The following is a 69,431-nucleotide window of genomic DNA, read 5'->3' on the forward strand; positions in this document are numbered from 1 at the left end:
AAACTTCTGTTCTAAATTACCCAAACTCTCATGGAAGCATCACTGCTGTGGTATCAAACACCTCCTGGCTGTACATCAGGTGGTGACCACCTCTGTCATGTGGGGTCCTTTCTTTCCAGCCAGAAATGTCGTTTGTGCAATGAGCTATTTTCTTTTGGTAAAGTGTTTTGCTTGCATTTCCCTCTAAAACATAAACATAAACATAACCATAATTACTAACATAACCAGAAAAACGCCACAGTTTGATGGGATGAAGGTTGTGTGGGTGGTTTAGATGCCTAATTGCAGTGTTTTGCTCAAAGCCTGTGGTTTGCACCCTGAGAACCCAGACCTCAGCCTGCAGACACTGAACCCCATTTTCTTTCATTCAGCTCCAAACTGCTTTGTGCCTAATGCATGTTAAATACTGGTCCTGCAGCAGGCTTGTCCATGACAACCACCCAAAACCAACACCCAGGAGGAGGCTACGAGGACTGTGCCTTCCTTTTATCAAGAGGCCCATTGGCTAAAGCTCATTTCTGAAACACCAGAAGTGAGAGCTCAATTGTTTCTTTGCCTGATGTGAAACAGGCACTTGATGCTGCTCTCTCGAGCTCCTAGGAGGCTGCCTTACCACTATATTACATACTATCCTGGCATGGTTCTCCCACTGTCTCACTAGATGGACTTACTCCACCCTGCTCCCTCACCTAAACTGGGACAGAGATATGCAAGAAGTGAGAGGGTAGCTCAGTAACGCAGCAAGCTGGATGCTCACCCAGGATGCAGAAGGCAGGCATCAAGCTGCCTTCCAGCAAGCATTTCTTTACATCAGAGATGCCCACCAAGTCCCTACGGGGAGTAAGAGACCCAAACCTTCTTCTTTCAACCAGTTCTTTGTCTTTCCTAGGGAAGAGTGGCCAGACTCCCTTTGAACTCTTCCTCAAATACCTTGCCAGTCTCAGAGGCCAGGAGAGTAACCCATGGTGACTGGCATTGCTCACACCCTGCACCCTGGTAATGTACTGCCAATGTCTTCTCATCTCCACATCTACTTCCTTCTACAGCAGCACAGTTCCCAAATGGAGGGTCTGCTCTTACCTTTTGGACTGCACGGAGGACACACTGATTTATAACAAGAGTGATTAAGTTCAGTGACTAGTACAGCTCTGCCTACTGTCTAATTTGAATTTAATTTTAGAAAACTGAAAGAGACCTCATGAGATCATCTAATTCTAGTTTTTGCCCAGAGGCAAGATCTGATATCTCTAGGATAATGCACATTTCTCTAACATGCTCCGGAAAGCATACAAGAAAGGAGAGTCCATAACCTCATTCAGATACCTGCTTCAGTACTCTGTACCCTCAGAATTTATCTTTTTTGTCTTACAGACAACTAGCTTAGCTTCAAATTTGTTTTCTTGCTCTCCCACCATGTTTGAAAGAAAATCTTAACTTGGCCTAGAAATGCTGAAATTGAATTTCAAAGTTAAATCTTCCCATTGAAGCTAATAGTTAGTAGACAATTTTTGCAAAGCAAAATCAAAGGGCACCACTAAAGAAAAAAAAAAGTAATCTCTTAATGCTGTGTCAGCGTGTATGGGGCCTCTTTTTGGAGCTTTGCTGTGGATGTGGCAGCTCTTTGTTTATTTTGAAAGGATAAGTTAAGCAGTCATCACTCAAGGATGGGTAGGAAAAGCCTGAGGCTGGAGTTTACCATTTAGCTTTCCAATTAGACTGGAATGAAAATAGGTCTCAATCCACTGAGTATACAAAATACGTTTGCATACTTTGTAATTGATAATAATTATGGTTCCCTACAACAACAGTGAATGCCTAGTTGTTATTTTGTAACCTAAGGCAAATGAGTAGGGTATTTGTTTTACTTAAGCTGACAAAACTTGTAAAAGAGGTCACCACAATGACATTCCAGAGCACAAGGAGAGCTGCCATTTTATCTACTGGCTGGTAAAAATAATATATGATTTCATAATGTTATCCTACTAAATAGTTGAAGAATTGCACATCACACTTGCTGAAAGGATCCAAGGAACTAAACATTGGTTGAACAGTCTCAGTCAGCCCTACCTCAGCACAGTATAAACAGTCATATACAACAGCAGCAGCAGGAGAACAAGCTTATTCTTGAGAAATCAGTGGAAAAGTCTGTCCCTTATTTCCTTACATAAAATAAAATAAAATAAAATAAAATAAAATAAAATAAAATAAAATAAAATAAAATAAGCAATTAAGCTGAGATGCAAGATACTTGAATAGAGACACAAACTATGCGATGAACATATGTTAACTGTCAGCCAAAAAGTACTGAAAAATCCATCCTAGTTATCTAGGGAGGGAATAGGAAACACCATGTGGACATTTAATGTAATGGATGATCATTAAATGCTGACCTTTTTTGTTAGGTTCTGATTTTAATGGTCAGAACTTGATTATGCAGGAAGAGGAGAGATTTTCAGCTGCACAGATATAAGCTATGCGAAAGTGCTACCAAACCCACAAGTGCAGTTAACATGTAGAGAAGTAGAGATTTGCAATAGCACATATGTTGAAAGCATTATGGCAACCACACATATTCCCTGGTGTTTAGTGCCAAAAGTCAGCAACCAATCCAATCTGCGTAAATGTGCAACAGGACAAAATAGCACTTCAGGGACGAGTACAGTTTGGTAAACTTGTCAAACTGATTCTTAAATTGATCTACAAAATGTCTATCTGCATGTGTGTGCACCTTCGTGGGGGGCAGGCTTGTGTGGGTGTGTGCTGGGTTTCCTAAGGAAAAAGAAGCTTAAGGGATAACACTCTATGTATATATTTCTTAGAAAACTTCACCATGTGAATGGATGACCGTTTGCCTGAACTTAAGGCACTCTTGACTTCCAGGGAGCCGTGGCTCGAAGCTCATCCAGAGTTTAGCCCAGTGAGATGAAATTCCAAACTGCCTTTGAAGTCCTTGATGTACACGAAGCAATACCACCAAGGAATCCATCTCTTTGCAATGCGTAAATCCCTTTTTGTAGCAGTTATGCAGCTGCAAGATGATTTTGCATATTGAAAACATGGGGCGTTTGCTGGGGACTTTGCTATCTGTACACAGAAGTACCCCTGCACGCTTTATGAGCCAGCTTCTTTCAGCACTCTTGGTATTTGGGATTAAACTCTGGCAACAGATGTGGTTTGCGGGTCTGGGAGATATTTAATTTATGGGTATTCTTAAAGCAAACTGCTGAGATTTCCAAAGATTTACAAGATTCATATGTATTAAAAAATACTTCATTGCATTTCTCTGCATGAGTTCCAGATATTGAGGTGTCCTTCAAATGCTTCTGGGTAGCTCCTTTATGGCAGCCTGGATTTTAGTCCAGGTCTTATTCACACCAGGTGTAGGCCTTTCACAGCAGGACCTGAGAGAGCAAGACCTTACATTTATTGACATGTTTAATAAAATAAAAAAATAAAGAATAGCCACCCCGCCCCAGTTACTAGAGAGGTTTTATTCTCTGTCATCTAAAAATGCAGGTAAATGTTTAAAATCTTAGAAGACAGTGGGAATAGAACACTCTCACACAAGATCACAATTGGAAGTATATACTTTCTCAAACTTAGAAAGCCCACAGTTGCTCTCTCTTTTTCTGCGTGAAAGAAAAATGAGAAAAATCAAGTAGAAATACCCCAAAACACAAGCACATACTTTCTCTTCCTAGAAACTAAATATTAAATTGAAACAAAGATCATCCGGCTTTGCTTTAAAATCTCTGCTAGCAAAACTTAAACAATCTCATGTAGAAAAGCATGGGTTATGCTTTTCAATCTGCCTCAGTATCATTACCTTCAAAATACAGATAATTTTGTATACACAGAGGTTGTCTGCCTTTGTGTCACTATCCTCAGGATATTGTGTTCACTTGATTTCACAGACCAAAAATCTGATACGCTACACTCACTAGCTAGGCTCTCATAAGGAGCCATGTGAATCTTATTTCCCATCCTATCTGCCTGGATTTTCAATATAAGGGACAACATTAGTAGGAAATGCAATAGTGATAGATACAGCATGAAGCAGAAGGAAAAGAGGAAATATTTTTCTCCACTGTCTTATAGGCTTCCTTCCATAATGAAGTAGGAAATATGTAATATCTATAATGTTAATTTAGCTCATAGCAAAATATCTTAAGGTATACAAGATTAAACAGTTTTGTGCCCTAAAGTAGGAGCCATTCATAAATCTGCATAGAGGAACAACACAGTATAGATACATTCCAAAAACTGTGCAGCAGTTGGATGTGAGTGGTTCATGCTCCAGAAGAAACGAAGGCTTGCCATTCTAAAAACACCTGCACAGGCAAGGGCAAATGCCCTGAGCTAGCCCTTTGCTTTTGCAGTTCCCACACTATCATGTCTGTCTTGATTCAGCTTTATTGTTTTCAGTGTGGGCTGAAACTTGGCAGTAGCATCTTCTCTATGTAAAATGCTACTTTCTGTTAGAAGGGTGAGAAGATACCAGAGATGCACCAGCAATTACTGTCTCTTAAGGCATCGCATGTGGTCTCCAGGCCTCCCAGGAGAACAATGAGCTGTTTAGGTCAGAAGCCATTCTGACATCATCGTGCATCCCATTAAAAACCCAGATGAAATCAAGGCCAAACACCAATTGTTGTGAAGCCCATGTTTCACACTCAAACCAGATTTATGGGAAAAAGAACCCAATGTATGCATGATGATTATGCTCTAAACATTTTCTTTTGAGAAGAGAAGCCACTTCAGCATAAATGAGATTGTCTGAAAGATTACTAAAATGTAATGCGTATAGTCAGTCTAGTTATTTTAATAGCAACTTTTCCTTGAAATGAAATAATGACTTCTAGCCAGGAGGTGGTTTTAGAGAAGGGTTACTTTTTTTTTTAATTCTGGAGTTGGAGACTGAATTATGCAATAATTTCTAGAGCTTGTCCTTAAAGATCAGTTTACTAATTGGTTGGTCCAAAATTTCCTTAAAACTTCTTTTTCATAGGAGTTTAAAACTATGATTTGGAGAGGGTTTTATTATTAAAAAGCTATTTTTTTTGTTCTCTAAAGGAGAAGAAAGACAGAGACATTATTTCAGTGCTAGCATTTAAGAACCCTGAGCTGAGTATGTATCAGCATTCCAGTTCTGTCAAATGTGGTGCAGCTGCAGATTTATCAAGGAGCATTAGCAGGCATTGGCCCTCTGGCCGACAGCAGAGATTATGGGAAATGCTCCCAAGATGTGGGTGGATATTTTAATGGCACAGCCATGTACATCCCATGTCACATTGGGGGTATCCTCAGCACAAGCAGTATCCAGTGAGTGGAGGAGTCATTAATGTGGTGAGCCCTTTTTCATCTCAATTGTTAGCAAACCTGTCAGGAAGTAGGACAGAGAACCTTTGGTCCTCATTCAGAGAGACCTACAGACTGCTGAGCTCCCAGCAAAGAAGAGTGCATCCCTCTCTGAAGATATAAATGCACTGATGAAGAACCATGACTACCTGCCAGCAAAAAGGAAAGATAATCTTACTGTCTGTGTTATGACATTTAGCAGGATTGGGTTGACTGAGTGATAAAGTTTCTTCAGTGACACAGCTAGCCCCTGCTGAAACAGCCCTGTGCTCCTACAGACCTGTATCCCTTTTGGAAGAAGTTTCAGAGGAACCACTGCATCTGCTTTTCCCCATCTTTGGGTTTAAGGAGCAGATTCCCCCACCTACATTTCTTCCATGCTCCTGGGAAGTCTCCTAAGCTTCTTGTAACTGAACGAGAACTGGTTACAGAAACTAGCTCAGTGAAGCACTTTGCAGACTCCAAAGCCAGAGGGCTCAGACTAGACTTCCTAAGCACTGAAAAGGACTTAGCAGATGTTTGGCAAGCAGAAAGGTGGCATATAAAGATTCCTTGTATAGTACAGCTTTGTGGGTATGGAGTCAAGTCAGGATGCAAAGCTTGTTAGGTACCTGCCACAGAGTATCAGTCAAGATTTATTGTGATGGCACCTTCAATACAAGCAGAAGCAAAGAGTAAGGACCAGTTTTACTAAGCTCTTGAGGGAGAATCATGAGCTGCATGTCTCCATTAGTCCCCCTGTCCTTCCAGTTATTGTCCTATTGTCCTACTGTGCCCAACGTGCAACTTACATCTGAGCCTAGCCTTCCTAGTGGGCTAGCTGCAGCTCAGAAGACTAAAATAGTGGGTTTCACCCTTATGTGAAGAATAATGGTGAAGCATTTGTCAGATCTGGCACTACATAGCAAGCCTTCGCAGAGTTGGTTTTGGTGTATCACAACCTACAGAACAGGAAAACCACATCCTTTCTGAATGTGAGCGTATGACCTAGAAAGTCCCAGCGTGAGGTATCTCCCTGTACAAGAGCAGAATTATACATCTTGTGGCTGCAGCTAGCAAGATAGTTAGAATGCTGGTGCAGAGAGCAAGATATTGATGCAGAAGTTACCAAATCAGCAATGGATTTAGGCGTCTGTTGTTTTTAGGTACAGCAGAAATTAGTAGAAACAGAAAACAAAAGAGTTGTTTCCTTCTACCATATCTTTGCCTTCTGTGTATTCCATCAAATGAACAGGCTTTTCAGAAGTCCTGGGAAAAAACGGCTACTTTGAGCACTGAGATGCTTGACTGCAATGAATCATCTTCTGTTCCTTGCTGCACCAGGGAAGAGGCCACTTTGTATTTACAGGATAAAAGTGTCAGAGGTCATGGCTGCCTAAGCAAGCGGGCTGTGACAATTTCACAATGGATGAATTTTCACTTGGCTGAACCTTAGGGATGAGAAATGGGCCCAGATTTTTCTACTGCTATTACTCTGACTACCAGCCTCTCCTGCTTCCAGTGATCCTGGACCAAACTAGAAATCCTGGACCAAAATTTTACCTGGAAACAGCTCAAACATATTTTGAAGATGTGATGATTATTATTTTATGTGGTTTCGCCTCCTATGTCCAGAGGAAATGCATTTGTGGACAGGGGAGATCCAGGTCTCCAAATCCAGCTCAGCTTTCCTGAGCTAGGATGGTAGGATATCTTGGCCACAATCCCAACAAACATTCAGTGGTTGGATTCAAAAGGCTCAGGCACCCAACTCTCAACCATCCATGCAAAGGTGGGTATAATGCAATGGGACCTGTTTGATACCACTGCCTTCCTGGAGCTGCAGCTATATGTCAACTAGGATACACCAAGACAGACCTGTCCACAGACTCCATTCTCAGGCAACTTAGTCTTATCCCTGGTGGACCCACATTTACTTTTGAGAGTCTAGCCGTCAAACATTTATATGCCTAAGTGAACTGAACCTCCAAACCACTTTGATTTTTGAGAAGGTTAACAGACCTGAGAGCAAGGGAAATCCAGCAAGGTGCTATTTGCAGCCTTACAACACAGCCAAGGCTATAGTGAGGGAGATTCAGTGAAGATACAGCAGCCCCATCAAAGAATATCTGTGCTCCCCTATTGAACAATGTTGTCACTGCCAAGCAGCCAGTTCTCCCTGCCATTCACCTCACAGGTGCCTGTATCTCAGCTCTTTTGCATGTCTTGTGTGATCATGAACAAATCACCAAGGGCCTCAGCTTTCCTTCCCGCAAAATATTGATGATACTACTACTCTATCTCAAAGAACAGCCAGCAGTTCAGAGATTGCTGACCTACCTCACTGTCCTGGAAGGAACACATGACAGACAAGACGTATACATGCACTAATCAAGATTTCTTGCATATAACGTTGGCATCTTAACTATTTGGACAAGAGGCACAAGTACAGCAAAAGTGTAGGGGAACTGGGAGATAAGAACAGAAGTGCAGTTTGGATGCAAAGGGTATATTAGCAGTGAATGTTACTACGTATAACTAAATCAAACAACAAAGGTCAACCACTAAAATTCTGGCACCTTACTTATTATCCAATTCTATATTAGGCCTAGAATATTAATTATCACCTTTAAAGGATTCTATTGTCTTACTCTTAATAATGAAGACTACTTAATGTTAAGTTTGCTAATAAGACAGTGAAAGAGTAATATTTCTCACCCTTGCCAGGCCACAGCTGGGTGTCCTTGGGTGGGTCATAATTCTTAAGAACTGGTCTCTCTGGCAGGTGTCCCCGTTGGAGGAGAGAAGGTCCAGCAACCTCCTGGGAAAGTGTATGGAAATCCCCCTGATCAAAAATGCAACCAGGCTTTTATAGAGTAAAGTGGATTGACTGCTGTCATTTAACCATTAGCCATACCTCCAGCATCTCTCATTGGAGAGTAAAAAGAAAACAGTAGAAAATCTCTGAAGGCCTTGTTCTCGCCAAGCAAACTATTTTGTTTGTTCTTACTTTATTTCCATTTCAGGTCTAGTTGTGGCTGGGCTGGGCTCCGTGTTCTTCAACACCTGAGAGCAGCTGGTGTTATGAATATCAACTTGGCTTCTGTACCTTTCAAGGTTGTTGCCAGCTCAGAGTTTGCTAGGTCTTTTTCTTTCTCATGGAAACCTTTCTGCTTCAGGCCCAGGGCCTGCAAAACTGAGAGACAAAAAGCAACTGAATCATAAAGGAAAACTGAGGCAGGCATATTGAGAGATGGAGCGTCCTGCTACACTCACACACCAGGGAAAACCTGTAGTAGAGGATATAGTAAATTTTCTTAAATGCAAGGGACTATGCAATCAAATAGGTGTATTATATCTCTGCCATATATAGTTCTTGGTCAATATATATAATTAAACAATGGAAGGTATTCTTTTAACCAAAATTGAATTACAGGGTCATCAATAAACCACTGACAGACTTGAACATATATAATCCTTCCATTATTTTCCTCTACTAAAGAAAACAGCTAAATGAGCCAACTCCTTCTCTTGTACTCCTCACATTAGTCGTGGGTATGGTATAGAAATGGGTTCATATTAGCATCTCAGCACTTGTTTTGTAACCTCATCATGTCCAAAAGTGTCACTATCTGCAACCAATCAATTTTTGAAACCTTGAAGGGGAATGAAAAACACTCAAGAGATTACTTTTCTAATAAAATGGAGCCATGATATGAACAATAAACCCCATAGATTACTTTGAAAATAAATTAACCAACCTGAGAAATACCACAAACTGTAAGGCAATAATGAAGACAGAAAGAAGCAAAATTCACTGAGGTCATATTAGGCATCTGGCTTGGAACTGTGGAATGTAATACTGTCGTGGAAAGACAGGTCCTTGATCAGAGAGAAGGTAGTTGCTGCTTTGAAGGCTGGACTCACTCTTACGTTAAACTTTTCCATACACCAACAGATTTTTCTCTAACTATATCATTCTTTGTATTTAGAATTAATCTATGTGAACTCATCTACATGTAGTAAATCAGAATTATTTCCCTGCACATACAAATGCAACTGTCACCTACTTCAACACAAGCTTTATCAGCTGGACTGGTCCCAGGAGGCAGTAAACACTCATAAAACTGAGTAGCTTCAGTAGAGCTTGAGGCTTCTCAACACTACCAAGACCCTGCATGAATCACAGATGCAGTCTTTAGGTTGTATGGCTACTAATTAAGTGGTTCTCTCATATATATCTATCCAAAGTCTAGAACCATGACTATATAAACTTGTCACATGAATGTTTGTTTTTATTTTCTGAAATGCAGAACAAACCCTGCAAGTGAAAGCAACATGACACACACTAAAGCAGAGCTGAAAGCCATCCACAGCTGCAGGTGGAAAAAATTCTTCTCTATATCAAGTGTTTCCTTGTATCACTGCAAAGAAAAGGCTGAAAGATACAGATGCACTTTTTATTTACCCATGTATTTTGGTGAAGTAGAGAAATATAGCAATAGGGGATGTAAACTCACAAGTTTTTAAGGAAGTCTTGTATTTTTCTAAAGAGTGAAATACTTAAAGAAGCACCATCAACCTCAAAGAACAGAATTGAGGTCAGCAAACACAGCAGCCACAAAGACTGAGGGAAGGGGGCAGGAGGAGCACTTGCTACTCACCACATGAATGGCAAGCAAGAGAAAAGCAGACCTGACCTTTCAGGGAGACCTGGAAACAGCCCCAAGAGCACTGGTCATTAAAACAAAACACACAAAAAGGCATTAGGAAAGCCTCACTGCAATGGGAAAAGGAAGTGGTTTAAGGGGATTAGCTCCTGAAAAACAAAGCTTCCTCAGACTGGTGAGGAGTCCCAGAAATATTCTTCTATAGCATTGATGGGGCCATGAAAACAGACAAATGTTGGCAACTACTCAACAGATGATAGTAATGGGAGGTGACATCCCTGGACCTCAACCAGCTAGCACACAATTGTCTCATTTTCATGGTGTGTCAAATTAAATTTAGACTTTAGCACTTTGCTGGTCTTGCACCGTTATCTCCTTTCCAGAGCAGAAGACAGAACAACATCGACAACTTTACACTGAGTTTGAACTGCAAATACAAATGCCAGCCTGCAAAAAAAAATAGTGCTGAATAATTTATTTTCCCAGCTGTGACCCTTTTACCCTCTTACCCTTTTGTTTCTTTATGAGTGGCTCTCATGCATTTATATCCTAGAAACATTTGAGAAGATTTGGTGGGTTTGTACTCGATGAGCTGCAGGGAAATTTTCTCAGCCCAGAGCCTTTCATGCTGGGCAACAAACACGGTTGCCCTTTTCTGACAGTCCTTCAACAACCAGAACAATTACAAGAACCACAACAGCCTAGTAATCTGTTTCATAAACTAAAAAGCCCTAAAATGTTGGGAGATTGCAAGTAGCCACAGTGACAAGGTACCCATGGATACAAAATAGACATCCTTTTTGCCTTGGCACTGTGAGGCAAGGGTGACTAAGTCTTCTCTATCTTAAAACTAAACAGATGGTACAGTGGAGCCACAGCCACACCTGGGGCAGCCTTGCTAGGACTGGAATTACACCCTCTCATTCTTCTACTGAAATAACAGCCTCCTCATCTGTGCAAACCCAACTCATCTGGAAGTACTGCTATTAGGATCAGACACTGTAAAAGCATTGATGCATTTTTTGAAGCCAGCATTAAGAGTCTGATGTCTGACTGCATCAAGGAAAAAAAATAATGTTCAATCTTTTGCACTTCAAAATTATTCAGAGATTTGGGCTTTAAAACGAGAGGGAGTTTATGGACTCAAAACAGAGCTGAAGTCCTGGAGGTTATTTGGTTGTGTGATTTCAGGAGACTTTGAATGTGAACCTTAGACTAAGCAGAAGGCAGTTGTAGGGATGGTCGATGGAAGAGAGGTATCAAAATGAAAGCAGGCCCCACAAGTTTCAAGTGACTGGATGGGTACTTTTTGAGAAGAGTTATTGGTATGACTAGATGATAGATGAGATTGGAATTAGTCTTCTTCACAAAAGAAGAGGGGATGTTTAGTACCACTTACTTCTGCTCAAGCGGGGAATACCAGAAAAATTCCCTCTGCTTGAGATATTTTGGCACGTCTGGGTTCAGAAGTTCAGTATACAGAGATGAATAAAATTTAGGGAAAGGCCTGAACCAGAGCTCCATTCAATATCCATAAATTTGAGAACTCACTGCATATGGTGCAAAGTTTGTGGGTAAGTTCAATGAGAGATAGACACGGGAGGAGAAAAGCCACATTGACTTCTCAAAATCTTGAAAAGCATAAAACGTGTTTTCTGGAACAGAGATTTGTGGCACAAGCAGACAAAGACTCATCAAGGACCCAGTTAGGTGAAGCCCACATATACAAATGAATAAGAATGACTTGAGCACGTGTGTAAAGTTAAGCACTCATTCAGTCATTCTGCTGAACAGAGAGTATAGATTCTACTCCCTAGCAGTCATTTCCCATTAGGTAACCCTTGTCAGGGAGAGAAAGGGGAAGAAGGAGGGTTGTTTAGCATTGTATTTTTAGATGGATTTTTAATGGAATATTTGTTAAGCTTTCTTCCACCCCAACTCCCCCCTGCCTGCTGTCTGGGTTTTGTGTGTGTTTTTTTAATGGTTAGCAATGCATCACAGTACGGCTGCTGTTTAAATATTTGCCTGAAAAAATGTAGTCTGTGCTTAAGAAAAGTGGTTTGGCACAAACCGGACATTTTCAAACATTCATTTACCAGATGGATCACTTTGTTCAATTACAAAGGAAAAAAAAAGATGGTGAAGGAGTTGAAAATCGAGTGGAATGTTCCTAAGCACACAGCATTGTTTACCATCTGCATGTCTCCTGGCATCCTGTGAGAAACTATCAATAAGCTCTTTAAAAATGTTCCTTTCCTTTAAAGAAGTCTGCATTTTTAAAGATAATAAAAAGGCAGTAAATATACTCTACAATAGCCTGATGGAAAAATGTGCTAAAGTATTTCTATAAATCAAATGTAGCAGTTTGGCATTAGCTCTGAGGCAGTAAATTTAGTAAATTAGGACCAGATGATTTTAAAATAGAATCTTACATAACTTTCTAGCGTGATATATATATTTTTTAATTTGACACAAGTTTGTCTGTCTTCATAAAGTCATCTTGGCTTCTACCAGAATGTGATTCAGTCTTTAAGAACTATTATTTTTTTTGTTATTTATCCAGTGCAGAATGTTTTAAATATCAAAGTAAGGAGGGGAACAGACTTCTCAAAAGTTAGAAAAGGCTATAATCTGTACAGATCCACATAAGGTGTGGGGTGCTTTGTATCCTTAATGTCCCAGATTATTTCTCTCTCATTATTTTGATTAATAATAGTCTATTTCTCTATTAATCTTCCTTTTCTTGCCCTCTTTCCCTTTTCCCACAAATTCAACGAAATGTCTTCCTCCCCACAGTGGCTACAGCTTCAACAAATGCAACTTGGTCTGACAAACTTTTCTTTCACCCATGTGCTTGGGTCAGGAGTCAGCATCTGGGATCTGGTATTTCTTAAGCTTTCCCACTTTTGATCTCCACACCAGAAGATCCACCTCTGAGAAATAAGGAGAACAAAATGATAAGACCAGTCTAGGGAGCCCATTCCACCAGCTTCAGTACAAACCTTTGGACCCTGTCTGTGCACATATACCTGAAACCTGCTCTCTCAGCACATCTGTGACTTTCATGTTTCTAAGCCAGCATTTACACCACTAGTCACAGCAGACCACTGCTCATATTCTGGTCAGAGGAGATTGCATATGTACAGCCTTCATGGCCATGTTTTTTGGGTGAACATTCATCCATCCTACAGTCTCTTTTTTGAACAATTTATGGAATCGTTACTGTGGACCCAGCCCACAGTAGCTGGGTTCATTGCAGTGTGCTACAGTGCCTTACTAAGGTCCTTTTACAGTGCCTACTTACTGTCTAGAGAGCCAGAGCCAACATACACTATCTCAAAACTTTCTGGGACAACCTCTTTAGTACCCTGACGCTCCCCAGGATTTTTAGCAATGGTTTCCAGACATAGATTCTTCAGGACCTTATGGCAGAACAAATGAGCTAAGCCTCTCCTCAAAAGCTATGAGTACATGTGGAGACAGAACCTTATAGCTCCCAGACAGCGTGGAACTCTGAGGAGGTGAGCAGTCAAATCCTTGTGTCAACCCTTATGACTCAAGCCCTCATCAGACTTCAAGGGCAAACACCACGAGCCAATTAGGATGTGAGGGAAAGAGCAGACAGAGAACAAAGGAGAGATCAGCAAATGGTGGTGTGCAGCCTTCCTTTCATGTGATCCCAAGAGCAGTGCTTCTATCAGCTGTGCAAGCATCAGTATCCAGACAGAAGCAAGCAGAAGAATAACTGTGGTGGATACTCATGAGAGCCGAGTTATCTGCAAGTGCTGCCTCCCTCAGCAGAGACAGTCTATGATGAGGAGCCAATTAAGTCAAAGCCAAGGCTCAGGATGCTGCGTGGCGTAGGCCAAATCCTGATCCCAGTGAAGATGAGGGAAGCTTTGCCAATGGGAACATGCTCTGTCCTTTTCACCCCGTCTTTGGCTACCCCATTGGTGGAAGCATTCAAGAGTTTATAAATGACAGCAATGGAAAAGAGAGGGAACAGACTTCCCACATTCCTTCTCCTCTAGTATTGTTTCCTGAGAGTCCTGCAACACAGAGTAATGCAACGATCCTTTATTTAAATGACATCGGACTGAATTGTTTGTTAAAAATAACAGAAGAGGAGGAGGGGTTTAGAAATCAGTCATTTTCTGTTAAAGAATGATTTTGGGAGAGCAGACCATAAACAGATTTAGATGGCAGCAAAGATAGCCATTTTTGGCAGTTTTGTGGAGATGCAAATTCACACTGAGTATGAGATGAGAGCTTAAACATCAACACCCAAAGAAGAGAAAAATAAGTCAGTGTGAGACATTTCATGTGCTTCTCTCTGTTGGATATCAGCTGACCTCCACAGAGCTGGCTGAGGTGAAAGAGAGAAAAGATAATCACTTTCCTGCTGTATGTCCTCACTCCAAACACCTCCAGAAACAGCAAATTTCCCTGAAGTTCCTCAAACCTCCTCAAATTCGATTTTCATTTTCACTTTCCTCCTCCCACTGGAAAGAACTAGCTGATGGCTAGTGGACAACAACTGAGCTGCTGGCTCTATGAGGGAGAAATGAGGTGGTATGAAAGAGTTGCTGGTGAGAGAGGGGAAGAGGGAAAACATGAGGATATAAAATATAGCAACAGCAGATTACCTTTGCTAAAGGAAGTGTGGGTGATATGCAACAAAAGGTTCCTAAAACTACAGGGAACAAAATTATTTGTAAGCAAAAGGGACACAGTCGGCTAGTCCAGTCACAGGACGATTCCTTGAATGACGTGTAAAACTGATGGACAGTTTAGAGTCACGAGAGATTGTATTTTAGGGTCAGCTTGGAGTCTTTGCCAAGTTACAGCAGTGTGCATTTTGCAAATCAGAGGGAAGGGGGGAGTATTTAGACAAGAACTTCCTTGGTCCTGGGTCCCTGGAAGGGGGCTAAGGGCTAAGATGCAGAAATGCTCTGCATAGAGAATTCATGGGATTTCAGGGATTTTGATGCAGTATTTTAAATCTGTTGTACACGTGTAAGGAATTCAGTGCATACCCTTCTTTATATGACATTTTGTAGTTTCAGGTTTCTGTTCAGCCTCCTTCCACACAAACTCAGAGGAACACAATGCCGTGTGTGTTTGGAGGTGGAGATCTCCACCCTGTCAACTGCAGGACTGGGAAGGTGGGAGAAGGGGAAGGAAAGGCAGGCAGGCAGGCACAGTATGCAGGGGCAAGGCACCAGGGACTGAAAAAAAAGTAGAGCCATGCGCTTCCACGTTCAAGACAAAGCTACTGGGGATGGGAATTACTCTGTGTGTGCATATGCAGATGTGACAGAGATGGCACCTGCCAAGAAAAAACAAAACAAAACAAAACAAACCTTGCTGATGCTACTCTACAAAATCTTACCTTCCTAGATATCAATCTGGATATGACAGGAAAGTGAACCTTTTCACTCCAGGTCACCGTGTCCTACTTAGCTGTCCATATTCACCTGCTTACTTTTATGCTTTCCTTTGCAGGTGGGTTATGTGCTATTTGAGTCAGGACTTCATTCTCACAAAACTAGTATGCCTGATGCATGTATTATTCTAAAGAGCCTGGGGTGTTTCCAAATTAGGATCACAGTGCTGTGATGGGCTGGTTGGCTTCCACCAAAAAAACCACCAACAAACCTCAACCCAGAAACAAAAAGAAAACTCTACTCAGCTCAGTTCTATTTTAACAATTTTAATACCTGGTGGAATAATGTAACATGATCCACAGCAATAAAGTCTCAGCTCCAGAGTTTTGCCCAAACTGGGGAAAGTTCAAGTAGAAAGTTCAGGTAAAGATCTGAGCTTTTGGATGCCAGCAGGATGACTCCTCGTGACTGCATGAAAAGCTTAACATGCCTAAGCTTTGTGCCTAAATTTCTTGTCTGAGGCAATTCCAGTTACAATTCTGGATTCCTTTAATCTTAAACGAGCTGTGATGCTTAAACAATACATTTCCTCTTGAGCAACCTCCCTGTATTACATTTATCATACTTCACCTGCACAAATGTGAACCAGAGAGAACAGAAGTCTTTTGCAGTCTCTGTAGTTGTGCTGTTTCTCAGCTTTTCTTAAGAAAAACAAAACAACCCCTCTTTTGGCATCAGTAGGTTGAATGACAAGCATGCCACAGGTCTGGAAGCAAGCCTGTATTTTTTAACCCATGTATTAAAAATATTCAGTGCTGGAGGGCAAAATAAAGGAGTGTATTCTGCAAAGCACAACTTTTAGACTGGTTTGTTTGTTTGGGAAATGAATAAGCCTTTGACAGTATCTCTGGAAGGAATAGGCCAGTGCGTGCTCCATCCTGACATTCTTTTCCCTCTCCAGTCTTCCCCGCATACCTTACATTCTTCTTGCCCTCCCAACACCACCAGTTCCTGGGCAGGCGAGCGCTGGGGTCCCAGTCTGCCACAGCCCTGCGCCCATCTTGAAGGCACCAGCATCTGCCATCCCACCCAACGCACCAGTGGTATCTGCACCGGTGCACATACTAAGGTTTGCAGAGCTCTCACTTGCCTCAGCTTTGCCAGCTGTATGTGGCAGCTCCACTACGATTGCTGCTGTCTTCCATAAATTCCTTCCAGTGCTGCTGACACTTGAAGTCCCCCTGCCCCATGTGCTCTACGCCATGGATGTCTGGGGAGCTGCTGCGCTGCACCAACCCGGAAAATCTATTCTTCAGTTAATACTCAGCATTGGACCAGGGATAAATTTACTCAATTTCAATTTTACATTCTCTCCTTTCCCTTCTCCAGGATGATGTGGGTCCCTCATGCTGTTTTAATAGTGATTCTACCATTTCCCTTTCTCGTGTTCATCTGCCTCTGAGAAGGTGATAGTCTGCTTCTCATAACAAGTGAAAATTGCAGCTGTATTTATTTTCCAGCTTTTTTTTTTTTTTTTTTATTTTTTCAAACAGAACAGACTTTTCAGTTTTTATTCACTGAGCCAGAATGGTGACTTAGTGATAGCCAGTGCCAGAATGTCTAAACTCCAACTGCCTTCCATGTTTCTCCAGCTAACAAAGGCTGGATTCACTTTCAAAACCTTTTGGGTGGGAGGACACCAGTATGTTTCTTTCTGGCTGGCATCTGAAGCAAAACAGAGAGGACAGAGATGCATTTATTCCCATTATCTGAAGGAGGGTCACTAAACAAGGCCTTGATGGTTGACTTAGAAAGTTAAATGAGCGGTTCCTGAAGAAACACTTCATAAAATGACCTTGTGAATGTGAACAGCTTTTGTGCTTCACACCATGAAAGGAGGTGGGATGTCTGTAAGATTAGTTCACATATATTAAAGGAAATATAAAATTCTAGAGCAAGGCAGATGAACTAGATCTGTGGTTAAAAGGCATCTTAGGTAAAGTGGCAAAGGACAATAAAATTTTAAATGCTATTTCTGTTAAAAATCTTTATTCTCACAATTTGACCCTTGCATTTAAGCCTGCCCACTACAATAATCACCCCTCTGTCTGCCAGGACAGACTTCTGTTACTGTTAAATGGAATAGACTCCTTGCTTGAAAAGATTTCCATCACTGGTCAAAGAAAAACAGAGCAGACTTTGTTTTGGTTTGCTGAAATGCAAAATATTCCCTTCTTTGGGTGAGAATGAAATCTTTTTCTCATTATCTCCCAGTGAGGTAGGAGAGGGGGCCTTTTCTGTGCAACAGACACAGAAGCCTGCCCACATCAGGGGTGAATTTTTGTTAACGTTCTTTTCAGGAAACAGCAGCATTTAATCTTTTTTAACAGATTTGTCCAAGCAAGCAAATTCCACCACTGAGTGTGTGTAAAATCATTCTATACTGAAGAAATTCCATCTACTTTATACCTGCTGAACCAGTCCAGGTAGTGTTATAGTGACAGCAGAACCAAGGCTAATTACCACGACTCCTTTGCTCATAAAGTGCAGTAGCACTACAACTAAATTAATTTTAATCCCAATCCCCTGGCCAAGTATGACAGGAAGAAGTCATGCAGATGCCACACAACATTGTCCAAAGGATAGTTAGGGCTTTGTGCAGGGGAAAGAAAAGATCGCTCAGTGTTTCCTAAACACAGAGCTCAAAGACCCTTCCTGAAAAGAATCTCTCATCTGTGAGGGAGACAATCTGCTGTGTCTCTCTTTAGTCAGGTTGTGTCATGGGGAATAGGAACAAGGGATTTTTGTTTGAGTAACCTTTCAGAGCAGGATATCTGTCTTGTGTTCCTCTCCTATCAATTGTCACAGGGCGATAGTTGGCTGATTTGCTTCAATAGGCAATCCCTCCCCAGCTCAGCCAGCAGCTCCGTTTCACATCGTGTGCTGAGGGTCGTGGCAGGTGAGCCACAGAGCCTGGCTGACAACCAGCCCCTTTGGCTGCCCTACCATGTCACCTGCTACTGTCCCCCAAATGCCCCAGAACCCCAACTGGCAATCAGGAGGGCACTGGGAGGACACAGACCAGTGGTGCAGGAGACGTAAAGCAAGGGATAAACTCACCAGGATGTTGTACGAGAGGAGATAAGCAATGGGTTGCGCAAATGAACAGAGAGTAATATTAATTGCCCACAGCAAAAGCAAAGAAACAAACAAAAGCCACTGATGCATGCACAAGACCAAGTCACAGAACCCCTTTGCTACCCTGCTAGAACTGCAGCAGCGTAAAATATGAGGCAGTGAATCAAGCCATTGCTGTGCTGTGAAGCAAAAAGACACATTACATGAATTACCCTCCTGAGAACTTCAATAGGGCCCTGTAGTGATAAATCCTGGCAATATAGCTCAAGTTGCCTCTACAATGCAGACATCAGTAACACCAGGTCTTGGCTTCCTCATCGGCATGTCCCATTGTATAATTGAGCCGATTATCCAAGGCAACCAACTCGAAACTTTCCTAGACTGCGCCTGAAATACAATATGACATAGTAAAGGCACAGCAGTTGACAAGGTCCTCAAGAAAAGCAAAGTGTTTGCACTGACCACAAACGTGTGTTTGCCACAATCCTGACTTCTTACAGTAATGCATCACGGTCAGCGGATCACATTTACAAGTCTCCCCTTTCAGGTGTCTCTAATTCCTAATATTCGTGATAGACTGAGGAGCTCTGCCATGCTGCTAGTTCTGCTGCAAGTGCTGCACTAAGCAGGAGTATTTCGCCCTTGGGGAAATTAAAAAATCCCTAAAAGTGTAACGAAAACCTAAGATGGTAAATTGAGTAGGTGAGAGAGGGGGAGGGAGGGTGCACGGATAACATGAGCAGTGGGACTTCACTGAGGAGGTGGCGTGCAATGGCAATCTCTTTTTCCCCCTGCAAAACATCAATTATTGTACCTGCTTCTTCAGAATTGTGAAGTATAGCTATCAACACCCTCAGACTTCATGCTTTTGTGCCCAAAGTGTCATTCCAGTGGCATCTGATTAAAAGGTTTTAATGTGAGCTATGGGGAATGATAAAGGAAAAAAAATATATACAAGGGAACAGCCCAACTAGAATTTTACATTAACACATCTGTTACCTCATATTAAGATCAGTCAGGGACATTTTACATACATCAAAAGCAATGCAAGCTAAAACAAAAGCAGAAGGCACAGCTTCTCAAATGTGCTCGGGTTTCATAATGTGACTGTAAAGCATTCTGAAAAAAGAAAAACATCAGTTACATGAAAAGTATCACTACTGGTGAGATGACTGGAAACCAGATGCACTTTGCATTTAAATATAGATGAAGTCAGAAATATTGCTCCACTTTTCTTATTTTTGTCTCTGATACTTATGTGGTTCTTATTTAAGTAGTTTTACAACTGCTAATGCATTTATCTTCATGACCATGGTGCCACACAGAGAGACTATACAATGTTTATTCAGGGAACAGGATTTGGATGCTAGTCCAATACCATGCTAACACTTTAGCCACTTCGCCCTCCGTACTTAGAAGAAATTTTGTCCTTGGAATATGAAGGACAAAAACAATGCAAACAGAAAATCAAAGGTCACACTCTACAGTTAAGAAGCACTCCAAAGACAACTGAACTCTCCTAACAGTAAGCTGGTTATGTATAATCACTGGAACCCTTCTTAAAGATACAGCATACAAAGAGCTTTATCCTCTTCAAACGACACAAATTTCTTTTGACACTACACTTCAAACAATGCTGCCCCAAACTCAGTGCTTATAAAATACGAACTACTTCAACTATCTTCTTGGAAAATCAGAAGAATCAACAGTGGAACAAAAACAGAAAGAAAAACCCACAGAAAACTCCCTACCCAGAGGTTATAGCCAGTGAAACTACCTCACTGCACAGGAAGCCCAGTAACAGTGGCGTGCTCTGCCCTGCAGAAAGCAGAAGCTCACTTTTCTCACAGCTCACTGGGACACCTTTTGTACTGACAGGGACTCGTATCAATCAAATATTAGGGCATCTGCAGCCAAGAAGACAGCACAGAAAAAAGTATTTGGCATGTATTTAGTAAATTTGTATAGTACAACCACGTATTTTATACTGGAAGTAGGGAACAGAGGAGATTACAGATAAAAGTATGACATTCTTCAGAGGCCATGAAGCCATTTCAGCAACAGGATCCCTCTCTAGAGCATTAGTCACATGAGAATTTAAGGATATCACTGTACTACGGAATGAAGTCATGTTTGTAATCTGGTAGCACAAGATTCTTCGTCCCTGTTTTTCCTTAGGCCACTAGAAATAGTCTCGAGTCCATCTGTGACCTAGAAATTTTGAATAAGATCCAGCTTGGGCAAAAAGGAGATCATTTACTTCCTGACCATCTAAACAAGCTGGAGTATGTCCCATCCACAAAGACTCCTATTTTGTGCCACTACATTAATCATGCCTGATTAAGGTGTCTTGACTTAAAAAGGACAGAGGATCACCACACATTGATTTCCCCTGCTCTTTCCTGCCCCGAAGACACCACAGTTAATTATTACTCTCTTTCAAATAATGCTCATTTGCCATGGTCACTCTTCCTAGAGGACATCTCTAGATCATTAAAGCCATCTCAGCCTCTGGTGTTTCTGGCGTCGTCAGTGCTTAAGTATCAGGCTTTTCGCAGCCAACGCCAACACTCTTGACACGAGAAGCAGCGTCTTTTTGGGGGCCGCCTTCTGGGGACAAACGAGCAGAGAAATTGAGCGGGAAGAAGGGAACGAAGCAGGGTCAAGCGTTCCACAAGCCGCACAAGAAGAAGGCAGCGCTGGAAGGGGCGGACGGGACGGGCTGGGCGCGGCACAGACGGCTCCGCGCAAACCCTGCGGGCCCCAGCCCGGGCTCCCCGAGGTGGTTCTGGTACCTGGCCACTTCGCCACTTGGGAACAGCTCTTCCCGGGGCTGCCTTCGCTGCCAGCCTGGGCGCCGTGAACCTTGGCAGACCCAGAACTCCTCCCGCACCGGGGGCGGCAAGACAAAAAGGCCTTTTGCGCCGAGCGTCCCGCGTCACGCAGAGAGCTCTGAAAGCGCCGCGGGCAGAGCCGGCGGGTGCCGGGAAGCAGGGCTGGCCAGCCCTGCGGCTCAGCGCGGGGCTGCCCGTCCCTCCGCACGGAGCTGGGCGGGGAAGCGGCGGAGGGAAGCCGCGAACCCACGGACCCCGCGCCCGGGCACCCCGGGCACCCCAGCGCCACCGGCCCCGGGGGCCGCGGGGCGGGGCCAGCGGGGCTGGGGGGCGGGGCTAGAGGGGGTGGGGGGCGTGGCCGGAGAAGCCCCGCCTTCCCTCGCCCGGCGGTGGCCAATGAGGGGGGCGCTATGCAAAGGAGCGGGGCAGCCTGGCGGCGGGGCGGGCGGCGGGGGCGCGGAGAGGCGCCGGGGGCGATGCGGCGCGCGGCGGGGTAGGGGTCGGTGCGGCGCGCGCGCTCTCCGCAGCCATGAAGTACAAGGTGAGGAGGAGGGGGGGGGGGGGGGCTGGGGCACCGGGGGCTCCCGGGCTTGTCAGCGGCTTTCCTGGCGGGCCCTGCTGCCGGGGGACGGGCGGAGGCCGGCTCGGAGCTCCCCTCAGGGCAAGCGGGTACAGCTGCCGGCCCGGGGCGGGGGTCTGCTAAAGCCTCTCCCGCGCGGGGGTCTCCAGGCACAGAGCCCTCAAGGGAGGTGCCCGGCGGGTGGAAAAGAGGGGGCAGCGAAAGCGGGGAAGCCGAGGAGATATCCCCCCGCCGCCCCCCCGGTTGTCCCGGGATGCCGGCGGTCAGGGGGGGACGCAGCTTTGGGGGTGCCCGGCGCTTGCCCCGTCGGTGCGAGCCCCGCGGCTCGGGACAGGCGGGCTCGGAGGCGGGGATGCCCCGCTTGGGGTTGGGGACGGGTCTGGCTGCTCCTGTCCCGCTGCTTCTCCTCCTTCACCCTTTTCCCAGCCCTTTGTCAATGGCTCGTTCCTCGCCGTGCGGGTTTTCGGGGCGGTCCGTGCGGCGGGACACAAGCAAGAAAGAAAAACAAAACAAAACAAAACACCCAACAAAACAACCCTACCTGCTTTTTTTTTTTTTTTAAAAAAAAAACAAAACAAAACAAAACGGGTACCCTCGTCCCGCTTCCCTTCTTAAAAGAAATTACGTGACTTAGCTTAACCTTTTTACCAGAGGTGTTTTGGTTTTGGTTTTTGGGGTCGTTTCTTTCCGTTTTGCAAAAGACACGGCCGCGGAGGCTTTCGTTCCGGTGTTACTCTACTTAAAAACGTCTGGGCAAGGTCCTGGATTGCCCGCAGGGCGTTAGATTACTGTACAGACATACCGTAATCTGGTGCGATTGGAAAAAAAAAAGGGGGAGGGAAGGAAAAACTTGCCTTCCTCTGCCAGGAATAACTTTAGCATCAATAAAAGGGTGATTGGGAGGCATCCCACACTGTATGCTTCCTTGGGGACTACCTTGCTTTGGAAGTGAAGTCCATCTTCTTACTGAAACCAGGCAGCAAAGTGTAAAGGACCCCTGATGCTATAATGCTGTATAAGGCTTATAGACTTGGGCAGAATGGGGTGTGAGAATGATGCCCAGGTAAATACAGACAGATTTTCTTGGTGTTCCGTGTGTCTCTGAACTCAGCCCGAGCTTTCGGAATCTCTCATACCCAGACTTTGCGAAAGATCAGAGTTAAGTTTTAAAACTTTGCCAAGCTTCTCCATCGCATGGTAGTTAAGGGCAACTAGGAAAAATAACTCTATCAGGTATAGATAGACAAAGATACTCCATGACTTGAGAATTTTGATCTGCGTCTGATGCTTTTGTTTTTTCTGTCTCAGGCAACTGATTAAAGTCCAAGATCAAATTCATCTCCTGTACCTTTCTATTCCCCTTCATATCAGTTCAGGTAGACTTTATACCTGCTTAGAAGAGCTGTGACTGTTCACACAGTATGTCTGGCCCTTGAGGGTAGAAGAGCAGTGTCACTGTTAATCCAGAGCTCATTAACTGCTTTCCTATTGCCTATGGCTAAGCAACACTTGTATCCCACTGGCAAAATAATGGTCTAGCATAATTATACAACTTCCTAATCTTCCAGTGTGTCTCCATCCATCCATCCTCTTCTGCAAGGAGATCATGCTTCCTTTATAGCCTAGTGGCAATTGCAAGAACAGGAACCAAGAAGGTGGCTCAAAAGGGAGAAGAATCTTCCCTGCTCTGTAATGTGTCCTTTGCCTCTGTCTGGTTGCAATGAGCCTTTTGGTTTGGGTTTGTGATTATGAAATTCTAGACAGAGAAGGCTAGACAAATAAAAAGCTTTCTTTTATTTTCTTTTAAGAAAAAAAAAAAAAAAAGAAAAAAGACTGAGGGTTTTGGCCTCAAAAACCTTCTTGTCAGGCTAGTGTGTTTACTTTCCGTGAGAAATGTGAAGTACTTACTTACACTGTTTAACTAGGACAAACATCCTTAGATCTAATTCTTATCCCTGGACTAACAGAAATAAAATACCTACTCCTTCAGTCTCTTATTTTCTTTCTTTTATTTTTCTGTAGGAAAACAAGCCAAAAATAAAGCCCAGTTTTTACTTTATAGAGAAAATAAAGGAACAGTGCACATGCTCATCATGCCTGTGATGAGCATCACTTCAGAGGTGTCTTAGCTTCCAAGTGCAGAGTTGGGTCAGTTTAATTGCTCCTGTTGTTATATTGAAGCCTGTCATTTTTTACTATCATTGTAATAGTCCATAAGGCCTCATTTAATGAGATTGAGATACTTGTTGTAGTTTAATTTTAGTATTAAAAGTTGGACAGAACAGGAACTGACTCACATGCGAGACCCTGAGTACACCTCTCCATCACTCCTGGCTTCACTTTCAGTGTGACTAAACCCAAGGTAATTTCTGGTCTAGAAATCCCTTTTTTTTTTTTTTTTTTTCTTTCTCATAAAGGTTTTGAAATCTTGCTCCCTCTCTTTTATGAACTAAGTTCCTTCTACTGTCCATCCTACTCTTCAAACATTCTTCCAACTTTACACTCAAGTCCAAGTCCTCTAAAAGCCAGTGGGAAAATCCCTGTGGTTTTCAAGAAATTGAGACTTTTACCTTATGTCTCTACACTTAAGTCTATATTTAGCATCTTAATGTCTTTAGTGTCTTAACTGCCTGCAACTCAGTGAAGATCTGACTGTTTTAAAGCAAAGACAAATGTGCCCCCAAGTTAGGTGCTGTCCTACCATTCATGTACTAATTGAATACTGGAGAACATAAAAGTTATCCTAGTTGAGCCACAGGAAATGTTAAGCATAATAAAAATTTGTATGTTGGTTATATTTCTTAGTCTAACAGCTACTTTCAGAAACTAATTTGTGTAGGGTGCAGCTGAATTATGGCAGTACCCCAATTCTTGATTGATGACATCATCATCCTTTTGACCTAAATCTCCATGTACCACAAAACTGCATCCCATGAAGTTCTCAGAGGATGCCATTCCAATACTCTGTAATCTGGAATGTAGGATCAATCCTTTCTGAAAGCAAATTCAGACTGTGATTCTAAGGATGAAGCAGTTATAGCTAAAGTGTATGGTGCAGGAACAGAAATACCAGTGGGTTAGCTGCTCTGGCAGGGGGGTTGGACTAGATGATCTTTCGAGGTCCCTTCCAACCCCTAGGATTCTGTGATTATCACACAAGAACATGGGTGGGAGAGGATATATCTGGCCAGCAATTCCAATGCCCTTATCTCAGGCAATAGAAGTGTGACAGAAGGAAAAGGGAGAAGACATTATCATAACAAGGCTTTTGTAGCTCCTTGGCTGTTCACAAGCAAGACAAAAAAGAGGGCAAAGGAAAAAAAGGGGACTGATCTGCTTACAGAAAGATTCATACAGTTAGTAAAAGAGGAGAGGAAAATAAAACTACATTCCTTACCTCATTTAAGGCAAAAGGAATGACGTAGATGTAAAGTATGAGGTCTTGATTATCTGTTTTTAGACAATTTGTTGGGCAGGGAAGAAACCTAAGTAAATAGGATTTGAAATGTCTGCCATTTGTGCTAAGGCACAGTCCTGTAATATATAGACTTGATTACAATGCCTGCATGCCAAGACAAACAAAATAGTGTTACTAGGAAGAAATACTATATTCCCAACCAGAAATGCCTGTGAAAAGCTGTTTGTAACCCTGGCAATGAAAGACTTTTAAATGTGTCGAGCCATGTCAAGGGAAAAGAACTGCCTGTACTTCACTGACTAAATCCTCTCTGTTTCATTTATTCCTCACACTCCCCTTTGTTTTCCTTTTTTTTTTTTTTTTTTTTGTTGGTTTGGTATCTCAGCAATCACAAGGTGACAAACTTAAAAGTAAACAGGAACTGTAGAATCTTGTAAAAGTTACTACCAGAGGAACAAACCAACAAATGGAGAAGCTGTCCAATTTTGTGCTCCTCCATTACTGTCACAAATTTGCAAAAGTGTGGTGTTTTTTCTCTCCTCTGTGCATGTACAGAGGGGGCTGGCCAAAGGTGAGCAGGGTTAGGCCTGAATTAGCAGCAGCGCTTGCGAGATGTTGCAGTAGGACTGACTCCTTCCCAAAGCTTGGAGCACCACTGTCATTTCCAGATTGCCTCTCTTCCCCACTGTGGGCTCTTGTGTGCCCTGCCTTCCCTTGAACCCCTCTGTAAACTTATGTACTGCTTATAAGCTTCCAATTTTTGGTCAAATACGTGTCTGTATACTTAACGGAGGTAACTGCCTCAGTACCTCAGGTGTATTGAGAAACTCCCACCATACAATTTGTTTGCCCTCCCAAAGACTTGGTAGGATTCTGTTTTATAGAGGAAGGTTCTGAGGCTTAGGGATGGTACAGGACTTGTTTTAGAGGAAGTAAGAACCATCACAAAGCATTACAGCTAACAGCATGCAGGTGTTTTTGCACGATTTCTAAAATTCTGTGTTTTTAAGCTAACAGCTGCTCATGAGTAATGTAGCTGTAAGTCTATTTCATCAAGAAATTGATAGTCTAATCTGTCTCTGCCCAGTACTTCCTAGTATATGATGGGGAAGCAGAACTGCCACATGAACATTGTTCCTTGTGTTTTTAATAGTTCAAATGCAATTTGACCCTAGATAGTACAAGGGGCATGAGATACTAATCTGGGGGTTTTGCTTGTGGTTTTAAGATCCTGCTTGAGGATGCATTTACATGAAACTAAGAGTTTGCCTTGAGTTACCTTGACCCAACATTAGTAATTCCAAACAGTGCTATACTATCAAAAGACTCAGTCAGTGAGGGTTCTACCAGGTCAGAGAGCAGGAGGACTGCCTAATAGTAAGACTTCATGGAAACATTTTCTGCAAAGGAAAAACTAAAGCACATTTCAGGAGAGTTCTGCACCCTTCTAAGTAGAAAACCACCGTTTTGGACAATACAGGTTAGCCTTTGGAGAGGTCTCATGAAGTATAATTGTGAACTCATTAAGAATTGGACCACAATTCTCAAGAGAATTTACAAGCTCACCTTTGGAATCTTACGACCTCAAGCACAGCAACAAGCAGGGTTAGAAAAGATTATACTTGCTCTGATATCTTATCACTGAACATTGAACTATGTGTGGTGGCTCAGAAGTTTATATTATTGAACTGCCTACTCTATTACAAATATCAGACTCATTACAGCAAGGCCAGGTGTGTCTAGTGACCCGAGTAAAAGTTCTAGTGAGGCAATTCTCCCAAGTCACACACAGCTCCATGCACCACTACTGGAATGGGAATACGTACTGGCTACTTTGGCCAACATTAGAAATGGTAGGAGAGAAAAAAACAATTTGTTTCTGGAGTTTGCACTCACAGTAGTCCTCAGCCAAGCATAAGGTCTTGTTCTTTCACAGAAGTGCAGGAGAAGAGGATGTTGCCTCAATATCTGGAAACAGCAAACAGCCTTATGCCTTTATGCAAAGAGTAGAAAACCATGACTGGGGCACAGGGCTTCCTCCTTGTCATACTGCTGTTATCAAAGATGTTAAGGGGCATGGGAATGCCTTGCATACAATAGATGGGCTTAGGTCACTTACAAGCCTAGGTAAAGTCACTTTTGCTCAATTTCTTTGGACTAGCTTATCACTGACATTAAAGTCCTTAAATCCCATTCATACCAACAGCAGTTGTTAACCTGCTTGTGTCTAAGATCTAGAGTTTAATTTCATTTTTAAAGCAACATAAGCACTTAAATAGAACATGCACAGGTTTCTGCCTTAGCTGCAGCAATTGTAGAGAACTCTTATCTTCTGTTCCCATTTCTGGCTGCACTTGATGGAGACAAGAATCTGAACTTCTTGAGACACTGATGTCCACACACCTCTGTAGGAGCCTACATTCAGTGGTGGTTGGAATAAAATATTCAAGTCACTTTTCAAAATGCTTCTTTATGTAATACATGCTCTCTGAGCATCCATGAAAACTATGGACATTTATGTCATAACAGTTCTCTGACTGCTGAAAGATGACTTATGCTTGGTCTCCAGAAGGTTTGATCAGACAGTCCTCTGGGACTTCACTACAAAAGAGTATTTGTGCACATGTTCAGCAATATTTGTTAAGTTCAGCTGCAACTGATTGAAGCTGCAGTTAGAGGTACTTGTTGCTGTACACGTGCTGTACACGGCTGCAACTGTCAATATCGGTGAATCTGGCTCACTTTATAGCAGGTTAAGAGTACAGCCCTTGAATATAGCCACCTGTCTGTCAAAGGCTGCTCTTGGCAAGTGACCTTCTTTTGTCTAGACATTACAATAGTGGAAACTGTCTTAATTTTAAGAAGTTCATTTTTCCACAGCAGATTTGGACATAGCTTGTGTTTGACAAGAAACAGGACTGCTAAAGCTATATTTTGCAGTCCTAGAAACACAAGTGCATAACATGACAAAAATGACATCTTTTTTTTTTATATAGGGTCAGGCCCATTATCACCCTTCTGTTTTTGTGTTTTGAAAACAAACACTTCATTGACAGTCAGGGTGGATGAGCTTGCCTGGAAAAGGAAAAGTAACAAGAATTGATTTATCAGAAGCCCTTTCTTAAGCAATCCTTGTTCACAGCAAGGTTGAAAATTTCAGGAGCAATACTGTCAAGCACTTGGTGACAAGTCATCTTAGAAAATGCTGAAGGATCCTAGGAGAAAATCTTAATTCCTCCAATGAATGTTCTCTGGGGGGAGGAAATTACAGACCATGAAAATTCTATTACTCTCTTTCAAAATATTTTTTTAATCCAAAAGGTTAAGTACAAAACAACTGGAAGTGTGTACTCTGTATTTAACATATAGCTTGCAGTAGGTAAGGTCTTGAATGCCCATGTTCTGTGGACTTTACATCCAATTAAAATGCTTAGGTTAATAAACCAATTTTTACTGTTCTAGAATGGCCTAGTTTACAAGCAGAAATCTCTTTTATTTCCTCTCTCCCTGCTTACACTGTTTTATCTTGTTCACAGCCCAGAAACTACACAAACCAATCTCTCATGCAATCGAGAATACAGTTAAAGTTGTTTTTCAACCTGAGTTGTAACTTGTTAAAATGCACCTACACACTCTCCCTCTCCTTTCTCCAGGGTTTTGCTTCCCTAGAAAATGTCAGCTTGCCAAAATCAAGCTGTTCTGGGAGGCTTGTTGACTTTTGGCCAGTGCCCTGTAGTATGGAGAAGACCCTGACCAAACCTGTCAAGCCTCATCTGTCAGCCAGGCTCTGGTCCCCTGAAAGTGGGGCTGATTCACAGGCAGCTTTCTGTGGGGCTGGCAGGAGCCTGGAAAGATGAGTTCCCAAGCTTGTGTTTCTTCAGTAAGCTGGACTCTTGGGGCATCCTGTGTTGCTGCTGCCATGTAGTATCCCAGATGGTGACACTAAAATGACAGATGAGGGTGGCACTCCCTTCTGTGGAAAATTTTTTGAGAGACTTAGGGGAAGAAGACCATGTGCCAGTTCAGCTAAATTCTAGATTTAAAATAATAATAAAAGCTTCTAAGGCTGATGACCTCAGACAGAAATAAGTGGGCAACATAGTGAGGTCCTCAAGAAACACAGCTATGGTTTCTTGACAATTGAGTTGCAGTTGTTTCCCCAGAGCTGCACAGAGAAGGGTTAATTTGGGAGGAGGGGGTTTTTTAAAGGAAACTTTGTCTGGGAGAAGACTGCTTGCAAATGCCAGAAAATGGAAAACTGAGAACTCAAAACACACATTTCAGGATTCTCCTTTCCATCCTTTTTTTTTTTTCCCCCCCCTTCTGCTCTGCTCCTTCCATTCTTAAGCATTCAACATCTGATCTTCTTTCATTAAGTTTTTAATTGCTTGCCCGAGGGAAAGAGGTTAGGTTTTCCATCTGCATTTTGATGTACTGTGGTTTAATCACAGTGAGATCATATTTACTCTAAGGCTATTGTTTGCATACTTTATTTTTTCCTTCCCCCCTCCCTCCCCGTTGATGTCACTGAAAGCACACAGCCCTCAGTTTTGAAAAAGCCTTTTAATGTCATGGAACTAGATCACACCCTTCCTTGGGTGGGGGTAAAGGAAGCTGGTTACAACAGTAAAACATGTACAGAAAAGTTTGTGAGTTAGGTGTAGTGGAATTTCCCCATATATTTATAGGTCTTGAAGGTAAGTCAGGGGATGTGGTTTGCATTCCCAGAAAGAGTAAAGAAAATGGTATTTCACCACTCCTGTAAAACCCCAGAAACTCATAGGGCAGGGGAATAAGATCAGAATATGTCATCAGTGGATCACTGTGAGTGTTATTCTTACTCTCTCTGCCTTCAGTGATAGCTCCAAACCAGGGTGGGTGGTCTGACAACACAGGGGCAGCATGCATTAATCTCAGGGGTGTTCCCCAGGGCTGAGCAAGAGTGTATTACCTCAGATATGCCCTTTCTTAGTGTAGCTGTGACCTGTTGGGTCTCACTGCACATAATTCAAACAGAAGGTTGCTATGTAGTATAAGGGAGTTGCCTCTTCTGTTAAACTCCTCCCACACGCTCAGCAAGCACCTCAGCGGTTTTGTGCAACTCAGAAGGTGTTTGTGACAAATCTTTCACAGCATCAGAAGCATAGGGGATAAATTAACCCCTTATTTAACATCTGACCTAAAATTTTATTTCTGTGATTATCTCTGTGATGTCCAGGAAAGCAAGAGGAGCACCCCTGCCTCACAACACCCCTCTAGCTAAAATAAAATCACCCAAGCCAAAGACTAAAACTTAAGAGACAAAAGGATATCGTTCAAACAAACAAAGTTTGGTTCATTGTCCTTCCAGCCAATGAAGTTACCATTTTGTTGCTCTTAATAGATACAGAGCCAGAAAACTTTTCAACTCACTTGTCCAGTTTGAAGTGTCCAGAACAGCAGTAAGCTGCTGCACCCAGTGCAAAACAACAAAGTATTGCATTCACCAGGCCAAAGCTTCAGTTACCAGTTTTTCATTCCCAAGGCTGAAGGCCCAACCTTCACTTAGGATCTCTTGCTCTAACCTTCTTTTTCCCATCTTTCCCTTTTTACTTCCCTCTCACCTTTTCTACCCTCCTAATTCCATCTTTGGGATTCACATATTTGGATTCCTTCCCAAGTTGAAAGTTCACCACTGTACCTCAGTTTCACAAAGTACTTTGCCAGCTGCCTGAAAAAAAAATAAATGATGCGCAAATACCTCCTGTTTTCTTAAAATGGAACAGCTATGCTGAAACAAAAAACGCTCTCAGACCAGAGAGCACTTGATCTCTCCCATGTTTACATTACATTTGAATCTCAGTCTTGGATGAAACGATGGATCACATCAGTACCTTGAGCAGGAGCCCTACTCGTTTTTGGCCTGCCACCCCTGCTGGGTAGAGTATTGTGCCTGCAAAAACTGACAGGGATATATCCAGACAGAGCATGACAGCCATAATGCTTACTTTGACTTACCCAAGTGTGAACCAGTAAGAAGGGAACATTCCCATTTCTCATCCTTACTTTCTAAATAACTGGTCATACTACAAAAAAACATCCACAGCAAACTGCAAAATTCAGGCCTCTCAGGCTGTGCAGAGAGGCTGGGACAGCTTGGTGGAACACTGAAATGGGATACCTGCCTTTCTCCCTTGCAGACCCAGAGCTTTCCACATTCCAGACAGCTTACTGTTCTTTAGCATGACTGAACAGCTTCTGTTCCAGAGATGCATGGAACTAGACCGCAAGGTTGCTGTGGGTGGAAGAAGATATGCCCTCCCTCAGGCTCTGCTCAAGCTGTTAAACTTACAGCTTGCTCCCTCATCAGCTGTAAAACCAGCCTTCCTAGACTGCGCATGGAAATCTGCCTTCATTTCCATCCAGCGGGACTTGCAATTATTGGGGCTAGCAACACTTGACTAGAAAAGTATTAGCACTAAAACAAAACTTGGTTTTGGGTGGAAGAAAGCAAGACAGCGCCTGAAAAGTGGAGTTGTGGGCTTTGCTTGTAGTAGTCAACCGAAACATTACTTTGCAACCGGGCTCCCTCTTTTGTCGTTAGCTGTGAGCCAGGAAAGTTCAGTCCCCAGAGCCAGCAAGAGTATGCACAGTCTGAGCTAGATGCGAAGGGCCTTTCCGAGTTCTCCTGCTGAAGCTGTGACTGCAACACCCTGGAGGTGCAGCGACCTCTTTCATACACGCTGCTGTAGCACTTCCTGCCTCCGCTTTGTGGTCCGTTTACCAGGTCAGAGCCCACAGTGATACCTCTAAGAACATGCCAGTGCAGCTTTGTGTGTACTAGATACTGCCTTTGCTGTTTGTACTGCCTTCTTCCAGGTGTGGGGAGAGCAGCAACAGTCATTTTTCAAGGCTGCATGAGTGACCTCTGCCAACTTGTATTTAAGTAGCCTTCATGAAATGTTGCTTATTGTAGATAAGCCTGTTACCTGCTATGCCTCAGTAGTTTCTTTCCTTAAAAACACAGCTCAATAAATTCATTTCAGGGGCAGGGGCATTGAAAAACAAACAAAAAAAAGGAGATGGGAGCTAAAAAGCACCAATGTTAAACTGTCCAATGACTCCTGCACTGAAGTCCTTCTTTCAGAAGGCACAACAGAGCCTGAGCTTCCCTCTCTTCTACTACTGCTTGTAGTAAGACTATTTCTCTTAAAATAAAACTCAGGTCTTTCCTGAATTTTCAGATCAGTTATTCAGCCTCAGAAGTAAATCATTACTACTAGGCCTCTCACAGCCACAAGGGGATGTAAATGCTTAAGCTTATTTTGGAGTGGCACTGATTCATTTTAAGGAAACCTAAAGCAGAAACAAGAGGTAATGAAAAACAAAAAGAGGAGAATCTCTACAAAAAATATTATGTGATGGATAATCAAAAGAAATCCAATTGAAGCTACTAGTTTGTGCATAGACACTCCTTTGGGGTGTCTCCTCCTGCCTTTCCTTCCTTTGTTTCTCTCTTCCTTCCTTCTCATAAGATAGCTATATATAGAAGTCGTTTTGCTTTTTAAGAAGCAGTTGTCCAATACTAGAAAAAAGAGGCCCCACCCTTCTTCAGTTTAAGGGCAGAGTTGATTTTCCTGGTTCTGTTTTCACATAAACTCTACATAGAGGAAGCAATATTTAAAAACCAAGACAAAGAGCAAAAAAACCTATGCCCCACCAGCCAGGCACAGGCCAGGGATCCATATCCACAGGCCTGGAACATCCTCATATTGCACCTCTGAGGGAAGTGACTGAAATTCTTCAAGCTTATGGTTGGTTGAACCTTTTCTTCGAGCATTCATTCATTGCAGAGCTGGCTGAGGAGTCAAGTCTGCAGTCCTGCACTGGGAGCTTGGCACTGCGACACTCGGCTCTTAAAGAGTCCATTGTATTTAATCTCATAGCATGTCATTTGTTATTCCTGTGTTTGCTTCCGTGGCTATGGGCACCTCACACACTCTTGTTACCCACGTCACTGTGTGTTTACTCTTAACAGAAAGAGTAGATGTTTCCACCGCTCCAACTCTTGCCTCTTCCCTCTTTTGCCACTCAGCCTCATCAACAAACAGCCTTTTCATCCTGCAAGCCACACATTACAGAATTCTATCAGTTCCATTCATTGCAGGGAAGGCCAACCAAAACAGATCATGTTTTTCAAAGTATTTTCATGCATCTTTATTCAGCAGCAAGCATGTTAACCATCAATTGCAGTCAGTTAAGGAGACAGGAGACACCTTTGACTGCTCTATAATAGACCTCATTTATGAATCTGAATCTGGCCTCTAACCCCTTCACCATCTGAGAAGAAAAACAGTTTACAGAATCTTACTTTTTTTTCTTCATGTTCTCCAAGTAGAACAAGTGACAGCTTTCAGGGCAGGGCATCTTTTGCTCTTAGTCAGGTTGTACTAGGACATGCATCCTAGATGCAAAAAAGAAAAACCCTAAGATGTGCAGAAAATATTAATTATATCTTTCTGGCGTTTATCTAATGGACTTGCAGCTGGCATCAAAGGAAAATTCAGGTAGAAGTTCCAAATCCCAGGTTCAATTTACCTAAAGAGAGCTTGAAGGCTTTACTTTTTCCTCAACTAATGCGGAAACCAGTGTGGGACCACAAGCACTGTAATCTGCATTTAATCTAGAGAGTATCCATTTCAGTTTTAGTTCTTCTAGACAATTTCTGACACAAGGCATCAGCCAAGCCTGATGAGCCTTTTCCTGCAGCATGTTCCAGCTGAAATCCCCAGGCAGCAGTCATTAGGGTCAGGCTGCCTTTCACTTTGACCTGTTGATGACTGGGGTAGCACATTATTTAAAAGAAGATTTTAAAACTTCCTCTATTTCAGTGATTTTAGAGACGAGGCTTTCTACTGTACTCAAGAGTTCAAGGTTAAAAGGAATTTAAGCTTCTTGAGAACAAATGTTTTGTTTTGCCTGTACAGAGTATTAACACAGTGGGGGCCTGACCCTGGCTTCGACTTCCAAACATCCCAGTATTGCTAGCAAGGCTTAAGAATACAACATCTGAACTGAATCTCTCCAGTCAGTGATTTGTTGTAGAGAAGCACTCATTAGTTGAAGGATGGCTGCTGAGACACAGAAGAGTAGAGCTGTACTACAGGTACTTCCAGATTTTGAGAAGACCACCACTGCACCTATAATGAAGCTAATTTAATTGGACCAAAGGAGAATGTCCTTCATCTCATTAAAAGAAAGTGGCAGCTGCCAGTATGTTCATTTTATGAAGCACAGCTTCATAAAATTTTGGCAAACCAAAATATTTTCCCCATCTAGGATCAGATCATTTCTCACATGCCATTACAGAACTTGAATTTGTTTCTGAATCTGTTGCCCTTTTTTTTCCCCTCTTTGTATTAGAAATATAAAGGGACTTCTGTGCAACTTGCCAGTTGCTAAAACAAGCTCCAAGACTAGTTTCTCATTACCCCTTTTTTTATTGCCAGTTTGTTTAGGAAATGGACAAGGGTTTTTTAGCACTTAGTTATACAAAAAGGTCACTGCTGTGCCTTTGCCTTCTCATCTTAGATCTTAGTGTTTCTTTGGTGCCTCTATCACAGACAGACGAGTGACAGATCTGGCCTTCCAGAGCAAGTCCAGTTGATTCCAGATAACCCTCCCCAGCTGATGAGACCAACGAGAGGCAGCATTGCAAGATTTGGGCTACAATGCCTACAGTATCCAGAAGTTACTAGAATTTGTCAAATCAATCCAGATAAAGTCCTCAAGTGTTCAGGAATGTCTTCCATAAGGACTTTTCTGTGTAGGAAAAAGCAGACTACAGTTTTGATCACAGCAGGTTAAAGGTACCTCTGGGGTTTTCAAAAGCTTGCCTGATGACCTTTCTGTGGTGACAGTTTCATGTTTTTCAAGACTGACCAATGAAAGCGGTGGTGACACTGTTCATGTTAAGAAATCCTGCGAAAGAAGAATGAAATCAGGGAAATACTCAAAATATAAAAGGTTTGCTTAGCAGGAGCAGTGCCTGCATTGCTGGCAAAAAGCAGGCTCAGTGTTTCTGGTCCCAGTGTTTATTTGGAGGAGTATTTTGCATGCTTCACTGCTCTGCCAGTGACTGATGCTGGTGGCATGGCTCTGGGCTATTTAAAAAGCCTTGGGGAAACTGCTGTGGAACAAGTGGCAACCAATTAGTATAATTCACATCCTGGTGCCTGAGCTAACACTGTCTATGAGCATCTGAAGCGGATTGCAGCAAAGAAGTTCTTGAAGCACATCCAGAAAGTATTAACATCCTGCATGCCAGGTGGTGAGAAGGTCACTGGGACAGAGATAATGAGCAGCTGGGGAAAAAAATATTCACATGGGAACTTCTATCTGCTCAAATTCTACCACCATTCCAGCTTTGTTCTGAGAATTGCTTTGCTGTAGAAGCTAATCAGGCTTTTCAAATACCTTTAATCACCAAACTATAGAAGGATAACCATTTATCATTGATTCAGCCTTCTGTCATGCCCCCCTTCCCCCTGAATCTTCTGCCTACTTCAAATAACGTCCTCTGCAAAAGTCTTCTTTAAATAGTTAGCTAGATAGGTTATTTTTACTATATTTTGGCTGCCAAAACCACCTTAGAAATACACGTAGAAATGTAAGAGATTAACTTGAATATTTAGGTTAGACAGAATCTTTTTTTGAGTTCCTTGGGCTCAGCTGAGGTCAACATGGCAAGAGCATAGATGTAGTTAGTGTTGAAGAAGGGACCACTGGCTTTGACCATGCTAAAGAATAAGTTTTGAAGTTCTGCCAAGGCATGGACAGAATCACTTCCTGCTTTATCTCGGTTCACATTTCTTAGTGTTGTTGACTGATGAGCTGGGTAGAAGTACATCAGAGAGAATGGTGGGCCCCAGTGCTGCTGTTTACATGGAAGTTCAAAATGACAGTCCTGCTTTTTCAAGCTAAAGCTTAATTTATACTGACCTCACTAATGATGCTGATGAAAAGGCAAATCCTGTGTTTCTCATACATTTGAAAGCTGATCCCCCATTCAGAGAAGACAAAACTGATGTCATGCATCCTGTTGCAACACTAGATGTTGGAAAAAGCATATTCATCTACCTTTTGTGACATCTGAGCTTCCCCTTTCTCCATCCACCAGTCAGCCCTTCATACAACTCTCCTGGCCGTATTCTGCACTTAAGAAGCTGAACTGAGCAAGGTCAAATGGAAGTCTGCTGTCTTGATGAAACACAGACACGATGGGAAAACAGTGTGTGTCAATGGGAAAAGATATAGCAGGCAGGAGATAAAAATATCCCACATTCTGGTGTGTCCAAGGAGAAGGATAAATATGACAGATAAAACCACTAAAATGTACTTTACACTGTCCCTTTAACAGAGGGAAGATAAATCTTCAAGGCAGCTGCATATCCTATCTTATGGTGGATTAGCACCATTTCAGTTTGTGTAGTGCATCCAAATACTTTAGCTGGAATGCTCCAGATCCAGGGCTCCCTATATTTTTTCGAGTGCTTGCAATTACTTCATAACCATCTCTGCTGATGGCCTTCACCAAGAAGCAGGCAGGCAGGCATGGAGCAGTTGTTGCCAACACATTTAGAAACATCAGCAGAGCCAAGAAATTAAGTATTCACAGCCTTTGTGAGGGGTTCAAGAATGTCAGTACAGACAGTCTGCCTACTTTCCATTGAATACCTAAGCTTGGCTGCTTATTCCAAACTGGATGTGCCATACAGGCCTGCAGAGAAAGAAGGAAGGGAACTGGTTTCATCTGTGAGATGAGATGGCACTTACTAGTGATACGTCTGTACCTCACAGACCACAATCATACAAGTTGTCTTAAAACTTCTTAGCAGTGTTGGTATAACCACAGCAAAACAGGGGTCAGGGCAAGCTATAAAGCCTGCCTGAAACCCAAGGCAAATGCTTGAGGATAGACCTGTGTGAAGTCCCTTATATTAATGTTACCAGCCAACTTGACATGATCAAGCAAAATGGTTAGAAGAATGCTTAAACTATGTTGACACAGGCCCAAGACACTCCTTGGCTACCCTTATATTCCTCCCAAGTTACGTATAGACACACTCTATGGCAATGTTTTGTACCTACATTCTTATGCTCTTTGATGTAAGGACAGGCCCACACAGATTGGTACAGCTTTCCCAGTGGCAAAGGCATGACTCCATTTGGGGTTACTGGGCACATTTTATTAATAATTTTCTCCTTGAGATCCTTTCATGGAGTGTGGGACTCTGAAGAACTTTGCCCTCTGAAGTTGATTTTTTTTTTTTTTTTTTTTTTTTTTGTGGTGGTGGTTGTGAGGCAGGAGGGGGGGGGAAGCTTTTTACCTGTTAAGCTAGTGCTGTGCCACCAAGGAAGCGTGCCAGATGGATTGAGAAGGCACAGAGCTGCATTAGAATGTGAGCATAGTAGTTAAAAACCACAACATTTTGTCAGTTTGTATTTTAGGCTGGTTTTTCTCATCAGGTGGTCTACAGATCCCTGACTTTAAGGAGCCTACACGTGACAGCTAAGAAAAGCCAGCTCACTGTCTTTATACTAATGGGACCTGCACCTCTACTGAAAAGTCCTTTGGGATCCTGCATACGTAAAAAAGTTTGGAAACAACTGCTCTGGATTATGTCCCCAAGAGCTTGGTTGTTTTATTTTACTTATCAGCTAGCTAGCTGTAGCAGCACACAGAGCTCATTCATAGGGAAATGAGTGTCAAGAGATGAAGGTGCAAGCCCCCAGTCACATGAAGAGCATCTCAATGCCAAGAGCAGAATTCTCCTGGACAGAAGTCAGGAGATCAGACCTTATAATGAGCTTCTATCTGACCTAGTATTACTGGAAAAGTTCTCACCAGCAGTGTTAATGCATAAGCCTCTCACTTCTCCCAGCTGGGACAGAGGAATCCTGTGCTGCATGATTTTGTGTTATTTTGGATTTCGTGCATACTTCTTTTTCAAATTCAGTTCTTAATTCTCTCCACCTAGAATGTGCTTGAAGTTTTAGAAGAATTCTAGCTTGGTTGTTCATTTGTTTTCCTTGCCCTTCTTTCTCCACAGAACCTTATGGCAAGAGCCCTGTACGATAATGTCCCCGAATGTGCAGAAGAGCTGGCCTTCCGCAAAGGAGACATTCTGACAGTGATAGAACAGAATACTGAAGGTCTTGAAGGATGGTGGCTCTGCTCCTTACATGGCCGGCAAGGCATCGTTCCAGGCAACCGTGTGAAACTGCTGATAGGTCCAGTGGTACAGGACAGTCCTTCTGGCCAGGATATGTCCAATTCAGGATTGATGCATCAGTCCTTCAACCAGCAAAAGATCTACCAAGTGCCAAGTTCACATGCCTCAGCACGGGATCCTGTCTACCAAGTGCCACCTTCACATCTGAATCAGGGAATTTACCAAATACCCACTGGTCATGGTCTAGTAGGACAAGATACTTACCAGGTGCCACCCTCCATGCAGAGATGTATTGATGGTCCAGCTTTGACTAACAAGGTGCGTGCATTTGCTTTCATGTCATAGCTCCAAAGCAGGCCACTTGTGCTGACTGCTAATGAAGTGGTTATTGTCTAGTGACAGCCTGTGGGCTATATAGATATATATTTATCCTTCCTGTATTTTAACTATATGAAGTCACAGCAGTAACTCCACTGCTGTGGGAGGAACAGAAAGGCCCAGTTCCTAACAGCTTACTTAATTCACAACTGAAATACACGGTGGAACATTTTAGAGCCGTGCTACTGCAGCTGCTAAAGGTGAGGGGAAGTACGTGATCTATGTCCTCACAGGCTTCCCAGGGAGGCTCAAACACATCTGGAGAAATCTTGTATTTTCCTCTCATTTTCTCCCTTCCCTATAGACTAGATATAGTGAAGTCTTTTTCTGGGGCAGTCAGCTTACTTCTCCACAATAGCATTTAGATACACTCCAAGGTAGTTAGTGAACACTTGGTACATAGCTGTTGGCATGACAGCACAGAAGAGATCGCAGTTTAGCATACATCTGCATGAAACATTACAGCACTATGCAGAGATGCCTCAGCTAGCCATCTTGGGCCACATGAGGTGGCACCATACAGCAGAGCTGCACTGAAGCCTGTGGGGAAGCCCAGATGAGCTCAGAATAAGTGCTGTGTACTTCAATTTTACAACCTGACCTGCATAAATGTCCATTAGCATAGTTTGCTTAGCATAACACAAGTGTGTGTGTACTCTGCACAGTGTACTCCTGAAAGGGAAAATTCCCTAACTTCATGTGAAGTCTTTTCTTTCCCATGCCCCCTTCAGCTCCACTGTCCTTACAGGACATTCTGCGTAAACCTGTTTGCTACAGGGACTGTGTTAAAACCCTAGACACACTGAGAAAATGAAAACAAAGATTTCAGTTTAAGTGCAAACTTCTTGATGAGATGCAAAAATCAGAGACACTAAAGCACCTTTTTTCTCGAAGTTCCTGCCTAGAATTTTTTCTGCAAGCTTGAATATGCATTTTTCTGAATTCAAGTTACCTTCTTGAGAAAATTAGGACCATTTATTTGTCCGACTTACAACTTGTTTCATTTAATTCCTTGCAACCTATGAAAGGTCAGCTATGCTGCATAGAAACAAATGGCTACTCTGCCAACTGTAGAACTAAACTAAACATGCACATTTATAGAGCATTTTCCCCCTCAGCAAAGTAGCTGCCAACCTGCTTAGCATCGATTCTTGGTACTTAGGTTAGGATCACTTTATTTAAGCCTTTTCCCTTCCCATAGCAGCAGCTGGAGAAAACAGTGCCTTCCAGACACCATTCTAAGCAGGACCAGCAGCAGTTTCTATCCTATCCATTTCTGTGCACGTTTGCCTCTTTGTGCAGATGAGTGGTTTGGCTGCCATACAAGTTTTACAAGCAAAGCTTAGGAGCTGCTGTCAGGCAGGAATTGTCTAGCCTTAAGCAACAGTAAATCAACAGCAGGCATGTTATAAAGCTGTGCTGAGGTAAGGCATCTTGTTAGCCAGAAAGGCAAAGCAAGTAAAAAAGGAGTCCCGAGGCAGGTAATTGCCATGTCGAATTGATTCTGGTGAAGCTAGTTGTTGACAACAGAGCTGTATTGGCTCCTTCTATAAAACAAAAATACCACCTTCTAAAACTCACCCTACAAATGACAGAGATAATGACGGATGTTTTAAAATTAGCCTTGGTTAGTTGTGTTATAAAAGCTGTGGTGCAGGTTTAGTCACAAAGCGGTTACACCCCTAAGTGTAAAGAGTGAGGATCATAAAGATATGAAAGCTTTATCTTCAAATGTATTCCTTCTTTTTATACTCTGTCTTCAAACTTGGTCTCTTTTGCTGCAACCAGAAAAGAGAAAGAACCTTCAAACAGATCTGATGTTCAGGAAACCTGGGTTTTATCCTTGTGGTAGACTTCTTAATAGTGCTAAGTGATATTTTTGCACCTCAGCAATGCCATTTGCAAAATGTGTGGGGTGATTATGAGGGAACTCATTCTGTACAGACTGCTTGGAGAACATCCATTGAAAAAGGTGCTTTCAGATCCCAAAGTCTCTTCTGCATCTGTGATTAATCATTATTTTGCACATGAGCTTTAACTAGGGAAAGCTACAAGCAAAAAAAGTCACCACCATAACTTAAACACATTTTTTCTGGTTCAGCATTTCCCCTAACTGATCTTATGTGCTGTCCCTTCCATCCTTGAAATAGCACTGGCCAAAAAATTTAAGGGAAATATTTCCCTGCTGGAAAACAGTTTGGACACCTTCTGAAAGATTTCTGTAGGAACCAGTAGCTTTCAGGAGAACTTCTGATCAAGGGAAATCAGCACAAAACACAGTATGAGGCTGATGCACCACCTGAACTACAGCTCCCACAAGGCATAGACAAACTCAGGCAAGTAGAGGTTAATGCCAGCTTGGAACGTGTTATCTTTATTTGTTGGTCTGTTTGAACTAGGACTTTACAGTTCAGGAAACACTCAGATTTATCCACCTTTTAAAAAAAATGGATGAAGCAGTATAGGGAAGGAACTCATTCACACACGAACTTCCCTGGCCTGTTTCCACATATAAACATGCCCTTGACAGATCAAGGGTTTCACACCCTGCCATCCTGCAGTCTCCAGCTTTTTCAAGAGTTCACTGCCTTCAGCAGGAGATTTGGGTAAACCACAGCGAAGGGAACAGACCTTGTTCCCTGTTTTTTTTATTTCTGTTACAGTCATGTTGGTTGAATCCATGATAAAGTGGAAACACCACCCTACAAGCAGCACCACCCTGACAGTTCTGGCATGAGACTTCAGTAGTAGAAGCCATTTAGCCACGGTATGATGTTTTTCCTTCCAATTAAACAAGTACTGTCTTAGCTGGGAGGAAACAAACAGCTGCATATAACTTTTGTTCCAGAAATAAGCCTGCCTTTACAGTATCATCTTTTTTCTTGCCTATTTTCACATGTATGAAGTAAGAAGCAGCATAATATTCAGCATAGAGAGCTGTGTAGCAGATGTATTTTGTAATCAAAAAGAATGAGAGCATATCTAGTATTTTATAGTTTGTTGGCAAAGTGTTATTTACATTCCAAGACAGAATAATGTCCCCATTTACCCTCAAGTCTGAAATACCACACATTCCTGTGATAGAGTTTAGTTAAACAGCCTGAACAGTCATCTTATAGTCCCTCTTTCCTTCTGCTTTGACATTACAAATTCTGCTTTGGGAATTTGTATTCCTTGTAACAAAATATTGCTTCAGTGCTAGAAGTGTGGAACACACAGCAAATTTGCTGAGTGCAGCAGGAACTGTAACACATACCTCAGCACTCAGTCTTCTGTTTCACAAAGTGTGCTCTAAAGGATGAAATTCTCTCGAATTAAACACAAGCTCAATGGTGAAAACAGCACACAACCTTTTCCTTAGACTCAGGAGTTTCACTTGTAACTTTCAGTGTGACATTAATAGGAGAAAAGCCATTTTACTGGTAAAAAACCTTTGCAGTTAATCTATCCTCAGTAGTCTCCTTGAAAACCACTGAGTGAAGAAACCCTCATCTACAAGTCAGACTAAGCAGTAGTTAGTCACATATGTGATTTGTAGAGAAGTATTTTAAGAAAAAGACTGCATTTTATTAGGCTGAGCAAACATATGAGCTCAGCTTTACTCTGTTTCTCTCTTAGTGCAGGGCTCTCTTTAATCAGTTCTGTTTGTAGACCAGAGGCATGCATTTTTTCCCTGTAGTATCAGAAAAAAGGCCAGTCCTGCAATCTCAGCCAACAGCTAAGGTCCCCAGGGACACAAATCCGCCTGCACAGGCACAAGTGCAGGATCAAACCTCAGCTAAAAGAATACCAATAAAAAGAAAAACACAAACTTAGAGGCTCGCTGTTGGTGGTTAGAAACCTAACTGAACCTTTGGTTACATCCGAAAACTCATTAACCAAACGTGAAATTTGGATAATCTAGATTTCCCTTTAAGTACTAAAACCCAAGCCACAGCAGTGGAGCATTTTTCAAAAACAGGAGAGGAAACCTGATTGATCAAGAAGTCAGTCTCATAATAAGGAGGAAGTGTGATTTCTGGAGACAGAAAACAGATAGATGAAGATGGGTTGCTGACAGTCAGAAAACACAGTCCTATTGAAATCTAAAGGCTTTGCAGGCATTCATTGATTTTTTGTAGATGTTTTGTTTTGGAGAATATCATGTTTCTTTATGTCTGGTATTAAATGTTTGCATTTTTCTTTTTTTTAATAGCAGTGGTAATATTGTGTCAGGTTTTTGGTTTTTGTTTGTTTTTTTTTTAATTAATCTAAATTAGATTAGAATGGAATCAAAGTGAAATTAATGGAGCTAAGTTCTTAGGACAGAAACCTTCCATAAGACAGTTCCTCTCTAGTCCTTAAAAGACACTAAGATACTCCTATTTGGTCCTACCATCACAACTTTTTAGTATGCACAGTCAGTCCTGTCTGAGGTCTGGTATAACTATTATATAGATGAAACACACAATTAAGGATGAGGTTTACATCTGTTTAAAAGGTGTCTTCACCTTCTGTAATGTTGCCAAAGCAAGCTGTGCTAATCTAAACATCAGTTAATGAGAGCACTTGTCTGTACAGCTGCCTTGAGAAACCCACACAGAAATGGAGCCAGAAAATAGTTTGAGAGCCAGAGAACCTCTATAAATCAAATGAAATTGAGCTTCTTCCTCATCAAAGGTTTTCTTTGCCTCCTTTTCTCAGACCAACATGGTTCCCAACTTAGATAATTTAAGGGACACTCTCAGTTTCTGCCCAAGTGTACCTCCAAGAGCAGTCTTGTGAAATTGAAACTATTTGGCAATGCTTCATCTCAACTATTGTTTTGCCCACTGGGAAACACCAGTTCACTAAAACTGTAACTGCTGACAAGGAAGGATCTGTTCTAAGAAATGTCTTAAAATATTTGAAGGGAAACAAGAAGTCATGGAAATACCCTACTTTAACAATTCCCAAATGAAACTTTTCCTCCCCCCACCTCCAACTTTCCATCTAGAAATTCAATATATGAGAGAGGAAATAACAGAAATAAGGTGAAGCTCCTAAAAATAATTAAAACAAGTTGTTTGGACCAATCCAAACTGGTTTATTGGGTTTTTTTGCCTCTAGGATTTTGTGCCATTCACAACAGTAAGACCATTCTCTGCTCTACCTGTCCCAGCACCTCATCTTCTCATCCTTTTTCTTCACTTCATCTCCTCCAAACCTGCTCTCAATTTAGGCTTCTGTCTTTGAGAAGAGACAGTCATTGTATTACCAGCATGGAAAACAAGCACATGTTTGCCTTGTAAAAATGAGGATACTAGACCAACTGGGGTAGCCAAAGCAAAACACTGCTTGAAGTATTTATCATGGGCAAGATACAAAAACACCGAGGTGCTGAGTTTCACTGCACACTTCTCATTAATCAAAACCCCAGCTCAAATGTAATCACACATTTCCAGAGAATACTTGATCGGATACATATATTTCTCCACTAGAATAACTTATCACACAATAATTTGGGGATTTTGTTTCTCTATAAGATCCATCCACAGACATTTATTTCTGAGTGCATGGCTATTCTATCACCACTACTGTAACTCATTAGCTCTGTTGGCCAACACATGCAGAAATGGTGATGTCACAGTCTGTCTAAGAATGAGTAATTGTCATGGGGATGGCACTGGTAACACTCTTAATGAGAGTATTGGACAAGTATCCTCTTTCACACTTGTCTTATAAATGCTGATAATTTCATAATATCGGGTATGCTTTGCTTATGTCTCTTGTTCTCTTCCTCTCAAAAAATGGGACCTCCTCAGAAGTGATGGTTTGATTATTTTTAATCACATTTTGAAAGCAAGAATGACCCCACCAGAAGTTAGGAAATACTCCTCTCCAGTCAGCCTTGCAACTCAAGGCCAGCCAACACCAAGCCTGTTCCAGTGAAGCAAGCAGAAATGCTGCTCGTAACACAACTGGCAGAAAGCCCTGGAGTTAGTATGAGGAAGAGCAGGATCAGTTCACAAAAGCATCATTAAAAGAAAGAAAAAAAAAGCAGTAAAACCTTGTCAGTGACAAAACTGTTGAGCTTTTTTGTGCCTTGTACTGCTCATTCAGTAAGGTCTATAGAGAGGCAGATTTTTTATCTTTATTTAGTATGTGATCATGAACACCAGCAGCAAGCAAAAATTAAACACCATAATCCCAAGCTACAGCTGATGCAAGTCAGCACCATTCCACTACATTTAATACAGCCCTGTCATTTTATGCTAATTCAGGTTTAGGTAATTTCTGTAACTCCATAAATTAAAAACAAACACAACAAAACACAACTAAAAAAAGTTGTTTGGAAAGACAATTAACCTGCATGCTAGATGATTCAGGAAAAACACAAAACTGAAAAAATAGTGTAAGGAATCTGCTGGTGTGTGCTGGTTAATGGAAAGGGTCACACCAGAAATTGACAAGTCAAGATAAGGCTAATTGCAAAGCAGTTAACCCCTATCATCAGCACCTGAGGGTTTGAATCAAGGCCAGCTAGTGATGTCACATTTTTCATTTTAAATCAACTTCTGCTGTATGTTTTCAAGATTCATGAACCAAAACTTGCATAAATGTGGTTGAAATAATACAACCTCAAGAGGAAAAAAGTGTAACTCACATTTTCATTGCCTCTTGTTATTTGCATTACAATACCAGAAGGGTGTTTTTTAAGACTAGGCATCTACTGGCGAGGCACTTCATAGCCACATTTAAAAGTTCATTTAAATCCCCGAGCCTGTAAAGTTAAGCATTTTTAATTTAACACGCTATGAATCAGTGACATCTGGACATGTTTTAGCCCTGAGAGCACATATAGCAGAAAAGCAGATCTTCACAGGTATAGGTCTTGGACAACAAATGAATATGAAGCATAGAAGAAAATAAGCAGGTATTTTGAAGATGGAAACAACATCAGGAACTGTGAATCTATCAGGGTAGCCTTTGTCATGTTTTCTTATCTTTACACCTCTTCAGTCTTCTCAGAAAATCCACTAGGCAACACCCAATCAAAGACAAGCAGCAGTGTCAGCACGTGTGTTGATACCGGATTTCTTCCCACCACAGAGTAGAGCTGATAATTCACCCAGCCCAGGCAAGAAGATACAGTAATTTCTGCTGATTTCCTCTTGCTTTGCAAGAAGTTTGGGTTCATAGCACTAGAAACAACTCATAGTTGAGCCTATGGGCCTAACACACACTTCTATAGGCTTCCTCCCCTCTCTTTCAGCTTGTGAGCCTTGATCAAAACTCTTTTAACAGTTCAGTCTCGGCACAAAGTAGTCTACTAGAGCGTTTTGTAATAGCTTGATGTTCACACATTATTTAACTTAAAATAAACTTATGACTTGGTAATCCTAAGGCCTATAGCAACTTACAGAAACAACCATTTGTAAGAGCAAGTATCCTTAGCACATGTGAGAATCAAGCTAGCTGTTACTCACAGCTGGGAAACAGTGTATGTTATCATATATAGCAAATAAGTAAGTCAAGGCTGCTGCCTCATAAAAGCATTTTTGCCCTTCTTTTACAGCAAACAGTACTGAGTGATACAACAGATATTACTGTCAGGAAACTCATTATTGGTCACTAGAAATCTTGATGCATCTTGCAAAAGAGAGAAAACACTATGCTTTCTGTAAGAAGGACTTGGTTTTAGCCAACTAGCCAGGTTCTTTCAAATATCCAGATTATCTTAGAGAGATTCTTCTTTTTCACAGCCTTCTTGGAATTCAACCTAGCCACAGAACCTTTCCCAATAAAACCAACAAACTTTTAAGTAAACGCACCTAGTTTCCTAAGTACATGCAGCAAAACAGAAAGAAGGGCCTAGAGATGGCTGACCGCTAGATCCAGCATTGTTCAGGGGTTCCTCTCACTTCAAAGTACTAGGAGTTCAAGAGAGGAAAGATTAGGTTTTTTCCCCTAATTCTCTCTCTCAGAGTTTTCCCTGTATTCCCTCTGGCTATTTCATTCTCCTTACAAACTTAAGAGAGCACAGAGAACTCCACCAAAAAAACTTAGGAACAGAATTTCAAAAACTAGATGTTTTGTATTAAATTTACAGAAATACTTTACAATACAAAAAAAGCTTTTTTTTCTTTACTTACATTTTGATTCATTTTTCCCCACATCTAAGCTTCGTAACAGCCCCACATTACACACCACTACTCAGTCTCCTCCAGGACATAACTCTTCCCACAGTAAGCCACAGCTGATTTTAATAGATACAGGACTGACAGCTGAAATGAGCAGCCATTGATGGCAGTAGCCCATCAGCTGCTGAGAGTTACCCATGTGGTGAAAAGGAGAGCATCATGTGAGGAAATATATTTTAGTACTTTACTTCATCCAGATTTAAAATAAGTAGATAAAACTTACTTAATATGCCTCTTCTTTTCCACCTCCAAAAAGCACTGATCTAATTTAAGAGCAGTCAGCAGATATTGGTAGGTTCTTGGGGCTAAGAGGCCATACTGGGTAAGAGCCAGATGCCTTTTTCAGCTCCCCTGTCTGCAGGTGCTTTGGAGAGGGCAAGGACTTGCAGAGGTGCAACATCAGTCTACTTCAGTTCTCTCATCTGTGAAACCTGGTGAGGCTCGTTTCCCATCATTCTACATATCAGGCATTGCTGTTCATGGGAACAGGCCTAATTCCACCCTCCACAGTACTGCTATAAATTCAGATTAATTCTGTTAGCTTCAGTAGGTTTATTTGCTCTTTGTTAAAACAATGTAAACTACAGTGTTGTGCATCTGCTGTAAGCACGAGAACTGTCTTGTTGCTGCCCTGCTTAGGAATGTACTCTATTGCAGCCTAACATCCATTTTAATCCTAGAAAAAATAGAATGTTTTGGATTTTTTTCCTTATATTTAAGGAAGAGGGATTTAATGAACCACAGGACTGGATATTTTGCAAAGTACATGCACATTCAGCTCTTTTTCTTGGTTAGGAACATGCCATTGGCATGGAAAGGACTCAAGTAATTGCTTTTGAAAGAGCATGGTCTTCGCAAGAACAGGACAAACTTTCTGTTCAATTGTCTGTGTTTTGCAGTACTGAAAGTTTGAAGTAGGCTCATTATATGTTTCACCAGAGCCAAACCTGGTTCCTGTTAGTTGCTCTGCATGGATTAAGTGGTTAAAAATGTTTTGAGAATGCTTGGCTAGATAGTTTGCGGGAACACCATCTGTTTCCTTTAACGTGTAAACAAGGAAAATTACTGGTTTGAAATGCAGGATTATTTAAATTTGGATGACCAGAGGCATTCTTAAATTGAGAAGAGGTAAAAGGAGAAAGAGTCCTCATGAGATCTGAAGTTCAGTGACATTTTTTGGAAAATAAATACCTAAGTACCATACAGGCCTGCTGTCACTGTTCCAGAAGTAGGAGAAGGGGAACTTTCCTTCTGCAGCCATCTCCTTCCTTCTGAAGTCCATCTTCAAACTACACTGCCATCAAACATTCAAAACCATAAAAAATGGCTCAGCAGTGCATTGAAAGAGCATCCCATTCAGAAGGAGCAAGCTAATTTCATGTATTTATGGGTGAATATCTAAAACCAAAAGTTGCTTCCTAAAACATTGGGTTTGGTACCTTTCTTACTTCTCCTACCCAGCTACCTCCTTCTTCCTCATACAGAAGGAGCAGTGCAACCACATGTCTTGGCTTCCCATGTGAGGTCACATCCTGGGGACGTAAGAGTCAAAAGAAATGCTTCACATTTTCACCTTGTCAAGTAGCTTGGGTATTCTTCAAATTTCTGTTACCAAATGTTCACTCAAAATACATTTTGGTGAAGAGCTGCTTCTGTTCTGGATTGACAGGAAACAAGCAGTCCAGTGGCATGATTAGCCTAATGAAAAGTGTTGGAAGGGCAGAGGAGTGGAGGTACAAAAGGAAACATTATTGTACTCAGTACAGACCAGATCAGCATTTGTAGAGGATTTTACGATGAAGTTGCTCAGAACATGTTGTTACTGGTTAATAATCCTCCCCACAGGAAAGTACACCCGAGTCACTGGAAGAAATGAAGTTGTGTTTCATGTGACCAACAAACCTTGGTTGTTGCTGGGTGTTCTTGGGTTTCTTAAAGTCATATTTTCTATCTTTCATATAGCTTTCTCAGAAGCTTGGAAAGCAGCAGGCATAAAGTGTCTGATGAATTTTTATTTGGAAAATAAATGCCACCTTAAGGAGAGCGCACTGCTATGCTACAACCCCACAGACAGCTCAGGGCTTCTGTCTGCAGTCACCTATGTCAGCAGGCTGCGAATACACAGAATCAGGCACTTCTTATTTTAACCTCCGACTTCCTTTGACAGCAGCCAGAAGCACCCAGAGCAGGGGTTTGTTTCATCCTAATAAAGGAGCAGCCTTGTTTGACCACTACTTGGTTTAGTCAAGCCCGAACAAAATGTCAAGATACACGATAAAAAAGGTCCTGCAGCACTGAGTGAAGCTTCCTTCCTTCATCTGGCCATTCTAGCTTTGGCGTAGTTATTTAGGATTGTATTACAGCACAGTAAATAAAAGCCAGCACCTTGCAGTACTGTAAATCTTTCATATAGCATCTGATATGTCAGGCTTTTTTGAAGAATGGGAAAGGTCTCAAAAGATGAGCTGCAAGAACAACCGCAGCTGCGTGATACTCCTGTACACAGCGTGAGGGAGGAGCTCTCTATTAATAGTGGGCATGAGCACAGCTGCTCTTCCAGGTGTGTTCCAGGACCCACAGTGTAAGGGTATCATCTGCTTTGCCACTGGGGTTTCTTTTTACAAAAGCAAAATACCATGTTTACCTCTCACATCAAGAGCAAATGGTTTTACTTGTGCGTGCTTAGGGACATGGTTTAGTGGACTTGGCAGTGTTAGATTTACAGTTGGATTCAGCAATCTTAAAAGGTCTTTTCCAAACCTTATGTATGATTCTATGCCTTATTACCTGTGCTGCTTGGGTCAGCTCCCTTTTTTATATTGGAGGACTGTGACTTTTCTTTGAGTTTGCTCATAGAAATTGATTCTCTGAGCAAGGAGAAATCAGTGGTGTCTTGTATTCTGAATGAGTTTCGGCATGAGATGGGTAGGACAGTTTATTGCCTGTGTAAAGGCAGTTCTCTGAAGTTCCGTGCAAACCTTGGAGAACTGAAGTGCCACAAAACTTCTGCAGAGGTGCCATATGCTGCCTCCATGTGCAGGACTGTAAGAAACATCACACACCTGAGGCCTGGAGGAGATCTGGTCAAATTTTACTGACTTTAGGACAGAATTCAGCTTCTGGAGTAGACCACAACTGAGCAAGGGTTTAGAAAAAAATCAGACTGAGGGACCAGTACCTGTCTTTTAGAAGCCTGACACAGCCTGACTCCTGCCTTGTCTGGCTAGGCCACAATCAGCAGGTAAAGCAGAGCCAGACTGCAGTGGTGCCCAGTCCTCCCTGCTTCAGGGCTGATGAGGAACTTCTGGCTGCCCGCCAGCCTGGGTTTGTTTTTTCTCTGGGATGGTCAAGCAGTTTCCCAGCAAGCAGCCTAATGCCACAGCATTCACAGATGCAGAAGGGTTCATGGATATGGGCTGCCCAGGAAACAGCCCTTTGGTTTTACTGTGCCCTGTCTGTTCTCCTAGGGGATCATTTTTAAACACCCAGTGACTCATTATTGAAGTAATGCCATGCTTGTAAGTTTGGAGCCTGTTGAAGGATCCTCTGCATAAACATTGCTTAAAACCCCATCTGACTTGGGTGGAAAGCATTTGATTGACAGCACCCAACTGAACTAAAAAAAAAAAAAAAGGCAAAAAATATACAGCAAACAATGCTAATCTAATCAGCAGCCCTCACTGGCAGAAAAAAGGCATGAGGAAGCAATGTGGATTCGAGTTAGAAGTTTCTTAGGTAAACAGAATAATCCCAGTAAGATACAAGAGTGTCCTGGGAGGCTTAATGTCTGGAGTGATCCATTATGGGAGGCTTCAAGTAACTTAAGGGAGAACTTTCTTAAAAGTTTGTGTGTAGATACCTTTTACCCTATGGGAGAGGAATGGTCTGACATTAATTCAGTAAATTTTAGGTTCTTTTAAAAAAACCTCTTCTGTATATAAGCCTTGTTAACCCCACACCCAATTCAGTAGGAGTTCTCTCATGGGCAGTAAACTGACCCAGTGCTCTGCAGACCCTGTTGCTTCCAGTTCCTGTCCTCTGGTGGTAATTCAAGGAAAAGCAGCTGCAAAAAACAGTCTTCCCTCACCTGGATGTTCACCCTTCACCTAAGGCACATCATATAGAGACAGAACAGCTCTGTATGCATGGCAGGCACCTCAGGGTGACAACCTACTGATTGTTTCATGGTACAGAGCCAGAGATCACACAGTAGTATTTGGGCAGCAAAATAGCACCAGCAGAGGTTAACATGTCAGCATTTCCACTGGGAAGCCAGCTTTTTCCTGGGGTTAAGTGACATTTCTTTTATACCACACTATACTGAAATTCTGCCACACAAATGCTGTCCAAGACATAAGGCATTTATTTTTCACTAAATCTTATTTGAAGTCATTATGGCAGTTAACAGTTTAGAAAATGTTAAAAAATGTAAATTCTAACCTTTTTTTTTTCCAGAGGCTGTTCTTGCATTATACTTCAAGAATGGCTTAACGTTTCCTATCTCTTAGCCACTAATGTAGACAAACCAAATGGAGACAACAAAATTGAACATCCCTTTTTGGAAGGTTTAAGCATAGCCTTTCTATGTAAAGAATTTCCAAAGCCACAGCTCACACTCGGTCATCCAGGATGTTGTGCTGTGGAGCACAGTCAAACAAGACATCCTGCCAGACTAGGTGAGAAATTCCTCCACAAGCAAAGGGTTAGATTCCCAGAGCCTGAATGTAGTATTTTAAGCTTCTGTCAGTAATTGGGGATGCTCAACACCTCAGTAGGTTTGGTTTGTACATAATCCCTCAGTAGCATCAGTTTGTACATAGTCCTGATCTCAGTGAGTGGGTGGTGTAACCATCATTTCATGTGATCTGTGATAATGGGCAGTCAGTTGGAAGAAGAGACCAAGCTCTCTTAGACCTGCTGGAGAATCTGTGCTTGACAAATAGAAGATACTGCAGCACTAGCAAGCAGCCCTGCCAGAACTGGTCTGGAAGGAAAAGATGGTGTATTTGTAGCTACTAACAGTTATTTTGTGGTGTTCAACTGTCAGAAGTATATGTAGACTTGTGTTACTAATACTGCTACATAAACCATGTATTTTAATAGTACTGGATTGTTTATATCCTCTGCAGCTACAGAAAGAACATGCCAAGATCCTCAGAGACTTATCTTTCCTCTTTTTCTTTTATCCCACAGGTAATAACTCCAGTCAGGTCAGGACAAGGTTATGTTTATGAATTCCCCTCCAAATACCAGAAGGACACCTACGATATCCCCCCTGTTCGTCCTCTCCAAGGGGTAGGTTCCAATAAAACTGCCAACAGCACTGACAGGGCACAAAAGGTGATTAATTTCTACCAGAGGTTTATGAGCAAAGCAAGTTCTCTCATTTCAGAGAGAAAATATGTTTTAATTAGATGCTGTGGCTTAGTCACAGAGCACAGAAGTATTTCAAAGTTGTATTTGATGTTGACTGAGATTTGGCAGCACACCAAACACAAAAGTCCCATTTGTTTTCTGTGTTTTGATCAAAGAGTGTATCTAAAAGGAATAAACTTACTGCCTGGAAACAGTTTTTTCCCCCTTACTTTCTTGTTGCTTAGTTGACAATATTTCACTCAGTAAGGGTAAAATTATTGCCTAGATGAACAGCTACTAAGCAGGGAGTTGTTTTGGCCCCTTATCTACTACACCATGTCATTGAACTTGAAATAGATCTTTGTTCTGGGGAACACCCTTAGCATTCAGTCCCCAAGGCCACAGACATCTAGAGTGGATGCTTGCAGGACCTGTAGCTCAACAACCCTGCCATCTCTCCATGGCTCTTTGACAGGGCAGCTCCTCTAGGGAACAGCACTGAAGCCAAAGAGTGCATGGCAGAGACAGACACTTAATGGCTGGAACAGACAGTGGCCTTGCAGAACCCATGGTAATGTAGGCCATGCCATGAAGTGGGACATGAAACATCTGACAGCTGTACTCTCTGCTAGTAAAACTGCTCACACTGCACCTGATAAAGCAGACAGGTGATGCTGACAGGAGCAGCCTTAGTTTCAGAATTTAGTGTGTGTAAGGACAAGCTGATTCCTCAACCCCTCTATTCTGTATCAGTAAGGGTGTGATCAGTCCTGGCCACATTAATATACTGCTCTCCTCTTCACCCCAACAGGTGTTTGTAATAGACTGGCCTAGATTTAACTTGGTGGAGGAAGTCAGATGTGACTTCATCTCTCCAGCCTCTGTCCACACAGTTTCTCAGAGGGGACCTAGCAAAGTACATTTCCTCCTAACTGTCCAAAATACCAGACAAATCCAAGCAGCTCTCCCATATGAAACAAAGCTGAAGAGCTCTGGTCATCCTCAGGCTATTTGAGAGGAAACACAAAACCAAAAAAACCTCATCTGAGATCAGAGCTTTCCTGAGGTGACTTGTTTCTGTAACCAATTTGTTCTTTCTTTAGATATATGACATTCCCCCCACATCGGTTAAGGGGCCTGCACTGCCAGTTCCCATGGGAGAAGCAAAAGCTTTAGGAGTCTATGACATACCACCTGCCAAAGGGGTAAGTATTACGCTGCTTCCAGAAGATCCTGTGTTTTCATGGCTGACCACAGACATGTTTAAACAAGAGTTCATGTATGATCCTGAAGAAAAAGGAGATACAGCACTTTAAATATTTCCTTAAGTTTTTTAACTGTTAAAACTGGTAAAGTGAAGCACTGCATCAGAATTGTGAGCATTATGGAATGTGAATTGATAATTTAGACCTACATGATCTGTATGGATCCTTTTTGGATTTGGCTGCTTATGAAAATTTGTATCAAGATGAATGCTAAAAAGGGAGATATTAAAACTGGTAGCTCAAATTCAGGATAAGTAGCTGACTCCATGAAAGTCAATGGCAGATCTTCCATCCCAGTGTTTTATAGGCCATATGAAAGACGTAAAATATTTTGCTATTCTAGCCAAAGGTTTAATGTTTTTTTTCTGTGATTCAGGTCTATGCTACACCTCCATCTGCATGCCGGGATGATACAGGCCTGAGGGAAAATTTGCAGGATTTTCCACCTCCAGTGGGCCACAGTGTAAGACCAGAAGGAGTATATGATATTCCTCCTCCCATCACCAAAGCAACTGGGAAAGAACTTAATAAATTTTCTCCTGAGAGCCTTTTATTGCCAGATGGAGTGCTGCAGAAACAGAATGTTTATGACATCCCAGTAAACCATCAAAACCATTTTCTTGGACTGCAAATTGCACCTCAAAAAGATGTTTATGATACCCCAAGGGGTACTGCATTCCTGGGACAGCAGACAGGACTTGGTGAAAGTCTCATCCCAGAAGGAAGAGAAGGTGTATATGATGTGCCACCATCCGTCCTCCAAGACACTAAAGGCTTACAGGATGTGACTGATGGGATAAATAGGTTGTCTTTCTCCAGCACAGGAAGTACAAGGAGCAACATGTCCACATCTTCAACAACATCAAAAGACTCTTCTTTCTCACCATCATCTGCACAGGACAAAAGACTAATCCTCGATCCAGACACTGCTATAGAGAGGCTGTATCGCCTCCAGCAGATGGTGGAGACAGCTGTCAATAACCTCCTGGCCTTCATTACAGCAGACTGGCGGTCTTATGGATATATGGAGAAACACATCAATGAAATTCACACAGCTGTGGATAAGGTAGAGCAGTCACTGTTGGAGTACCTCCAGTTTGCGAAAGGATCAGCAGCCAACGCTTCCTGCCTATCCGAGTTCAGCCTCCTTAACAAAATGAGGAGGGAAGTGCAAAGGCTGGAAGACTCTCACCAGATCCTTACCCAAACCAGTCACGACTTGAACAGCTACAACTGGTCTTTGAATGTTCTGGCTGTCAACAGACTGCAGAACAAGTGCGATGACCTGGATCGGTTTGTTATGGTGGCAAGGACAGTCCCAGATGATGCCAAGCAGCTGACCACTACCATCAGCGTCAATGCAGAGGTGCTCTTCAAACAGGCACTGAGCAGCTCACGTTTCAAAAACACACCAGAGAATATCATGAACACTCCTGACTACCTGTATGACAAGCAGCGTCACGGAGAAAAAGCACAGAACCACTGCAGTTCCCTTCCTCCTCTCCTGAATAAAGGTCAGCACCCTCACAGTACTGCCAGTGAGACCTCGGAAAAGAGCTGGATGGATGACTACGATTACGTTCACTTACAGGTGGGTAAACACAACACCTTGTTCTGCACAGGGCCAAGTCAGACTTGTCTGTGGCTTTTGCAGAAGCTGTTTGCAGTAAAGTGGCAATCGGATTGTCACACTAGTACATATTCAAGAGTAAATTCAATGGACTGATTACTTCCTCCCGAACAGGACTGTTGCATATACAATAGCATTAGCCTTTTGATCTGCCACACTATCTTGTTTTTCTCCATACTCTTACTGGTGCACTACCAGTGAGAAAGCCAACACAAAGCAGCCTGCTATTTGACCTACAAGTCGTCATTTAGCTCAGGAGCAGTTTTGATTTAACACGGTGTCTTCTGTTATGTAAAACAGGGCAAAGAAGAGTTTGAAAGGCAGCAGAGGGAACTGCTGGAAAAAGAAAATATCATGAAGCAGAGCAAAATGGAGCTAGAGCACCATCAGGTATGTTTGCTTAGGTGCAGTAATCATGTGGAAATGGAGTCTTGCCTGCACATAAGGAGTACTGGTCAAACAAAGCAGGAGGGGCCCTTCCCTTAGCAGTGCCCAGCTGGTAGCATCATGGCTGTGAGGTGGGCATGAGTGCCAGCACACAGAGTAGGAAAGTCCCAGGTGCTACATGGTGAAGACGGCAGGTAGGTCTTGGCTAAACAGCAGCTCCGGGTTAGTTTCTTTAGTCAGTGTCTTTCCAAATGGGATTTGTGTCAGTCAGGCTCCACCCTCAAGTGATATATCAACACAAAGGACAAGGACGCACACTGTCACGCTCCGCACGGGAAATGGTGAGCATCAAGATTGTAGCACCTTCCTGACCCTGCAAAACTGTGTCAATGATTGCTTATGCCAAACAAGTCTTAGGTTTTTCCTGCAGAGTAGCTATTCTAAAGATCAGCTTCTCTGCCCTGTTCATTTCTTTGTCACCACTTCAACATGGAGTGGAAGCACAGCCACAGCTCTCAGTGTTCAGAAAGATATCTCTTGTGGCAGGAATAAGCCTTGCCCTTGAAAACAACTTCCAGCCATCTCAATTTAAGAGACTAATTTTTTTTTTTTTTTTTTTTTTAAGTGTACCTTCATGGTGGGCCCATGTGCATATGCATAAAAAAAGCAGTCACTGTCTCCAAAAGTTTGCCACAAAATAGAAACAGACTTCTGCACTGTCCCATAGTGAGTCAGTCACAAAGGCAGCTTGAGAACTTGGCTTTCCTGACCTGTCATCCAGTGCCTTAAATCACTGGACCACACTTGGTACACATGCCACCTGCACATCTGTTTGGTGAACATCAGTATCATTAACTTAAATACTGTGCTTAACATCACTTGAAATGCTAAAAAAGCGGGTCATATAAGGTTGAGGGCTGTCACTTTGCCCTCTTATTAATTCTTCAATATGTTGATGTTGCCTTATCATACAGCAGAAAACTGTTCAAGCAATATGGAGGTGAGAGTTAAAGCTTTGTCACCTAAAATCCCACAGAGATGACAGGTTTTTAAAGATTGTGTAGGAGTTGTTGCCACTTGGATCCATCTCTCACTTGTGATTTCAGAATATTCCAAATGAGCAACAGCCTGTGAATTCACACGTGGTTGTTGGTGGGTTATTTTAATGCAAATGAAATATTTTACATGTTTTTCTATGTCCAAATTAAAATATATTAGAAGATTTATTTAGCATAAGGTCTATCTAGGATACCCAGGGATGTCCTGAGGCATCAGATGAAATTGTCCCACATACCAACACGTTACAAGGATATTCCCTGAAGAAGGCCTTTTTATTTGCCTTCCAGATCAATCAGTTTCAACGCCTGGAGCAAGAGATCACAAAGCCAGTAGAGAATGACATCTCCAAATGGAAGCCACCTCAAGCTCTCCAGACTGCAACCAGCACTGCCACCTCCCATGACAGCCAGCTGCTTTTATTCTATTCTGACCAATGCGAGACCCACTTCAACATCCTCCTCAACGCCATCGACGCCTTTTTCAGTTGCGTCAGCGCTTCTCAGCCCCCCCGGATCTTCGTGGCTCACAGCAAATTTGTCATCCTGAGCGCTCACAAACTCGTGTTCATTGGGGACATGCTCACCAGGCAAGTGACGACTCAGGACATATGCAACAAGGTGATGAACTCCAGCAACCAGTTGTGTGAACTGCTGAAGAGTGTCGTTCAGGCTACCAAGACGGCTGCCTTGCAGTACCCCAACACAGCAGCCCTGCAGAAGATGGTGGACCGAGTCACGGAGCTGTCTCGTCAGGCACAGTTGTTCAAACTCTCACTGGTCCGAATGGCCTCCTTATGAAAGCCCATGGGAGCCAGTCCATGAGCAGCAAAACAGAAGAGCAAACAAACTGGAGCTATTTTTGTGTAAATGTTATCATTTTTTATATATATATATATATAATTTTTTTTCAGATGTTTTTATGAAATATTTCAAATTCATTCTTACACATCAGAGAATCTAATGAAATCAGGGATCTGGGAATATATCTGGTTCTGTGTTACGTTTCTAATACACATTTAGATTTGTATACACTGCATATATGTATATGTTGCTACATTCCCTAAAACTTCAATTAAGCACCTTAAAAATTATGCGTCGGGTAAGCAGTGCGTATCTTTTGTATATACTGCCTGTTTCCTCAGTTTATTTGTTAACTGGATGCTGCACTCTTCTTGTTCCATTCCATCTTGATTTTGGCACATGGACTTGGTCGTGAAACCTACTTGTAGCCATCCATGAAGCAAGTGTAATGGTTCTCATAGAACTCCATTCCCTTCCTAGAAATGACTTTCTATAGGTTAATTCCATTAACTTTCACTCTCCTCTTGATGTTATTTTGTACAGTTTTGGATTATTCTCACTAGCATATATGCACAACTGCAACAAGCAGCATATCAAGCAAGGTGTACAGCATTTGGGAGAAAAGCATTTTTAGGCCATATAAGAAACAAAACCTTCTAAGGAGGAAGGCACAGATGTAACTATTTAACATGTTATGACATTCAGATTTCACTATTTGTAATAACTGTGCAACATGGGATTTCAAAACGTGGGTGGATTCCCAGCAATGTAAATTCATACACATTTACCTTCTTAAGTCCTTGCATTGGCAATTAACAATCAGGCTCAAAAGCCTCATTTTTTATGGCCTCAGAGTTATCCTGAGAGTGTCCCAGGGTCCATTGGGCACATCTTTGAGGCTGCAAATGAGCAATGTCTCAAAATTCCAGGCCGTTCCAGAGGGATTAACATACAAATTGTAATTTGTATGGAAAGAAATCAGCTTAATTTGAAATACTAGATATTTAAACATCTCTGTAGCATATACACAATTTAATGGAGAAATAGCACTTATTTTTCTAGGACATGTTCTTGGGAATTAATTGCACCTGTTGCAATTCTGACTTCCCTTCACCTGTTGTTTTGGTTTTTTTTCCAAATTCTGTAACTTGGGTGCTGGCCCTTCTGCACTACACTGTAGCCAAAAATAAGCTCCTGTTTTAATGGGGCCATTCCATCAGGAAGTACACACAATCCCACCCAGGAGTTTTCAGTTTAGACCCTGTAAAATTGTTAGCAGAGTGGTAGACTCCTTTAGAAATGTTATCTATGCCAGCTTCTCCAAAATACATACAAGCTTATTTGGTGCTCACTGCCTTTTTTGAACCCCCTAAAATTCAGTCACAGAACCCATTTGCCCATGGTCCTCAGACTGAAAACCGTGCTTCACAGTGAGCAATAGCTCAGGTAAATTCCAGGCAATTCTGGCATTTTTAAAGCTGAAACACTACTGATTGTGCAAGCACTACTTGCATAATCCAAGGTAGTCCCACATGGACATTTTTTGAGCATGCCTAGAAAGCAGGCACTTCTGCCTAACTTCTCCCTTTCCCAGTTTGTATCCAAACACGTGCCTTACTGAAATGGGATTTGCTGCCTTCGGTAACAAAACCATTTCAGCAGAGTATGAAATCTTGCAACCTTAATGTCTTGTTTCAGAGTGAAGACTGCTCTCAGCTACCATAATGTCACTTCCAGAACCTGCAGAATGTTCCTGGAAGGGCAGCAGGAGCCAGCACAACCTCAGCTGGACCAGAATTGGCTCCAAGGCTTAGCTCTGGCCTAACATTCAGAAAGGGCAGTTAGGAGACCCATGGCCAGCTGCCAAAAAGCAGTCCACCTGAAACTGTTCTGTACTAGTGTTGTTTGGGATTCTTTTGAATTTCCTTGTCCATTTTTTTCACTGTATATTCTTAGAAAGTGAAAAAGTGTTTTGAAGCTTAGTGGTTATGTTGATAGCTTGTGCTTTTAAAAGGAGAACCTTTACTTAAGCCTGTATTACAGTTTGTTGTATTGTAGAGAGTCATTTTAAAATGATTAAATGACTAGCTTTTTATATAAAAAAAAGAGGCAAGGCTTTGTCTTATTTTTTCTTGTCTTCAAGATCTTCTAAGCATATTAAAAGGAAATATTGCTGCTTGCTAATACTATCAAAGCCATTCTAAAATGAGTTAACTTTCCATCTTTTCCGTGATCAGTGCTTATAGCATCTAGTGAGAATTCGAGGGTGTAAGAAGAAGCAACAGGCAGTTTCTCTGCCTGTCCAGAAGCAGCAGGTGAAGCATTTATGCAACTCAGGTACACAAGGCATCAAGTCCAAAACAGAACCATCGGGGTCAACAGTGCAGCAGGCCACCCTTCTGCCTCATTCCTAGTTTCTATTCCTGCTGCACAAGCTGCATCCCCAATCACCTCATCACAGCACAAGCACTGGTCCTTGATGTAAATGGAGCAGTTCCTCTTGACACAATCCCACAGTGAGGTGGGCTGGCAGGACACAGATGTGACTCTCCACCCATTCTGGCCTGCTTCCCCCTTTCCAGCATTTACTGGTAAAGCCATGATCTACGCAGGAACTGGAAGAGCAACTTCACTCATTGTGGCCATCCTTCCCCCCCAGCCCAATCTTAAGAGCACCCCTCTTCTACTACAGGTCAAGTCAAGCATTATCTGGGTGTTGGCTCCATCTGAAGGAGGAGGGACACAAAGATGATCAGAGGGCTGGAGCACCTCTTCTACAAAGACAGGCTGAGAGAGTTGGGGTTGTTCAGCCTGGAGAAGAGAAGGCTCCAGTGACACCTTATAGCAGCCTTCCAGTACCTGAAAGGGGCTCCGAGAGAGCTAGGAGGGACTTTTTGCAAGGACCTGTAGTGATAGGACAAGGGGTAATGGTTTTAAGCTGAAAGAGGGGAAATTTAGATTAGACGCTAGGAAGAAACTATTTCCTGTGAGAATGGTGAGACACTGGCACAGGTTGCCTAGAGAAGTTGTGGGTGCCCCTCCCTGGGAGCATCCAGGGCCAGGTTGGATGGGGCTTTGAGCAACCTGGTCTAGTGGGAGGTGACCCTGCCCATGCAGGGGGGTTGGAACTAGATGGTCTGTAAGGTCCCTTCCAATTCAAACCATTCTGTGATTCTATGAAACAACTATGTGGCTTTAAGAATCATGGAGTCTTTCCCAGAAGTTACTTTCCCCTCTCCCTGTTGCCAAGGCACTGCTCTACCCCTTCTCAAACACCATGGATGTGCAAGGAGGAGAGAAAAAGCCAGGGGCTGGCTCTGTGCTTACACTAGTTCTTGCCTGCCAACAAAAGATGTTCCTGCCGAGGAACACAAGTGCAACTGAAGCCTCCAGTGCAAAGTGCCTGGTCTGGCTCCTTGTGTCCTCACAAGGGGTTAGTTGGTGATGCAGGGTTGCTTCCCAAGAGTCCTCCATTTGGTTCCTCTGCTAAACTTAAGAAGGTCAACTAACAGCAAAGCACAACCAAAATGGTTCAGAATAGAAACCAGAGCCTCTTTGCCCTCCTCCCTGAGCCACAGTGCTCCCACACAGTTGCCAAGAAACTGCTGCTGTTTGGCAACCACGTTGATGGCCAGTGTGAAATGACTGTCTGATGTCCATTGTGGAAAAAAAGTCTGCCTCAAATTAGTGGCTGATGTGGAACACACTTGGCTTTTCACTCCAAAGCCACGCTTGAAATGGGAAAGTTTTAGAGAAATTATCAATTTGTTCTGACACGTGACCCAGGACATACTTCACTTCTCCCCAAGCTGCACAACCTCCTCTGCTTTATCTTTGCTGTTCCTTGTGAGCCAGGGCTGTACAGCTTCTGTTTTCATTAGCTGTGCATTGCTGCAGCCTTGGCAACCCCTCTCTCTGCTGTTCCAGCAAAGGCAACACAGTGAACCAAGTTTCCACACCGTTGCCTGGTGCTAGATTACACCCCTGCAGCTTCACGTCCCCCGTAACTTCCAAACCCTAGAGCCCTTGGCACTCTCTGACAGGGACATCTGGGCTACATTTCAGAAACGTCCCTCCCACTTCTATTGCCAGTGCTCTTCAGAGTATTGCTACACTGGTAACACCTTCCCTTTGCTCAAAAGCCAAGCATCTGGAGCTTCTGTGCTCCAAATGCAGCTTTTCCTTGTTGAACCCCACTCGCAGGCTGCCTTCTCCATCTTAACATAGCTCAGTCTTTATGGAAAGGCTTTAGAAACTCGTAGGATTTACCCCAAAGGTAGTTCTTAACGCTCCTTTGTCCCTTTTCTCCTCTCACAACATTCATGGCATTAGTCCATGTTTAAACAGGAAAATTTCTAGGGCAAAGACAGAGTCTTGCCAGCCTCACAGGACGACACAGAGCCTTCCTCCCAACTCTGAAATATGCCTATTTATTTCATCTCAACATGTTACGCTGGCAATTTCAAAAGCAACATATACACATCACGCTTAAACCAGTGGATGACTTTTTCTTCTAGAAGATTTTTCCAACTCAGAGATGGACCATGTGGATAATGTGGACTTTTAAAAAATTGTTAGTTTTTTAATTAGTTAGTTTAATTATTATTTTTTAAATAAATAATTTATTTTTGCTGTTTGCACCCAAATTCCACCTAAAACAGCAGCTTTCTCTGTTTGAGAAGCCCTCGATATAGCTGTGTGGCTTTTTGGCATCAAAGTTAATCTACAGCTAAAGCTATCACTGCTAGCTTTAACTCAAAGAGTTAAATCCAAGCTTGAGAGTACCTGAATAAAGTGAACGGCAGCTGGAGAAACATCTAATCCATCTTATCACAAACCTGCTGACTTCGGAGAGAGCAAGAGTGACATGAAACTTAACCTCCTGGGAGCTGGCAGGAGGGCTAGCACACTCTTAGTAACTTGTGCCACCTGTTTCCCTCTAATGCCCAGAGGCCATTTGATTAAATTAGAGCTAATTTTGGAGTGCAGTTCATATCATTAGCAAGGCCTGATCATGCTGGACATGCTGTGGCCATTGGAATGACTTAGGAAACATAAGTACATCATTCTCCATTCAAAAATCAGGTATTTAGTCTTCAGTGCCTGTGGGTTATGCAGTGCATGAAATAGTCAGCAGCCTACCCAGGGCATTGCTTTCTCCTTCTGGGGAGCTGCTGGGTTCAGAGCAGGGTGCCCTTCATGCCATCACCATTTCAGGTCAGTGGCTAGGACCACTTTGGCACGGCCTCTCAGAGCAAAGGGCCAACAAGGACACTTAGAGGTCAAAACGTCAGGGCATGGCTGGGCATACACGCTGCTGGCTGTTGCAGAGCCCTCCTCTTCAGCCTCGCAGGGCAGCAGAAAATCAGGAACTGACAGTTCCATTGCAACAAGCAAGGAGACAAAGCTCCCTATGCTCCCTAATAAATCTCCGTCTCTACAGCAACCTGGTCTTGGCTCACAGTTGCTGTGGATTTCCGAACAGCAGAAGCTGAAATGCTCCAAGGGAGAGGCAATGCTGAGCAGCACATGACTTTCCCACCTCTCTTGGGGTTTTATTGGCAATAGTAACCTCACAGGCATTTGTGCTTCAATTCTGCCTTTTCAGCAGACAGTATCAGGCTATGCTCAAGCAGAATGGCTCTGCATTTTGTTTTCACCTTTCTACACCTCTCTGGGTTTAACTTCTGACCATGCACCCCCATGAGCAAAGTCCATCAACTCAACATTCCTTATAGGAGCCCCTCCTGTTGGTATTGATCTCCTCATCTTCAAGAGTCCTCCAAGACTCTGGCGAGTGCAAAGCCCAGCAAAGCCTGGGAAACCTGTGCCCACAGAGCTTTGCTGCAGCTGTGATGGACTCAGCCTACACACCCTCTCCCTGACAGGGGTTTCTCTTTCTCTGCTGAACAGCAAGAGTCACGAAGTCTTTTCCTATACTAACAGCAACTCAGTACATCGGGCTGATGACAGCAAAAACAGAACAGGGGAGCACAAAAGTCTACAGGAGATAAACAAGAGCTCATCTCATCTGCAATGCGCTGCCTCGGCTTTGAAGCACACGCAGCAGCTGCTGCCACCTCTGCATGCAGCAGGTTCCCAGAAGGTTACACCTACCACAAGCCCAAGCAAGATTCCCTGGTTTCAAGCATGCTCACACCCACAGGCTATCAGCTTCTGTCAGCCAAGGGAGGGATGTAAAAATCTTGCCACTGGGTCGTCTGAGATCAGGGGGATTATTATTATTTTTTCCTCTCCTTCCCTGTCATGGCCATTAATTACAGGAAAAATGATCAGAGCTCTTTTCCTGATGTAAAGGTGCAGGAAACCAAATCCAAGAGGCCCTTGTGAGCTGATGCCAGGGGGGCTACGGGCTGTCAGGTGCTCCTGCGACTCCTCCCCCCAGTGTGGAGGGGTTTGTGAATGAGCCCGAGGGTCACACGTAGCGCTGCCTCTCACAGAGGAACAGCCACTGAGGGACCCTATTTTAGGGTACTTTAGAATACCTCTCCTCACCACGCTCACAAATTGTCACTGAGACCGGTTTTTACTCCATCGATTCCACACCTCTCCCTCGGACGACAGCACAGCACCTTTCAGTTATTTTCCTGATATATACACCTAGCCTACCTCTCCTGAACCTTGGTCCCTCAGTTTGTATTAACCCCTAATAAACTGGTCAGAAGCAGGTACAGGTGCCCCCCCTTCGGCTCCTCCGGGCAGTGGGGCTGGGGTTCCAGGCGGCTTCTGGTGCTGCAGCAGGGTCCCTCCCGGGCAGGCAGAGAGCCCCGGGCCTGCAGATCTTGCCCTCTTTTATAGATCAGAAATCAGTGTTCGAGAAAGTACCACTGTTCAATTAGCCAATTAGCACTGACCAGGTACGTGCTCTGTCAGAGGCATCTTTTACCTATTGTTCATTTTTCTGCCAGTTATCGTAACCCTTATGCTCTTTTCTTGCTGTGGACTTACCTGGTAGAGCAAGTCCCACCTTGGCTAAATCAGCAAAAAGACACCACTCTTGCTTTGCTGCCTTGAAAAGCATTTTGTTTAGTCTTACGTGGGGGGAGAGAAGATGGACCATTCCCCACAACTTCCTAGTTTTATCTTGCTCCACACTAGAGCCAGGGATACCTAAACCATGGCCAACCAGGAAGGCACACCACCAATGTCTCAGAAAGATCTGCTATTTATATGAAGGCAGACTTAAGTGTGGTTATATGAGGGTTACAGTGAAAGACAAGCAGAAAAATCTAGAATAGAGAGCAGAGAGGAAGGAGGGGGGGAAAAAAATTAAAAAGAAAAAAGGAAGCCTGCTCTGGCTTTAGATTACCTTGCAGAAAGGAATCAAAGAGCATGTTAAAAGTTTTTGTGCAGGTAAAAGGCTCCAGGGCATTTTCCTGTGCAGTAATTTAAGTCTGCTTTTATTCCCAGTTAAGCTCAAAGCAAAAAAAGCTACAAGGGCGAGTGGCCGTGAACATGAAAAAGAAAAAAAATGGTCTTTTACTGTTTTTTCACCCTGTGTTTTGTTTTTATGGAGAGTGGGAGCTGCCCACCAAAAAGCCTTTCATCTCAGGAGATGATCTGAGCTGGAAACAGGTACCTGTAATTAACTTGCATTCCAGAAGGGCAGAAGTTAACTTACTTAGCTTTTCTTCTTGGCACATTTCAAAGAGAAATTAATGTTTGATAAATGAGAATGAGCATGTGCATTTTGCAGTACTTGATCTGCAGTTATTTTCAGGCCTCGCTGCTTGAGACACAGTTTTCAGTTGTCCACTCACAGATTTCCTAAGGAATGAGCACAGCCCCCTATCCTAAGTGACAGCAACATATATCACTTCCATGGGAAGTGCTACGACGACCCAAAGGATGTTCCTAGAGCAGGGCTGCACTGCATATGGGACACCTCATTGCCCTGCTCTCATACTCAGAATAAGGTGCATATGGGATCCACCACTTCCATCCTGCAGCAGGTGGAGCTGCCTCTGCACACGGAGGAGGTGGAAACCCACACATCCCACAAACATGGGCAGTACACAGAACCACCAGCTGCATCTGAGGAGTAAAGCTGCTGAAGGCACTGATACACATAAATCAGAAAGTCTCTTTCTTGCTCCCTCCTTTCTTTTTCATGGGGATGGTGATGTTTAGGAGTGCCCTGATTTGGATTAGCCCATCTCTGCTCCCAGTGTGAGACACCCCAGATGCAATTCATCTTGCTCACCTGAAAACACTTGCAGGTCACCTTTAAACTGAATAGGGAACAAGCCATATGATTAAATCTGATTCAGGATGAGGTAAACACGCTCCAGGCTACAATTATTAGGTCTCCTTAGGTTTTCAAGGGCAGCTGAGACAAGTAGCTCAGCTGCCAACAACTCTATCATAGGCTCCTAAATTTTGAGGATGATGAAACCCATCCACAGACCTTGCACCTGCCTCTTGAAACTTGGTGTGGCCACATACACAGTTCAAGTCCCATGCTGAGCACTAAAACACCTCAGAAACTCGGGGGTTCTCCCCTGCCCATCAAGCCTGAAGCTGCTAGCAGTCCCATCAAGGCATTCATAGAATCATAGAATCTTAGGGGTTGGAAGGGACCTCGAAAGATCATCTAGTCCAACCCCCCCTGCTAGAGCAGGATTCAGCAAGTCAGAGCAGACCTGGAGCCTGAGCCTGCAAATGCCATAACCCACATCCCAGCTGAATCCTCCCCAGCCCCGCCACCTTCCCTGTGCTCAGACAGCCTCCAGGCTTTGGAATCAGACCTTGACAAGTCCCACTGACTAAAATGTGCTCTCTAGCAGATGGGGGAAAGCAGGACACACAGATAGCTCACACTCTCCTAAAAGTTTTCTTGCCAGCTCCAGGCTTGCAGCAGCACAGAGTACAGGCAGTTATGGAGAGCTTGCTTAGGAGCTCCCAGCCTGAAGGCATTCCTGGGTTGGGTTGCACTTCCTAGTACGAGGGCAGAGAAATGCAAGGGTCAGGACAGGAAAATCAGGCAGATGTTCTCAAGGTCACAGAGATGGTTGTTTAGTTGATGTCTGGCTCCCCTTCAATCAGCAATCCTGCATACATCCCTGCCTTGCTGGAGGAGACACTCATTTCCAGGGACAGCATGTGCCAGACATAGAGCTAAGCAGCTGCACATCTGGAGCTGGTGTCCTTTGGCATGGGAAGGGCTGAATCCCCAAGGATAAGGAAGCTTCATGCAACTAAACAGCATTTAGTTTTGAAGCGTGGGTTTCAATATGATTTCCCAACACAGTGACTTTGCTTTCTTCTACTTTATATTTTGTGAAAGTTCTTTTTCAGTTACTCTGACTGCTTCTCCACTACCAACACCTACGCCTTAGCCCATTTTTGTCTGTTTGTTTGGGTTTTTTTCTTACATAGGGATGAGGATGACACAACTGCAAACAGTATGTGCCTTACATAGAGAAGTACATACCACCAACTGAATGAGTTTTCGTTTCTATGGCAATTGCACATTTATTTCTCTTCACAATATTTAGAAACAAACTCCCAAAGAGCTTATTCTCAATCCTTCACCTAATGACATGAGCAAAGCCTTGTATCAGCAAGGAACTGCCTGTGCAATGAACTGCAGGGGCACCTGGCAGCACAGGGATAAACAGCCAAATATTTGGGCACAGTGCTCATTAGAAGTTAACCAGACAGGAATGCACCAAGATACTCTCAAGCTGCTCCTGGTCCACAGACCAACAATACTTCTGTTGGAGGAAAGAAAAACAGCCACTTGGTGGCCAGCACCAGATACCAGACCGTTACTGTACAATCCAGACTCCTGCAGCTGACTAGTTTTCCAGCAGATGAATCTGCCTCAGGCTGTGCTAGCACAGGGGGAAATCTCACAATTCACATGCTTCACATGGAGCCCTTACACCTCATCAGCTTCTTACAGGAGGGGCTCTGCTAAAGGAAAGTTATTCTGCACAGTCCTATAATGAGGCAGTAGCATAGGAACCTGTGGCATCTCTTCCACAACAAACCAAAATCTTAGGAGCAATCCATCCAACCCACTTCACAAGGAACAGCTTCAGCAGAAAATGCCAACCTCTGCTCCCAGCCAAGGCAAAAGAGAATAAAATCTCCACCCCCTGTGAACATTGCTCAGTTTCCCATCCTTTAAAAAAATTGCAATAAACTAAAAAATGAAATTCAGTGTTTTCTACCTGCATCCATGGCTTCCCAGAAGGAACCTGCACAACAAGCAGCCACAAGAGCAACTCAGCAGACTCCCCTTTCTATTCCTTAGCAATGTGGGTTTTTTTCCCACAGACACAAAGATGAAGGCACAAGCCTTAACCACAGAAAAGCTGCAGCTGTGGCCCCATCACCAGCTGAGATGCATCTGTTTTTAAAGCTCATTCCATGCACACAGCAGTGAGTCCTCCAAGCCTGATTTGTCTCTAGCCCTTGCACTTCAGGTAAAGAGCACAAATTTTTCATTTAAAAAAAAAAAAAAAGGCAAAAAAAAAAAAAAAGCTTTCTAAACTCTACCTTTTGCCCCAGTAGGAACTACTAAGCTTTTCTCAGTTTCTTTACACAGAGGACAGAACAGTGTCACACTTGCTGTTTGAGGCACCAAGCCCAAAAGCAGAGCTCAGCTCTGACCCCTGCTGGCCATGCTCAATGTGCAGAGCATCCCAGGCCATGGGCACAGGTGAGCAGGAAAGGCTTGAGACCTCCTCTCCTGTGCTGCACTGAATGCTGGCTTTTCACTGGTCATTTATCACCATAAACACGGCAGTTATTCATAAAACAAGGTCTGGGGTTTTTCATTCTGGACTTTGGAGATGTTTTTAGTTGAGGGGATGTGTGTGTTTGATATTCTACCGGTTTTGTCCTCTGAGCACCTCTACCTATCAGCCTGCCAGCATTTAAGGAGGCAAGAACTGCTCTCTTGGATCAGGCTGTGGTGCACGTAGCCCCATATTGTAGCAGGGGCAGCTCAGTATGTTCAGGATAAACTCACAAACCTGAGTATCCCTAGTGCTCACGATCACTGGACGTGTTAGGAAACACAGCCTATACCTCACATTATCTTAGGAACTTGGAACTTGCCCATGGAGGTCTCCATTAGCCTGTCTCTGCATGTTCACAAACATACCTTCCTGACATCCTGTGGCAGCATATTCCAGGCTTCCATTACCTACTGTACAAAGCACATTTGTTTATCTACATGTGGGACATTCTCAGGAAACCTGTTGCTGCAGCCACCACTGAAGTACTCAGCATTCCTAGAAAAAAAACCTGCTCCTGTCATGCACCTGCACCTTGAAACAGTGTCCTCAGTCTGTTGAGTTGTCTTCCCAGAGAGCAGGAAGCACACACAGAACCCCATCAGCCCCACACTCTCCTCCTCTCAGCACACTTTCCTCCTTTCCTGGTTACAGTGCTGCTGATGAGCACATCTCACCTAACATGAACTGAGAAGAAGGACGTTGGAGAGAGAAGAAAATCCAGTGTGACTGTTGTATTCCCTGATGTGATGGATGGATCCTGGCTAGCCAACTTCAGGGTGGAGTGCAGACAAGAAAAAAATAGAAACCCTGTCTGTTTTAGAACTTAACACACATAAAAGAAGCTGGCTTCAGCTGTTCCTCTTGCTGGCCAGAGGGCAGAGGCTCCTTCCTCCAGCCCAAACCCCCAGAGCAAGTAGGCAGCCACAGCAGTCCAGTGCATGGACAAGCAAGTCATTTCACAGCAGTGGTCCCATGCCCCCACCAGGACTTCTGCTCCCCACAGAGGAACCAGTGTCACCCTCAGCCTTGCTAGGTAATTACAGAC

At 42.9% G+C, this 69,431-nt stretch overlaps 1 protein-coding gene across 1 annotated transcript; it reads left to right on the forward strand.

The window, feature by feature from the left end:
* Nucleotides 1-21,841: 21,841 nt before the first annotated feature.
* Nucleotides 21,842-59,704, forward strand: NEDD9 (neural precursor cell expressed, developmentally down-regulated 9). The gene is made up of 7 exons (XM_051612079.1): nucleotides 21,842-21,907; nucleotides 38,456-38,896; nucleotides 52,312-52,413; nucleotides 53,577-53,678; nucleotides 54,115-55,329; nucleotides 55,669-55,758; nucleotides 57,102-59,704. Exons 1-7 carry the CDS (start codon nucleotides 21,896-21,898, stop codon nucleotides 57,609-57,611), a joined length of 2,472 nt encoding a protein of 823 aa, XP_051468039.1. The 5' UTR covers nucleotides 21,842-21,895; the 3' UTR covers nucleotides 57,612-59,704.
* Nucleotides 59,705-69,431: the final 9,727 nt, after the last annotated feature.

This window comes from Apus apus, chromosome 2 (assembly GCF_020740795.1).
Source record: "Apus apus isolate bApuApu2 chromosome 2, bApuApu2.pri.cur, whole genome shotgun sequence".
Lineage (NCBI taxonomy): Eukaryota > Metazoa > Chordata > Aves > Apodiformes > Apodidae > Apus > Apus apus.

Excerpts from the sequence above, each read along its gene's own strand:
- NEDD9 (XM_051612079.1), top strand. Across the intron at positions 38,897-52,311 it reads GTCCAGCTTTGACTAACAAG|GTAATAACTCCAGTCAGGTC; the intron begins GTGCGTGCATTT and ends TTTATCCCACAG. Across the intron at positions 55,759-57,101 it reads TGGAGCTAGAGCACCATCAG|ATCAATCAGTTTCAACGCCT; the intron begins GTATGTTTGCTT and ends TTTGCCTTCCAG.